We start from the raw sequence: 72,089 nt of genomic DNA on the forward strand, positions 1-72,089 counted from the left end.
CCTAATGTGCGCAAGCATACATGGCCAATAAAGTTGATTCTATTCTATTCTTCTATTCTATAGATAGTTGGTTACACACATGGTCAGCGAACTGACCCCCACAGTGGTGCAGATGTATTACGCCTTAACAAGAGATAAATACAAGGGTAATAAAGAGAGATAAATGTCCAGCCAATCAGCTTTTTTCAAACACAGCCTGTAACATGGCAGTTAGCAGCTGATTGGCTGGACGTTTATCTCTCCTTATCACCCTGGCATTTATCTCTTGTTAAGGCTTATTACAGCTGCCCCAATATATGTTAATGTATAGGGACCCCGGACCCCGCTGCCGGTGACAGCGCACAGACAGAGAGCAGTACTACTCCATCCCCGTCCCCCAGCACTGCCGCTTCCGGTGAGGCGTCACCAGCGCCGGGGCAGCAGGAGGGGGGAAGGTAATAAAGCGCGGACGCTTCCGGGGCTGCTGCTGTCAGCGCCAGAGAGCAAGAGCGGTGACGGACATGGCGGAGAATAGCTGCGAGCTGAACGGCTCCGGGCCCGCCGTGTGCAGGCGGTGCGCTGCCCCGGGGGAGAGGGGGAGTACGCCGGGCAGCGTGTCTAAGTGGGTCCGGCTGAACGTCGGGGGGACGTGTTTCCTGACAACGCGGCAAACTCTGTGCCGGGACCCGAAATCCTTCCTGTACCGGCTGTGCCAAGCGGACCCCGACCTGGACTCTGACAAGGTACGGCCTGAGGCCCCGGAGAGTGGGGGGAGGCTGCTGGGCTCCGGCCTGAGGATCGCTGAGTACGGGTGGGCTCTGCTGCAGCTGTGGAACGTGAGGTTGCTGAGACTTGTAGTCCCCCCTCAGGAGCAGTGCTGTGGTCAGTGTGTGTAGCATGTGAGTCACCTGGGATACTAGGACATGGGGCTGTGTAAGTGACACCTGGGGTCTCTTACTGTGCCTGTAATACTAGTACACAGGGACACAACTCAGTATATTAATCCTGGAATGGAGGCAGATCTGTTTTTCTAACTGGTCCATGAAAGTTGAGTTTTTATTATTTTTCTCCTGTGCAGGTGACTGATGTGTGTTATTTGTATACTTTGTTTATAAGTGTTGCATAGTGGAGTAGCTGTCACTGATGTGTGTGAGGGGGCTGTGTATGTGGTGATTAACTTGTAGGTTTGACAGCTTTCATGTAAACACCCCCCCCCCCCCCATATGACAAGAATGTGACTTATGTAGTTTAGATTGCGATGTATATCTGTGGTCTAACTGGTTTCCATATGCGTGACATGGACTTATCTTGTGTACAGTAATGGGCTGCCCTCTTTGTTTTGAGTCCTGTGTATCTGGTGTCCCCATACACAAATGCATATGACATCAGATTACCTTATCAGTAACTAATTGACAGTAGTGTGCCCGGATGTACTGTAGGGTCATGTGCCTGTTTCTCCACCAGCTGAGATGCTAGCATACACAAATTTGCTTCTCTTGTGTGGATTAGTTCTATAATCCCAGGTCGTTCATCAACTTCATGCAGCCCATGTCTAATCCACCATGTAATGTTTCTTCCTTTGTAAGATGTTCACATCCTCCTCCAGAGCACTGGTTTTTGGCAGGGGCTTTAGAATAGCCCTGGGATGGGGATGGTGATTGCAGGGGTAGGTAGCAGGCCCAAGCAAGTGTCCACTTAAGGAAAGAGGTAGGCTGGGAAATCTAGGTGGTCATAGCACAGCTGTTATTGACATTCCTCTTTGCTGTAGTGGTGGTCTGCAGTGTGGACAGATGGTAGTTCCAGGGTGGTTCCTTACACATGTAGGTGCATACTTCAAAATTGCCTCTATTTTTTTTTAAATGACCTCCTAGCACAGTCCTAAAATAATCCCTATGATCCTGTGGTGTGTACTGACTGGTTTTGCAAACCTGACTAAAGATCCAGCAGATTTCATTCTGTTTATATTGAGACATTGTTCATTTTTGTGTCTGTGTATTATAGTAGTATTTTGCGGTTTCTGCATTTGCAGTAACCTATTTGTAAAATGACCGCTTTCTAGTTCTGTGTAGTGCTGATATCCCCCCCCCCCCCCCCCCATTGCACAACAGCATAATTTTAATAGCCGTGTAAACGTGTGCATGTGTGTCACTGTGCAGCATACCCTATATCTATATCTCTCATACCCCTTTCAGGCATATGGCAAAATCCCAGGCTTTTGCTGTACAAAAGCGCATCAACCTGGTATTTTGGTATGTCTGAAAGGGTCAACCTGGGTGTTAAAACCCAGGTCTCCGACCCTTCATTTTACCTGGGTTGAGGACCTAGGATTTAAGACCCAGGTTGACCCTTTCAGACATAAGAAAAACCTGGGTTTTTCAGCAAATTACTGGGTAGAACTGCTTCACCTGGTAATTTGCTGCTGTAAGTGTAAAAGGGTGCAGGCTGCACCCGGGGGAATGACCCAGCAGTCAAAATGCCGGGTAATTCCTGGGTAGTATGTCTAAAAGGGGTATCGGTATCAAATTTTTAATTTTTGAAAATATTTTTATTGAAAATTGAGAAAAATAGTTGACAAGTGGTACAACGAAATGTCATAAAACAAGATTATACAAAAATAGAGAGCAGAATGACACACTACAATATCTCGACATTAGACTCATAACATCATATTCTGAGAACATATGGAACATACATCTCTAGTAGGGAAGAGACGGCAGCTAGCGGTGACTTAGAAAGGAGGGTGTCCCCGTTCTAGAGTGGCCAAATTATACCATGTAGTAAGACTAACATATAAGCTTTTTTCTTTCAACAGTAGTTATCTGTTTATGCATAATAGAAGCTAACTGGCACATTAATGATCTTAGTACAACAATAGTAACTTGGTATTATAGGTGCAGTTGTCCCTGTTCTTAATATTAAAATCCATTGACCGTACCTGCTCAAATAAGCCAGTTACTGTCACTAATATACATAGTCCCAAAATTAGCAGGCTCTTATTAATATAAAACTATCCATGTAATATCTAATCACGTATCTTCAGCAGCTTGCAGAACTGTGGTTCCCATGAACCCCAGCATCTCAAGAGTACTCTCTCCAATGCTGATTGGTTCAACTATTCTAAACCCGTAGATTTAGAAGTCACTATGCTGTTTTGTCAGTGTTACTATAAAACAAGAGTGTTTGGTGCCTTGATTCAATAGTTGGAAGTCTCTAAAGGAAGAATTCACTCTGCTTGCTGCTGTCATGTGCGAGACCAAGCTGTAAGCCTGCCTAATTTTCAGGATGCACAAAATATTTACATTTTGTGTCCTACTTGATAGCTGCTCTTCTGTGTCAGATATAGTAACCGCTGTGGTTGGCATGACCACTGGCTGTTGCTTTGTGACCATCCAATCGGCATTAAAGGGTTAAAGGCAAATCATTGATGTCAGATATTATGTGGCCTTAATGTAGCTAAGGTCTCATTTGTGACTTTCTGATTGTTTGAAGCATAGAATTTATGCCATACAGTATCAAAAATGTTGTCTAGTTTTCATTGAATCAGTAATTTCCGCAATAGTCTGCCAGGATTATTAGCTGGACATAAAAGGAGAAACGGCTGTTGGTGGAGAACCTTTTCCCACACTCGTGCAATCTCGAAGACAACTGTCAGTACCACAATCTCAAGGCCACACTTAGATAATTGCCTTGGTATTGATAGTAACAAATGAAAAATATCAGGAGATTAGACCTGAGTAATGCGGTGCAGCCGCTGCTGTGTATCTCAATTAGGGATAGTCGCTAGGTCAATATGGCTAAAGTCAGGAGGTCGACTCCAGAATTAGGTCAACAGTCAAAAAGTCAACTTGAATTTTTCACAATTTTTTTAAGTCGAAATAAGCCCTGTCGACCTTTAGTGTTCGACCTAATGTATGTCAACCTTCATACAGTCAACCCTATGACCCCTCCGTTAAATGCAGTGGCTATATTGCAATATAAAATACTCCCTGATCAGATAGGAGACACCAAGCTTCTAATAGTGTGTTTATCTTCCAAAGCCCATGCATTTCATCCCCCTTGCTTCAGGTGTCCCTCTGCTGTGGTGCTTTTAGCACAGGTCTGGTCAGAATATCAGTGCTGAAATACAGACCACACTGTGCTAGAAGCACCACAGTAGAGCAACACCCCAGGCAGGGAAGGTGAAATGCATGGTGCTAGAATGAACGGTTGCTGAGTTTTATGAAATTGAGGAAAGTCATTTGTGTTTGGGCATGTCTAAAAATTGGTTGCCTGAAAGGTGATGTACCATTCTTTGTGGTCTGTTCTATTTATTTTATTATATTTATTATTGTTAGTATATTTATTATTAGTATATTTATTATTATATAGCCGACACATATTCTGCAGCACTTTACAGAGAATATTTGAACATTCACACCAGTCCCTGCCCCAGTGGAGCTTACAATCTATAGTCCCTACCACATGTACACAGTCATTCTAGGGTTAATTTGTTGGTAGCCAATTAGCCTATCAGTTTATTTTTGGATTGTGGGAGGAAACGGGAGCACCCGGAGGAAACCCACACAAGCATGTGGAGAATATACAAACTATGCACAGTTAGGGTCATGGTGGGAATCGAACCCATGACCTCAGTGCTGTGAGGCAGTAATGCTAACCATTACACCATTTGTACTGCCCCAGTTCTATTCTCAATTATCCAACAAAACTAGGACGCCGCAAAAAGCATTGCCGCAGGGTGCTTAAGTCGGAAAATGCCAGTACTGGCTGCTAAACAACTGCAAGTACCAGCATTCTCCAAATTGGCAAGAACAGCGGCAGGAGCTCACCCCCAATGCTATTCACAGAGCGGAGAATAGAATTGACCCCCTTGAGTGCAGCAGGTGTCACGACTTATCATGCCCTAATGCACCTGGTATAGATGTGTAGATGGGCAAAATATTTGGTGTGTTGTTGAAACTACAGTTCTGGAGCCCAAAAGCCTTTTTACAGATATGTTTTTCACCTCAGGAAGTGGTGAGCAGAGATAAGGGGTCGTCCATGGGCAATAGCAGGATGAGCAGCTCCTGTCTAGGCGCCCATTGATTAGTGATTGAGTTACAAACAACAATTTGTGAAGTCGCACTTGGAGGCGAGCGGAAATACCAACCAATCATTTTCTAGCTGTCATGTTTACAGGCTTTGCATGGTGTCAGAATAATGAATTGGGGGGACCTCACAGCTTTGACCCTGCGTAATGTTTCTCGGTCACTGTGATTGTGGAGTGACTTTATTTTTCCACAAATGTTGGTGTGCCTGTAGTGATACCGAGCTTTCCATGGGAAACGTGCTGCATAACCTTTTTATTGGCTTGAAATGACGCCTGACACCAGGCTACATTCTTCTGTTTGCTTTGTCGGGGCACCTGTGGGATACGCCTGCCTACAACTATATAATAATGCACCCTGTAAAGTTACAGTAAATGCACAAAGAGGTAGGATAGGTGAAAGGGCTCAATTCAAACCCATGTCCACTTAAAACATGGATGAGGTGATGTTTCCATAATGTCTAGCTCCAGAACAGGATACATTATAAAATTGCAGATTGCTTACATTCATTTAGTTGTTGAGGCTAATGGCTCCTGTGAAAGTGCATATACATAATTTATTTTAGGTTTTTTTTTTTTTTTTTTTTTTAATGTGCATGAAACCAGCTTTATGGGATGCAGGATAAGCTTGAGGATTACTTTGGTTGAGGTGCATTTGTGTAATTCAGGGCAGTAGTACTTCTTTTGCTTTTACATGTAATGAGCTTCTGCAGTGTGGAGGATTTTTATCAAATGTAGAACGGTCCAAAATCTGGCGTTTAATAGTATGTATAATACAGAAATCTCTTATGGTGTAGAACATTTGCTTGCATACCTGTTTAAACAACTTAAAGCTTTAACGCTACCATCACATGTAACGTAATGACATTACCAATTCCGCTGGCTAACTTTTTTTTCACTGCCTTGCTTTGTCAGGAAAGCTGTATCAAATCCTAGTGAGAGATAATCGAAGTAGTTACCCTAAGCAACCAATCCGCTTTGTATGTGCTAAATAAATGACAGAAGTCTGCTAAGTCACCCGTTTGAACGGTCACACACAGGACAATTAGTTTGGTCTGGTTTAGCTGCTGTGCGCTGCTGAATCCAACCTTAATGAATGCAATCGTCTAAACAGCAATCTCTTTACTTTAGATGGGAGATCATGTGCAATAGGGAAATTGAATATGGCCCATTGTGTCAACAATATACAGTGGAGAGGTTGCCTAGTGATGTTGAAGGGGCGTGGGGGCAGCATGCTCAAAAAGGGCTGCAACCCTTCCGGCATCACTGACGGGGGTGAGCGTGCTGGGCATCCCCAAAACTATCCACTTAATGTGAATAGATGCCATGTGTATGTCATGTATTCATGCGGCATTGGCTGGTTCTTTGATCAGGACTCCGAGGACAGGGCCCTCTAAAACAGCCTAGCGTGATATCTAGTTTCCCATAACAACCGATAAGCTTCTACTTATCATTTTATAGAATGGATCTTCTAATGCCATAAGTGGGGGGAGGGGAACGCAACGCAACAGCACAAATTAAGAAGCTACATGGGTGAGCTATTCAGTTGTTTGTAGGTACATTGGGAGAGAAGTTTTACTGGGATTCATCTGGGTTTTATGGTGTGTACACACGTTAGATGTGCCTTAAGATCCTATCCACGATCTGATCAGATAGGATCGTGGATAGGATCTTAAGGCACATCCGATTTGCATCCTATCTTGACTATATAGTGCAGATCTGCACTATATAGACAAGGCAGCCAAGACTTTCTGGCTTCCGATACGTGAACGCGCATCCGATGTTGATCCGATGCCGATCCGATGTTGACTATATTGTCAACATCGCAAAGGAAATCGGACCGTGTGTACACAGCATTAGTTGTGATGAACTTCATTTTCTAACTTAAGTGCTGGATATGATGCTGATAATACACAAAACAATAACACCGCGACTGTAAATACAATTTCTACTTGCACCCTCAGGAAGATGCAAGGAGGAATCCACAAACTGTGGGGTTACAGCACAAGCAATTGAATAGCTCAGGACACTCCTACTCTAAGCTTAACAAACTCTTGTTCAATTTAATTGCCCCCGTGGTTTTACATTTCCCCCCCCCCCAACACGATCCCCCCCCCCATGGTTTGTTTTTCAGTTACCATGGCAACCGTCACATGATCTATAATATGAGCATAAAGAGGTATTCGACTGCTTCCCGGAGAAGCTCTCACTCTTTCACATGACATGCTTTGCATCTTATGGATGTAATAAAACTATGAAAGGATTGTGTGCTTTAATGTTCATTGCTGCTAAATCAACAAGATGGTCCTCTGTAGGGATGGGTCAGCTAGTGTACAGATCAGATCACCTTGTGCGTTGCCTGTTGCTGTGCTTAGTACTTGGTGTAGTTCAGTTCTAAAGTCAGGACTCTGCCTGGCACCTGTTGAGCAGGTTATGCTGGTACTTGTAGTATATCATGACTCGGCCTGTAATAAAGCAATTATCCTGTGTGTCAGACGCATGTATACTCCTTAGTGAAGCAGTTTGAGTCTTGCACACGTGTTGTGATTTCCTAGTTTAGATATGGAAATGAGGTTTTGCATGTGTCTGACAAGCGGATATATTGGTTATGCGCTGCTTTGATTGAAGTGTGTATATTTGGATCACTCTTTTGTGTAAAGGCAAATGGGAAGGAGTGATTTGCCTTTCACTGCGTTCTGGCTGCCAGCCCAAAATCTTCCTCTAATTCCTGCTAAATCGAAGCGATTGTTTCTGGTACCCATTTGCGGTGATGTTATCACAGCTCACATGCCAGTGGACAAACTCTCCTATGTAATGGGTAAAATGCTTACTGAATTGGGACTGAAGTGAAAATATTGAAAAGCACCTGCTTAGTAGCATTCATGTAAAGCAGGGGTGGCCAAAGCTGTCCTCAATCTACCAACAGTTCATGTTTTCCAGACTGCCTGTGGATCTGTAGAATGTGTCAATTAGGGATGAATGTAGCACATGTTTGAAAATGTGACAGTTGGTAATGGCTTACACCTGTACATAATCTAGGTCAGTGGTAGCCAACTCCAGTCCTCGAGAGCTACCAACAGATCACGTTTTCCAGGTCTCCTCACAGAATCGCAAGTGAAGTAATTAGCTCCACCTGTGGATCATTTATAATGTCAGTCAGTAATTAGTGCACCTGTGTACCTGCGAGGTGAGCTGAAAAACAGGAACTGTTGGTAGCTCTTGAGGACTGGAGTTGGCTACCCCTGATCTAGGTGATCTGAAAATGTGACAGTTGATAATGGCACACACCTGTACATAAGCTAGCTGGTATGAAAATGTGACAGTTGGTAACAGCTTACACCTGTACATAAGCTAGCTGGTCTGAAAAAGTGGACTGTTGGTAGATCTCAATTACAGGTTTGGGGGTCCTTTTTCAGCCAGTTTGCATGTTCAATATTGGTGCCCTAAACGGGATAGTCACTAGGTCGACACTATGAAGTTGTCATATGATGTCGAGCACTAGCTGTTGACAGGGTTTAGAGCGACACATGAAATAGGTCTGCATGGCTATGAGGTCGACATTGGGAAAGTTGACAAGCGTTTATCAGGTTTTTTCCCCCGAAAACAGGCAGTATTTCATACCCTACCATCCACTAGGCCATGGAGGGAGAATATAATAGTGTGCCCAAAGCATGACTAGCACAGCAGTACACTCATACGGTGTCCATGTCGGCACGTTGAAATTCGGGACAAAAAAGTGAAACCCATGTCGATCAAGCCCATGCTTGTGTTGACCTTATTATTATTATTATTATTATTATTATTATTATTTTATTTATAAGGCGCCACAAGTGTTTCGCAGCGCCGTACAAAGGAACAATACAGGGAGACAAAACTTGGCATAACATTGAATAAATAACAAAAATACAGTACAAATAAAGAGCGCCACAGATCAATACACATTACAGCTTAAATATAAGTAGTGAGGACTCAATCAGCATACAACTAGAGGCTTAAGGCCAATGATGGAGATGAGTATGCGGACGAAGATGGTCACTGAGTGTTGGAGTATAGGAGAGCTGTGAGTGAAATGTGAAGAGAAGAGGGCTTTGACAACAGGAGGGAAGAGGGCCCTGCTCGGAGGAGCTTACAATCTAATAGGAAGGGGAGACAGACAGATTACAAGAGGTGCAAGCGAGGGGGTGGTGGTTAGATAGCAGGATGTAAACAGGCAAGGGGTCGGAGAACCAGCTGGTTTATGCAGTGGAAGGGTACGCTTTGATGAATAGGTGAGTTTTCAGTGCCTGTTTGAAGCTTTGCAAGGTCGGGGAGAATCTAATGGAGCGAGGGAGTGCGTTCCACTGAAGGGGTGCAGCACGGGCAAAGTCCTGTACTCTAGCATGGGAAGCAGTGATCAGGGTGGAGGAGAGACGACAGTCGTCAGCTGACCGTAGAGGGCGGGAGGGTGTATGAATGGAGATGAGGTTAGAGATATATGGAGCAATGGAATTAGAGATGGCCCTGTATGTGAGTGTGAGGTGTTTGAAGAGGATTCTGTAGGGGAATGGAAGCCAGTGCAGATTTTGCTGAAGGGGAGTAGCAGAGTTAGAGCGGCGGGAGAGGAAGATAAGCCTGGCTGCAGCATTGAGGACAGATTGGAGAGGAGCTAGTTGGGATTGAGCGAGGCCGGTGAGGAGAACATTACAGTAGTCAAGCCGTGAGATGACCAATGAGTGGATGATCAGCTTAGTTGCACTCTGTGAGAGATAGGGCCTGATGCGAGCAATGTTGCGTAACTGGAACCGGCAAGAATGGGCCAGGGCTTGGATGTGGGGTGCAAAGGAGAGGGAGGAGTCAAGAGTGACCTCCAACCCTGTCGACCTTAACCATGTTTATCTTTTTCATGTGTCAACCTAAGCCCTGTCGACCTTTAGTAGTCGACCTAATGTATGTCAAGCATCAGTGTCAACCCTAGACCCATACCCCTCTAAACAGCTCTGCGGTGTGAAGTCATGCTGCTAAGTTTGGTAAGGCCAAATCGCATTTTGTTCCTCTACACTCAGGTCCGCAACCAGCACACGAGTGGGCTTTATGGGGAGAAGTAAAGATAAAAGCCGCTTTGCCCGATGAGTGAGGCAACAGACCATTCACAGGTGGCCACACTGGATACGCAGCCGTACCCCTTTCCTGCTAAGCATCTACATCCCTTGCATTATTAGAGGCTGGCCAGTGGCTAAAAGAGGACTGTGCATATATATTTGTTATGGTTATCCCCGCATTGTATTTCATTAAGTCCAGGTGCTGTGAGATCCACACAATTTAATGAACTACGGTTACTTTGATCCGTTCTTCTATGGCCTTCATAGTGGGGACTTGGTTGCAGGAAGGATGGATAGAATTGCGTCTTCTAACCAGCACGATACCTGGCTTCCAGGACTCAGCTGGTGGATGCTGGATGAGATCACTTCTGTTTGTCAGGCCACCATATTCATAACACATTATCCTTGCCTGCAAGTGTCTCGAAATCACACAGGGGAAATGGTGCATCTTGGGAATTCTTAATTTGTTAAGATCCCCTTAGCAAGATGTTCGTAGCAGCTAAATTAATATAATTACATGAAAAGCTGCTGCAAGACTCTCCTGGCATATGCTTGCTTGTGAAAGAGAAAATTGGTCTAGACCTTCAAAACTGAAATGTACGCTTATAAATCATGGAGGTAATGTCAATTATTCATTTAATTTGTTATTGGTGGCTTTAGTGGAATATAAAGCACTACCTCCCCCTCTCCATTAGATCAATAAATTGGGTACACATTAGACAACGTTGCAAACTGTGCGATGTCTTCAACAATTTCCAAACTCTCTTGAACCCCTGGACAAACCATATTCATACACACTGTGGGGTAAATTCATGAAGCTTGGAGAAGTGGTATCTATCCCCGTGAAGAATGTTGGGGCAGATTATCACTCCACCGAACGTAATAAAAGTGCCTGGTATTTATCACCGGCCAATCAGCTCCTAACTGAAGTTACAAGCTTGGTTTGAAAAAGGACAGGTAGGAGCTGATTGGCCGGTGATAAAAACCAGACACTTTATCACTTCACCGAGCTTAATAAATGTGCCCCGTTATGTGCAAGGTGATGATCCAACAGCCAATCAGCTCCTTACTGTCAATTTACATATTGGAGTGGATTGGCTGGAGCAGAATCACCTTGCACATAACATTCTTTATGGATATAGACACCACTGCACCAAGTTTCATACATTTACACCTGAGCTTCTTTACAACCTATATTATCACTGGCCACATCCAAGCGTATGCTGTTGACCATATATGCAGATTGAGCTGCATATACAGATTGAGGATGTTGCTAGCAACCTGCGTGAGCGCGCATCGTAGCAACCTAGTGTATACACACTGGACGATATAAATGAAAATGTAGCTACAATACTTCGTTATCATGCATATTATATTATGAGAGGTGGGGGCGTGGGGCAGCGGGGCGGTCCGCCGGGCTGAAAGTGGTTAATCTTTCAGCCCGGCAGCATACACACAGCGATGATGGATGGTAAAACCAGCAGAGGAACCACCTTGCTAGCGATGATGCAGGAGCGCGCATCATCGCTAGTCTGCAATCTGGGGGGCATACACACTAGGTGATTTTCAGCTGAAAATCGCCTAGTGTGTATGGGCCTTTACTGTCACATTTTCAAACCAGCCGCATTCCTTCCTACTATAGATCCACAGGTTGCCTGGAAAACATGCAACGTTGGTAGAGCTTGAGGACAGGTTTGGCCACCCCTGGTCTAGACAGAGCAGGCATGTCCAACCTGCGGCCCTCCAGCTTTTGTGAAACTACACATCCCAGCATGCCTTGCCCTACTTTTAGCATTCCCTAATGGCAAAACTATGACAGGTACTTGTTTCCTAGCACGGCCACAATCGCATTGATCTTGTGCCCTTAATAGTGGTATGCGATGGCCCCCGACGCGATGGACCCGATTTCCCATGGAAATGCATTGAAAAGTTAAAAAATCGCGTCGGTCGCGTCGCATGCGGCTAAATAAGCATTAAATGGTCCCGACGCGATGCCCCCGATTTCCCATAGGAAACAATGTTAAATGGCTCAATTTACCCAAATCAACAGGGAACAATGTTAAATGGTCCAGAAACCCCCCAAAACACCCCTGAACAGTGAAATGGCCCCCCAAAATTAGTTAACGCCACCCCACGATCAACGTGAACCCGAAGCGTGGCGAGCGCAGCGAGCCCGCGAGGGGCGGCGGTACGCGTCCTCCGACCTTTTCATACCCCCACTATCCACGTCGGCGTGGAGTTGAGAATAGAATAGTGTGGCGAGGGGACGCGGATACCTTCACAGGTAAACGCGTCCCCTCGCGGGATTCACGGGTGTCCGCGTCGCCACGGACACCGGGGACACGTATAACTGTGAAGGTATCCGCGTCCCCTCGCGGGGCTCGCTGCGCTCGCCACGCTTCGGGCTCGGTGGCTCGCTGCGCTCGCCACACTATTCTATTCTCAACTCCACGCCGACGTGGATAGTGGGGGTATGAAAAGGTCGGAGGACGCGTACCGCCGCCGCTCGCCACGCTTCGGGTTCACGTTGTTCGTGGGGTGGCGTTAACTAATTTTGGGGGGCCATTTCACTGTTCAGGGGTGTTTTGGGGGGTTTCTGGACCATTTAACATTGTTCCCTGTTGATTTGGGTAAATTGAGCCATTTAACATTGTTCCCTATGGGAAATCGGGGGCATCGCGTCGGGACCATCGCATGCGATTTTTTAGCACGCATGCGATGCGACCGATCAGATTTTTTTACCTACGATGCCCCCGATTAGAATCGGTGTGGCCGTGCTAGGAAACAAGTACCCTATGACAAGGCATGCTTGGATGTGTAGTTTCACAACAGCGGGAGGGCCACAGGTTGGACATGCCTGCTCTAGTGCTTGCACTCTAGACAATGTAAACCATATATCGTTTAAAACCAGTCAAATCTGCTCCCACCTTTTTAGACTTGAGTCTAGCCATATAGGGGTCAAAAGAGCGGGGTGTCATGTGGTGGGGGCCACTGGGAGATTCCCCTGTGCCCTTATAGGCGGCCAGTTTAACAGTGATAGACTCTGCCATCAGATTCTAGAGGCTTCCTGACATTCTTGAAAAACCCCTGTTATGGTCATCGGGTATTTTACTTGTAGTTGCCATGGTAATATGCTTACTGGGATGTGTCCAGCATGGTTTTAAAGGAATATTGCTACAAACGGAGTATCTATTTTTTTTTTTCAGTTTGCGGTTTTAAAAATGGTTTACTAGGGGTCTTGTCAGCACCTTTATAGAAGTTTTGCATTAATGGCAAGTACCACGCTGGCTTCGTTGTTGTTGCACTTATTTCTTGCTTTAAAAGTTTTGGGCATCATACCTACAATATCGCCCAGTAGGCATTTGGGGTGAGATGTCGTGGGGGTTAGAGAATCAGAAAGTGAGAGATTTGGTAAGAAATCTCCAGGGTTTTTTAAAAGCGGCAATCATTTACACTGCAAAATCAAACTGGTTTTGCAGCGTAAATGATTGACGCTTTTAAAAAATCCTGGAGATTTCTTACCAAATCTCTCACTTTCTGATTCTCTCACCCTATTCCATTTCTCCCATGATGTACTGTATGGGGAAGCCAATCCCGGGGCATTTTTTCATTCCCGGGATTCGGGATTGAAAAATGCTCAATCCCGGGATTCCTGGGATCCCGGGATTGGCTTTCCTAATAGACACCCTGGCTTCCCCACATTTACCTTCATTTGAGGGTGCAGCAGGGTTGCCAGGAGCCCGGTTGCTGGGTGGGGGGACGGGTTGTCCATGCTTGTTGCTGGGTGCGGGCTGGCGGGTGGATTTGCTGGCTGGGCGGGCGGGTTCCTTGCTGGCTGGGCTCCTTGCTGGCTGGGTGGGTGCGCGGCATCACACTGCCGGACGCGACCTCTGCCTGCGCATGACCTCTGATCTCGTCACTCTGCGCACTGCTGCCGGGAGAAGTCAGGCAGCATCTGAGCGATGCTCAGACGCTGCCCGGCATTAGACTGCGCGCATGCGCAGTCTAATCCTAAAATCCCGGGATTGGAAACTCCAATCCCGGGATTGAAATCCCGGCGTTTTGGGGGCCAAATCCCGGGATCCCGCCGATCCCGAGTCCGGGATTGGCCACCCTAGTACTGTATTAGTGTTCCCATCTAGCTTTTGCTGAACTGCATCTCCTCGCTCTGGGCTTGGGTTTAGTAGTTTCATTGCCATATTTATCAAAGATTTATCGCATTTCATTACCATTGAGGACAAAACCATCCTTGTGTTCATTAATGCCGTTTTGCATTATTCATGGTATTACTGGGCTTCTTACCCATTATTCATGGTATTACTGGGTATCCTGTTGTGCTGCTTCAGGCAATTAAGAAGTGTTTAGTGTAACACATTTTACTCTAGTCAGACTGTAACATGGCTTTAATAGAATTCATCTCTGTACTTAAGGAAATGGCAACATTCTAGCTAAAATGCATATCTTTTACCATATACTTCATCAGTAGTGGGATGCGTTCAGGCTGATGGCATTAATGATACAGACGCTGGCACCAGACTACCAGTGTGAGACCAGCCTGGGAATTCTGACGTTAACTAGGATGCTGGCCCTGGAATTTCCAGTGCCGGGATGCCGACCAGAGTATGCAGGGGTGGGGGTTTAGGGTCAGGCCAGAGAAGGGGTGGGTTTTCGGGAACGGCACTAGTGGGGGGAGTTTGCGTTAGGCTGTAGAGGGGTGGGTAAAGATAGTGTTAGGCACTTAGAAGGGGGGTTAGGTTTAGGCAGCACTGTGTGGGGGATAGGGTTATTCACTAGCGCGGGTTAGACTGGTATTAGGCTGCTAGAATAGTGGTGTGTGTGTGTGTGTGTGTGTGTGTGTGTGTGTGTGTGTGTGTGCGGGGGGGGGTGTTTGAGGGCAAGGGGAGGGTAAAGGTGGTCATACACACGCAGATTTATCTGCAGATCTGCAGATCTGTCTGGTTGGAACAAAAAGATGGTTATGGATGAGAGCAAATGACAGTTGACCATTTGCTTGGAAGTGCTGGAAAACTGACAGTCACTCATCCATAACCATGTTTTTGTTCCAGCCAGATCTGAAGATAAATCTTACTAGTGTATGGACACCTTAAGTTTACTTACCTGACCTCTGTGGGTATTCCCTCTGGGACGCTGTTGTCAGTATTCTGACTGCCAGTCATCCTTATGTGTCCTGCTTTAGTGCATTCAGGTGAAACAAGCTCTCGGTATATGATCATGGCCAGATTAATATTTGCCTCATATCAGGTGTGAATACAGAATTGATGTCTATGACAAATTACTTAATTTATAATACACGGAGCAGAACTTAAGGTGCCCATACACTAGTAAGATTTATCTTCAGATCTGGCTGGTTGGTACAAAAACATGGTTATGGATGAGTGACAGTTTATCAGTTTTTCAGCATTTCCAAGCAAATGGTCAACTGTCATTTGCTCTCATCCATTACCATGTTTTTGTTCCAACCAGCCAGATCTGAAGATAAATCTACGTGTGTATGGCCACCTTTAAACACTGCATTCATTTCCATCCGCTTCACCTTTTTAAAAAAAACAACAACATTATTTGCAGTGATTGGTCAACTCCTAGTTTGACTTGTGCGTTCATGGTGCACCTACCAGTATAATGCTGCTGTGAATGGTTTGGATGGTATCGCTGGTGATGAGCATGGGTCACTGACAGGTCTGAGGAAATTACATAAAATGATTTGCCATTTAAATTGTGAGTTTCCTTTTATACTGTACCTTATTCAAAAGACTTGCAAACGACATGATTTGCATGTCTACAGATAGGTTACTACATGTAAATGTTTGACTTTGTTCGCCATATTGCTGTAAAGGGGAATTGGTGTCTCTCCATCTCCTGAATGCGTCCCCCTGGATTTCACGTGATAAGTAACATGTAAAGGAGGCAGCCTTTTTTTTTTTTACTTGTGCGTCCTCTTACTAAGTGCTAGACCTCCCTAAAGGTGCCCATACAGAGAAATATTGCATCTGTTTTGCGATGAGATTTAGTACAAAAAGCATGTGCTGCAGATACTTTATACTAGATCTCATCGCAAAACCGAGATGCGATATTGTATGCAATAATTGTAACATGTATGGGCACTCTTAGCCAAGTAGTAGCGGAGTGCAAGTCATGTGCTTGTGTATAGTGGTTCCGCTTACAAAATGGTTCATCCTTGTTCTAGTACAGGGGTGGCCAACCGGTCAGAGGTAAAGAGCCGAAAAATATTGGTAGTCAAGCTAAAGAGCCGACATCATGCGCGCACCAAAAAAAGGGGCGTAGTCTATTTTGACCCCTTGGGTGGGTGTGATACAAATATGCCTCCAATAGTGCAGTGCCATATATACATATGCCCCCAATAGTGCCAGATACACATATGCCCCCCACGGTGCCAGGTATGCCCCCCACGGTGCCAGGTATGCCCCCCACAGTGCCAGGTATGCCCCCCACGGTGCCGGGTATGCCCCCACAGTGCAAAAAACCTGGCATGCCCCCACAGTGCCACAAACGGCTATGCCCCCACAGTGCCACAAACGGCTATGCCCCCACAGTGCCACAAACGGCTATGCCCCCACAGTGCCACAAACGGCTATGCCCCCACAGTGCCACAAACGGCTATGCCCCCACAGTGCCACAAACGGCTATGCCCCCACAGTGCCACAAACGGCTATGCCCCCACAGTGCCACAAACGGCTATGCCCCCACAGTGCCACAAACGGCTATGCCCCCACAGTGCCAATTTCCCAGCAGCAGCACTCACCGTTGTTGCTGCTGCTGCTGGGCGGGCAGAGGACAGTCTGGCATCTCCCTGCCCACGAGCACTGATTGGCGGACGGCCCAGTCACAAGGATGCACAGTAAGGGTTAGGAGAGATGCGCGATGCGCGCTCTCCTCCCCTAAGAAGGAGAAGGGATTCAGGGAACCGGCAGCAGGAGGGACTGGGACGGACGGCGTGCGGCGGGCAGCAGTGGGAGCAGGAGCCGCACTTTACAAGGGGGAGAGCCGCATGAGGCTCAAGAGCCACGGGTTGGCCACCACTGTTCTAGTAGGTCACCGGTATATATTATTTTTGGTACTCTTTACCTAGAACGGCGCCCGCGATCAGAATCGCGGGCGTCGGGGGTAAAAAATCGCGGGCATCGCGGGTAAATCGCGGGTACATCAAAATCGGGTACCCGCGATTACCGCGATTTTCCCATAGGGAACAATGTTAAAAAGCCTGATTGACCGCGATTTTACTGTAAAATGCCTCAATGCCCGCGATTTTCCCATAGGAATCAATGTTAAATGGGCTACAGAGCCCAAATAGGCTCAATTAACCCTTAAATGTCCCCCCAATTTTTGTACGCCACCCCACGATCCACGCCAACCCGAAGCGTGGCGAGCGCAGCGAGCCCGCGAGGGGCGGCGGTACGCGTCCTCCGACCTTTTCATGCCCTACTATCCACGTCGGCGTGGAGTTGAGAATAGAATAGTGTGGCGAGCCACCGAGCCCGAAGCGTGGCGAGCGCAGCGAGCCCCGCGAGGGGACGCGGATACCTTCACAGGTAAACGCGTCACTTCGCGGGCTTCACAGGTGTCCGCGTCGCCACGGACACCTGTGAAGTCCGCGAGGGGACACGTATAACTGTGAAGGTATCCGCGTCCCCTCGCCACGCTTCGGGCTCGGTGGCTCGCTGCGCTCGCCACACTATTCTATTCTCAACTCCACGCCGACGTGGATAGTAGGGCATGAAAAGGTCGGAGGACGCGTACCGCCGCCCCTCGCGGGCTCGCTGCGCTCGCCACGCTTCGGGTTTGCGTGGATCGTGGGGTGGCGTAAAAAAATTGGGGTGACATTTAAGGGTTAATTGAGCCTATTTGGGCTCTGTAGCCCATTTAACATTGATTCCTATGGTAAAATCGCGGGCATTGAGGCATTGAATGCAAAATCGCGATCAATCTGACTTTTTAACATTGTTCCCTATGGGAAAATCGCGGTGATCGCGGGCATCGCGTCGCGGCCGTTTATGTGCTGCCCGCGATGTCGCGATCACCGCGATGGGCGCCGTTCTAGGTAAAGAGTACCTTATTTTTCTTTTTTTTTTATAGCGGGTTAATGTCTTGTTTATGGAGGGTGTTGTCTTGTTTTTCAGGATGAAACAGGTGCCTATTTAATAGACAGAGATCCCACATACTTTGGCCCAGTATTGAACTATTTGAGACATGGGAAGCTGGTGATAAATAAAGACCTAGCAGAAGAAGGTAAGTTCTCTGCAGTTATGTAAATGAATGTATATGGAAATACTAGTATTTGTGTACCAGCGTTGGGTGGGTTGTACCCCACCACGCACTCACCCACCCTGTGGCCAGGTGTTGAAGGCTGGCATGTTGCTGCGTGCCAGCGTGTTAACATGATATTCATTTATGATAGTAGTTAAGTTTTCTGGTCAAATCCATGTTTTCAGAGAAATTTTCCATGGTTCTCTGCAATCACATTGGCTCTTATCGGTGTAGGGCAAACTCAGAAATACAAGACCTTTTTCTAGCTTAATCTGCTCCTACAGCCTAGCCGGGATACGGTTGCTAGGTCGATACTAAAGGTCAACATATATTAGATGAACCACTTAAGGTTGACTGGGCTTAGGTCAACATATGAAATATGCTAATGTGGCCAAGGTTGATGGGGTGGGAAGGTCGACACAAGCATTGAGTTGACGATGGGAAGGTTGACAGTCAAAAGGTCAACATGAGTTTTCACATTTACATTGAGGCATAATGCCTCGGCCCATTAAAAAAAAAACTAAAAAACGTACAAATCGTCCGGCGGCTGCTGCAGGTTACAAATTGCTGGTCTGTGTGGTCCGGCGGCTGTGCAGGGAGTCTCATACAGGGGAAATCTCGCAAGAGGTTGGTAGCTCTCGCGAGATTTCCCCTGTATGAGACTCGCTGTACTGCCGTCGGGCGGGCCACAAAAACAGTCTCCGGGGGCAGTATACGTCCCGCGGGCCGGAGTTTCCACACCGCTGCACTAGGGCACGGTGGGAGAATATAATAGTTTGTTGAATGTAGTGAGGCACCATGCCCGAAGCATGGTGAGCGGACGCGGTACACGGATACAGTGTCCATGTCAACGAACGTCGACAATTGAGACCAAATGTATTGAAAAACTCATTAAGGCCCTTTGTCTGTTGACCTTCCCATTGTCAACCTAATGCTTGTGTCGACCTTCAGACTGTCGTCCTTAGCCATGTCAACCTATTTCATGCGTCGACCTTTAGTGGTTGACAAAATGTAGGTCAACTTTCATAGGGTTGACCGTATGACCCATAATTGTCGAGCCAGTATTCAACAAATTGGTCTTTGCAATCAGTTATTCTGATGTGTCCATATACATCTAGCCTCCTGGCACGTTAAACAGCCGTTCTAGTCAAGCCCCACGTTGGCGGCACTTGGTAGTCCCAAGCTTTTATGTTACTTTTTTTTTTTAAATTCACATGATGCAAATCTGCTTACGTGCTTTTACAGGTTATGTGATATGCTATATTCTGTGTTTGACGATTTGTTGTGTTTGCATATGAAATGCTGGGCTTAGTGTTTTCCTGCCCTTTTAATCCACATTTGCCTGTACCTCTAATTTGTATAGAAATGCAAATAAAACCCATTTCGCGGGACACCTGGAGTTGCGTTGGACCTGTCCGCGCACTCAAGCCAAAAGTCTCCCACTGTGTGACAGGCCTGGGTTATACCACTTAATACAAATTGGGAGCTTAGCCTTTTGATTTGTTATTTGTTTTTTTCTTCTACTGGACTTTGACTGAGTAGATTGCTCTTCCAAGGGGGCCTCAACCCTCAAGGGAGTCAATGGAAAAACCCAGTGGAGTACCTATTTCCATGCCAGGGGTTAGACAGTGCCCTAGGTAGGGATGGCCATCGATGTCTTTGCCATTGATGGCAAAAGTGCAACTGGGCATCGATAGTGTAGAAATATTCAATGGATGACAAACGTTTTTAAGTATCGGTGGCAATACATTTTCATCGATTGGTTTGTATACCAATCAAAATGCAGGGGCTGGGCTTTGCAGGTGCCGGGGGCAGGGCTATGCTCCGTGTCTCTGCACCTTGGGGGGAAAAAGGAAAAATTAACTTATTAGTTTAAGATTGACCTAGATGGTGGGAAACCATCTGGTTCTCCCCCATCAATGGTAAAACATCGGCCATAAACCATTGATTTCTAATCATCGATGGTCGATGGCCATCCCTAGCCCTAGGTGTGAGGTTATCAGATTCACTGTAAATCTGTAATTACTATATTTTATTAGGTGTAGTAATTAATGTACTATTTTAGTCCGTCGGTACCCTCTTGTTCTCCATATATGTCTATATACTCCCTATATGTGTGTGTAGTTCCAGATCATATATTATTAGGCTGTATAATCCCACCTCAAATGTAATGTCTGTATTTCCCAGGACTTTATTCATGTAAGCATTGTACCATTGGCAATCTCCCCAGGGGGGTTTACAATTCTTTGTAAACCTCTGGGCTCTAGCAGACTTTGTGGAACCGGCCACCACAGGGGGTGATCAGCCCATAATGTAATCAGCCGATTATTGTTCCTGCTGTTTACATGAGGGGGATAGCTGAAGGACAATCACCACAGGGGGTGATCAAATTCCCCTACTATCAACAGGAGGGTTGTCCACAGGGGGTGACCACCACATAATGTAATCAGACTGTGTTTTATATCTTGGGTTGACTCTGCTATGCATATCTTGGCCACTTTCAGACTTTCTGGAACCGACCCCAGCAGGGGGCAGAAGCAGATGGGCAGCAGCAGTACCTGGGAGGGGGGATAAACCTGACTTGAATCCACCAATAGGGATTGAGTGCAAGCCCACTGATGGTCTGGAGAAGCGTGGGAATTGGAAGTTTTTAAAATGACTCGCACACAAGCCAGGAAGAGATTTTTAATGGACTGTCCTGGACTAAGAGGTTATGCTCTGTCTAGGTATCGTGTGGACTTATATGCTATCACTGCGGTGTGGGATAAGTGATAGTTTGCCCTGTGGAACTGATCTGGGACTGTGACTATACAAGGACTGTCTGTTTGGGCCTGCTACCTGAATATCTTTCTACTCTGCAATTTACCTTTGCCACTGTTTATTGTCTATTTGTGCGTGCTGTGGAAAATAAACCATTCTTCTGGTTTCATCTGCTCGGTGTCTGAGTGATTGAGGAACTCGTACCCTCACATTTGGCGGCAGCGACAGTGGGATCATTCAGACACCAACCATCGAGCACAGAGAGCACAGAGAACAGAGGATCAGACCATATGTAAGGAAACGGAAAATGCAATAAGGTGATGTTCAGCAAGTGAGCAGGTGTCAGTCCTGTGAAAGGGAAAATGTTTCCAAGGAAAGAAAATCGATGCCTCAAGACCCCTGTAGCAGAGGAGCTCAGGGATGGAGGTTCTTCAGTGTATCGGCAGGCTGGGAAGCCGGATCTGTTATTTATTGTCAGGAAAATGCAGTATATCTGGAAGTACTGGGAAGACGCTCAGCAGATGGTCAGCGGGTGGAGAGTATCCAGCATACAGGACAAAGTGTGTTACCTGGGGGATGCATTCCTGCACTGTAAAGGTGAGGCCACTTCTTGGAATCTGCTAGGAGAGCCAGAGTTTGTAGAATTTACAGAGGAAGTGATTGCTACAGTTACCCAGATGCTACAAAGAGGACAATATTCTGAGGCTGAAGGACAAGTCCAGAATAAATTGATGCCCCAGATAGAACCAGAGGAAAGGTCTAGAAGGGGGCTACTGCAATCTGGGCAGACAACCGAGGGGTCTGCCACAGAATTAATTGTTACCGCAAGAGAAGGGTCGTTGTCAGGGGGGCCCCTAACTGCCCTTGAAGAAATGAGTATGGAGGAGCTGATAGCAGAAGGTCAGCTGCGAGGTATACCCATCCAATCCTGCACTCGCGGGGAAATCCTTCAGCAGATCCTTCACGATCAGGGAGATCCTACAAATGCATTTGCTGATTATCGAGCCTGGATCCTCCATTTCGGTGCACAGTTGAGTGTGTGGGAACAATTGCAGTGTCTGGAGGAGTGCTTCGTGGTGGCAGAGGAAGAGGCGATTGATCGGGGGCTCCTGGATACCCCAGCATGGCAAGATCAGTGTCGTAGGGGGCGTGATGAAAGGCACCGTTTGCAATTGCTTCTCCCCCATCCTAGGGAGGAAGCTGCTCAGTGTTCTCTGCAGGGGGAGGTTAGCCCCAACGTGAAGGAAGTGAGGCCTCTGAGCCAGGCACCCCGGGAGGAGCTGCACTACTGCTTCCCTTTTGCTGAGGTGGGAGATGCAGAGCTATTATCCTGCTGCCAGGGGATCTATGAGGACTGCGTCCAAGAAGAGATCGCCGTGGTTAGAGGAGTATCCGACAACATCCAGGCCACCAGCCCACCAGTCACAGATGACGTCGTGTTTCGGGCTGCCCAGCATACTCAGCTGGGGAAGGAGGCTATCGCGGAGAAGGAGCTGTGCGCAGAAGTAGCTGCAGGTGAGCATCTGGCTTTTAAGGGGACAGAGCTGACACAGCCTGTCCTGCAGCCACCAGCGGAATTGTTTGTGATGGAGGGTCCCTCCTCAGCCCTGGACATTGAGACCAAATGCTGGACTGAAATTTGCCATGCCCCTAGTTTGGGTGTGGGGGAGGAAGGACATGACGGGGTGGTGGAAGTGCCAGGGCCAGAGCCCCTATATTGGCCTGCTGTTTGGCCCCTGTTCCTTGGGCAAGAGGGGGAGGTGGAAAGTGGTCCCTGCCCCATTGTGCCCGAGGCAAAAGTATTAGTAGGTTACAATGTTGCAGAGGGGGGGTACCCAGAATCCGAAGAAGAGGAATTGCTACAGCCCTTGTTAGTTCCAATGTATGACTTAGACTGTAATCATGCCCTTGCTGGTTCTGCAAACCAGCCGCCTTTTACAAGATGGGTTTGGTATGATGTCACCCTGTGGGACTCAGGTGGTATATCCAAACCCCAGATTCTCGGCTCTGCATCCCGCTATTCCAGGTTGTTATTGGTTCCTGAACAGCTGGGTACCGGGACTACAATAGTAGGGGAAGGAATGTGAGGTTATCAGATTCACTGTAAATCTGTAATTACTATATTTTATTAGGTGTAGTAATTAATGTACTATTTTAGTCCGTCGGTACCCTCTTGTTCTCCATATATGTCTATATACTCCCTATATGTGTGTGTAGTTCCAGATCATATATTATTAGGCTGTATAATCCCACCTCAAATGTAATGTCTGTATTTCCCAGGACTTTATTCATGTAAGCATTGTACCATTGGCAATCTCCCCAGGGGGGTTTACAATTCTTTGTAAACCTCTGGGCTCTAGCAGACTTTGTGGAACCGGCCACCACAGGGGGTGATCAGCCCATAATGTAATCAGCCGATTATTGTTCCTGCTGTTTACATGAGGGGGATAGCTGAAGGACAATCACCACAGGGGGTGATCAAATTCCCCTACTATCAACAGGAGGGTTGTCCACAGGGGGTGACCACCACATAATGTAATCAGACTGTGTTTTATATCTTGGGTTGACTCTGCTATGCATATCTTGGCCACTTCCAGACTTTCTGGAACCGACCCCAGCAGGGGGCAGAAGCAGATGGGCAGCAGCAGTACCTGGGAGGGGGGATAAACCTGACTTGAATCCACCAATAGGGATTGAGTGCAAGCCCACTGATGGTATGGAGAAGCGTGGGAATTGGAAGTTTTTAAAATGACTCGCACACAAGCCAGGAAGAGATTTTTAATGGACTGTCCTGGACTAAGAGGTTATGCTCTGTCTAGGTATCGTGTGGACTTATATGCTATCACTGCGGTGTGGGATAAGTGATAGTTTGCCCTGTGGAACTGATCTGGGACTGTGACTATACAAGGACTGTCTGTTTGGGCCTGCTACCTGAATATCTTTCTACTCTGCAATTTACCTTTGCCACTGTTTATTGTCTATTTGTGCGTGCTGTGGAAAATAAACCATTCTTCTGGTTTCATCTGCTCGGTGTCTGAGTGATTGAGGAACTCGTACCCTCACACTAGGTAGGAACGGAGAAAAACTTGGTTGGACGCTGACTGGCTGGCCGCCTGTAGCCCGAGGCTGCACTGTGCCCCTGGGAAAATTCGGGGGTGCCTGAACCTGCAATGGTGATTCTCATGTCACTATGCACAAGTATGGCACTTACACTCTCCCTTTAGGTTAGCGCTGCACGTCCTCACCCTGGGCCTTTTGGCTGGGGTAGGTTAATTTTTCACCCCCCCCCCCTTCTGGCTGGGCTCTCTATATAATTATTTTCCTTTTCTCACGTTTGTCACTTTTCACGTTTTCTGTTTTTTCGTTAGTGTCGCGTTTTTTATGGGCTGTGTAGATGACCCTTATGGGCTACCCACTCCCCCACGTACCAAAGCTCTCTCCTTTTGGGGAGAGCTGCATTCCCCGAGGGAGACACCGAGCCACAAGGCAGAGGGAAGCCTACTGAGGGTCTCTCCAAACTTTGGTGCGGAGGACCCACCCGCCCTAACCATGAGGGAAAAGGGTCTCTCTAAGATTAGGGGAAGAGGACCCACCTATCCCTATTTTCCCCTCTTTGGCCTTGTGGATGAGAGGGGTTAGGGGAGTAACAGGGTCCATACGTACGTATGCCCTCTATGCACGATAGGTCACTGCACTGGGTGTTGGGAGCACACCACGGACTACCTGAGTTTCTTCAAACTTTGAATGTCCTAACGGTCACAATTCCTGACAGCAGTTTGGCATCTAGTCCAGGCACTCGCGGATTTTGGAAAGTTATTTGGACAGCAGTTTTTCACGTTACTGAAAACTATTTTTGTTAATCCTTACTAGTTTTCACAGTGTCCATCTGAGCAGATAGAAGTCCTTATACATATTTGGTACTGCTGAGTGGCCCTCTGCCAGGTCATGTTAATACCATGCATCAGTGCCTTACACCTGTAAAGTTGAAATACCTGTTCTGAGGGTTTTCAAGGTGTGACTGTTTCTGCCTGATAAGTCACCCGGTGACGTATAGAGCTGTTTGTTACTTCCTGCGAGTAATCTGGTACTATGAACAGCATAATCTTGCAAGGCCCCATCATGCAGGATTTTCACCTGCTGTAGTTTTAAGCTTCACATTCAGCTTGGCTTTTTCAGTTTTCCTCACAATTATTTTCACTGATTTCTTGCAATTATGTATTTTTTTTTTTAGGGGCATACACACGTATAGATGTGTGCTAGGCAATTTTTCTAAGCTATTTAGGGTAGGTAGTTTTCTGGTGTCCAGATCTCCCAATGAGGAGCACATGCACAGATGTGTGCTAAGTAATTTTGCTTAAGCAAAAAAAGGCCAGATAGTGGTTCAGAATGAGAAATCCCGAGCACTGACTTAGCAGGAGATTTAATTACTCTGAGTATACACATGGAGCAATCTGCTTACTTTCTAAGTAATCTAGTCACATTGCTTAGAAAATAGCACAAAATCACACCTTGTGTTATGCCCCTTTAGAAATGCTCACTATATTGTTTTGACAATGCCACTACATCGCTCTGTGTGTAGAGGCCATAACGATGCAGGACCTGCTTGTCTCCATCGCCTGGTGATTAATATCCAGCAAGCTGGATAATAATCAGGGCCTGTGATCGCACATCGCCCTGTGTGTAGGCCCCATAAGATTATAATGTAGTTCTATTGTTTCCTTAGTATTTGCGTAAGCGAAACTATTACTTACAGTGGACATGCTGATAGTGCCTTACAACTTTTTGTCTCCTTCCTTCCAATAGGTGTTCTGGAGGAAGCAGAGTTCTACAATATCACATCACTAATCAAACTTGTAAAAGACAGAATAAGAGAGAGGGACAGTAAAACATCACAGGTGAGACTTGCCATGACTTCAGTGCCTTAATTCTGCTTCTGACAACCAAGGGAGACTTAACATTCCTGTTTGTGTCCCATGAGCAGGGTTACCGCTGTTGCAGGGTGTCTGTAAATCCCAGAGACCGTATTCCAGTCTCGGACAGTTACGACAAATTCTTTACCCTTGACTAATTGTTACTTTGGGACTTAGGATCAGCCGGCAATAAGTACATTGCATCTGCATCTATTTTTAGCTGTAGCCGTGTCGTGTGTTTTAAGTGTAAGGTCAGATTGGGCGATGTCAGAGCCTGAAGAAAGCGTTTTATTACTTGCAGCATTGGCGCACAGCTTGAAACAAGCAGATCAATAGGCTTACACGTGACAGCCGCAACCAACTTTATTGATGAAAGCAGAACGTGCATTATGTAGAAATATTTATTGCTGGTGGAAGCATAATATACATATTACATGTGCAGGTGTAAACTCCTAATTTAGTTACAAGGTGGCAGTTTATTTGCTCCTTGGGGCTAAATCACATGTGTTGGAGTACAGGAATCCGCAACGATGGCTCCTTATGTTAATGCAGACTGTGGCATCTATTACAAGTAGAGGCCAATATACAGAGAAAAGGTGGTAGACTGCGCTCATTGATGACAGACTGAGGATTTAAAAATATATAATTTTTAATTAAACAAATGGCATGCTATAATGAACATATAAAAATACAAGGTACACAATATAAAAGAAGGGGAAGGGGGAGGGTAAGAATAATTGAAAATAGCTGCGTCCACTGTTAGAGTGATATCACCTTAGTTAGAGTCCACAGTCCAGTGGGTAACCGTTGAAATGAGGAGCGGATAGATGTATCAAAAAACTGGCCGCGGCGGTACTCGAATATGGATTTCTTCCGATTGTAGTAGGGGGTAGCGATCCTCCCAACTTGGATAAGAAATATAGGTTGAGTGTCCGCTTGTAGGACCCTGGGTGGGTATTAGACAGGCGGCTTGCCTTCAAGAGGTGAGTGCCTCACTCCAGGTCGATAGGGCCAGTGATGGTAAGCAGGTGAAAATCTCCAAACGGTTCTCAGTGGAAATGGGTGGCAGTGGCAGGCAGCGTTTTGTGGTGGGCAGTTAGGAGCCTGGGCCAACGCGTTTCACTGCACAGAGCAGCTTTTTCAAAGCTGAAAAAGCTGCTCTGTGCAGTGAAACGCGTTGGCCCAGGCTCCTAACTGCCCACCACAAAACGCTGCCTGCCACTGCCACCCATTTCCACTGAGAACCGTTTGGAGATTTTCACCTGCTTACCATCACTGGCCCTATCGACCTGGAGTGAGGCACTCACCTCTTGAAGGCAAGCCGCCTGTCTAATACCCACCCAGGGTCCTACAAGCGGACACTCAACCTATATTTCTTATCCAAGTTGGGAGGATCGCTACCCCCTACTACAATCGGAAGAAATCCATATTCGAGTACCGCCGCGGCCAGTTTTTTGATACATCTATCCGCTCCTCATTTCAACGGTTACCCACTGGACTGTGGACTCTAACTAAGGTGATATCACTCTAACAGTGGACGCAGCTATTTTCAATTATTCTTACCCTCCCCCTTCCCCTTCTTTTATATTGTGTACCTTGTATTTTTATATGTTCATTATAGCATGCCATTTGTTTAATTAAAAATTATATATTTTTAAATCCTCAGTCTGTCATCAATGAGCGCAGTCTACCACCTTTTCTCTGTATATTTTCCATAGGGATTGACACCCCCTTTTTTTGACAGCCGCTAGCAGAAGCCACTCATACAGGCGCCCCTACAGTTACCTTGGTAACTGATACCCCAATTTTTTCTACAAGTAGAGGCCACCTGGGGTGCAGGCATTGGATCGCTGAATTACCTTGGGGCGGCTTGCAGCACTCATGGGGATGCGCAAGCTGCTTGTCATAGAGCCTAGAACATCTCCATTCAGCGACCAGAGAACCCAGGCCTCATCCCTTCCCTTAAACAGTGACAACACACCAGTTTCACAATCGGACGCCATCGAAACCACCTCCCCACTACCAAAGTTACAGCAAACTGTCAATCGCTGGCAGTCTGATGTTGGTCTGCTTCATACCTTGCAGGACCTGTTTGCGCCCAGGAAGCAGTTCCAACAGGGTATCTGAATTGGAACCCTTGCACCAGTAATAATTGATTGATTTTCCTTTTTCTCTCTGGTTTTTCTCTCTCCAGAGCAAAGGTAGAAAAAAACTTTGGCCAAAAAATTTTTATTTTAATTTCTGCATGAACATTTTTTCCCTTCAAAAACCTTAAGATTATATTGCAAAACAAAAATCCATTGAAAAAACTGCAGAGTGTTCCCTTCTCTACTGCCTCAGTCAGACTATTTTACTGCGCTGACTTCTAGCATCAACAATTTGTTCTTACTGCTGGCATTTCAGTAAACGGAGGGAATTAAAATGCACAAAATGTTCCTTAAAAGGAAGTCCTCTCCAGCAGATACTGGACAGTGCTAACAAAGTGCCCTCCGTATATATATTCTATCTCTACAAGAACAGACCAAACACTCAGTGAACAGAGATTGACGTCACCCAGATAGTGAATCTAAACTTTAGCTGTGGCGGTTGCACTGACAGCAGCTTTGCCTTTCTGGGACACACAAGTGCCATTACATTACACATCATTGCATGGAGGGGACTCGCTGGCTCCCTATTAATGGAAGACGTTATACAGGGGAGTATTGGCAGCAACAGATTAGTGTCAACTGTGAAGTAAGCCGGGGATTTCCTAGCCAGAGAATCTTATAAGCGAATTAGCCATGTGAGATCCTAATCTATAAAGAAGGGTGGTATTTCACATTTGTAATGCCAGGATGCATTTTATTATGCAATATATTTATATTTTGGAGCATTCCTGACCAACCTTTATCTCTCCGCTGATTTGAAACTACAAGTCTCAGCATGCCCTGCCATGGTTTTGCTATAAGGGTGTGCTAAAACTGGTAAAAGGCATGATGGGATTTGTAGTTTCACATCTGGTGAGCCACAGGTAGGCTGGCCTGCTTTGGAGAATTGGTTTAGCCAGATAAGTCCTTGCTGAACAAGCCTAAAGGACTGCCGAGCATCACTAAATGCACTGATAACATGTATGTATATTAGAAATATGAGGCTACTCAGAAAGCGACAGTATGTGGTAGTATTCCTTCTTGGGACCAGGAGGGGCTGAGAGTTGCTCCCATTTACAGATGCACTTAAAGTTCTGTATCCAGCTCAGCAGCTGGACTCTGTGGTGCAGTGAGAAGATTGGGGCACACGCTGGCAGATGGCGACCATCTGCCAGATGGGATGTTTCCAGATGAGTTGCTGCTCAGAATGGCTGCATTCTGGTCATTGTTTGCACGTACAGATCCTCTTCACATGACCATAGCATTACAACTGGGAAGATCATTCCAATAAACATGCATTGCACTAACTGCAAAGCTATTTTGTAACTAATACAAGAAATTCCAGCATCGCTCAGGTTTGCTATATAAACTCAAATACAAATGTTGTGTAAAAAAAAAAGATATTTCCTATATATAAAAGGTAAACATTACAGGTCATTGCGATGAATAAAACCGTTTGCTTGCCAATTTTCACACCTATTTTAATAAATTCAGTTGGCACTCAAAGAGTTAAGGAGTTAAGAGTTAAGTCAATTGTTTTGCTATTATAGTCTGAAACCTGTGTGCATATTAACGCGTTAAAGAAAAAATATATATTTTTAGAGGATGTTTTGAACAGCTCTCACAGATGTTGGCTCTCAAAGGGTTAATCCTGCTCAATTTATAGAAAGTTTCAGAAAAGTTAACTTTTTTTTGTCATATTTTACATGGAACGTTATTTGTTAGCATCTGGCTTATTGGTGCAGATGTATGAAGGACTGTTATCTCAGAGCGGTCACAGCTCCTGCTCTGCTATTTGTTGTGGAGATGTAGGAAGTTGTAGTGCCGGAATCAGAAGATAACTCTCCCTGGTAATCATAGTACCGCATTTGCCCATGAACGAGATTAAACATATGGAAGGTCATGTGACCTGGACCGCACATGCGCATTGAGTGGGACATAGAAGTTATTTGTTAGGCAAGTGACGAAAAGCTCAGCTTTTCACCACTAAGTAATTGACAATAAGATTCTAGTTGTAATTGCGATCATAGAAACAGGCTGAAAAATCTGTAAGAACCACTTTTTTTCTTGGCCCAAAAAAGCGTTGTTTTTAAAAATACTTTGTACAATTACGCGGTTTGGGTTAGACTCCTCTTCCAATGAGGGGTACACCTTGCAGCCGCGGCGACTCCTGGAATGACAATTGAACGGACACCACATGCAGCCCGTTCTTTTGCAGACTTGCACACTTTTGCTCGCTGGGCTGCAAAGAAAATTGAGGCAGCAATACTAAAGTCCTTGCTGGAGATAGAATTCCCCCATTTCAAGTGACTGGAAAAATTACATAATATACTAAACGATGGAGGGATAAACTGGGTAGAACTGGTGTGACATGGTCTATATAAGGGAGTTCTAGCATGGTAACTTTACGTATCTTGTTTTATTGACGGAATGTTTCTTTCTCTTACAAGGTGCCCGTTAAACATGTTTACAGAGTGCTTCAGTGTCAAGAAGAGGAACTCACGCAAATGGTCTCAACAATGTCTGATGGTTGGAAATTTGAACAGGTAAAGAATGTAATGAATGGTCCAATTTACTAAAGTGTGAAATGCCCCTTAGCTGGCAACAGCAATTGTTTTTTTTAACAGCAATTGGTCACTTTCTCGTTTAACAAAAGTTGGTGGTTATGACTAGAAGTAACCCTTGCTGACTTGTGTGATATCTACAGCTCACAAAGTCTTTTTGAAAGACTAATGCGGTGGAATTTACCTGTTCTCTCAGGATTTTTTTTTTTTTTTTTGGAGCGAAGTACGGTTTTGAATAGTTTTTTTAAGGAAATTTATTTTAATGCCACCTGAGTTTGGCAGACAAGCAGGATGCTGTACGAACTCAGACATTTTTTAAAGTGATAATCACAAGGCAAATCCGTACCTTAAATTTTTTTTTTTTTATTTGAGTTTGCCAGTCATCCCGCATGGCTGCCAAACTCATGGGGGCATTACATCTAGGCCAATAAGTCCACTACATGTATACTTAGAATGGATTTTTATCACCATTTAAAGTGGCGATAAAGAGAATTCTTGGCTGAAGGGACCATTGGAATAATATGCCTGTTATTGCCACATAGTAACGGAATCAGGGGATTCTATTTTAAAGGCTGACAACTGTCATCTGCCACCAAGTTATCTGGCAATAGCTTTCTATCTGCACTATCCATCTGTTAATGGAGAAGGGTGGTTATCCATCAGTACTCTGGCTTTTGTGATGAAGTCCAGTTAGATAGGCACGCAGCAGCATGTCATCTCATCTTGCGCTTAAATCCAACTTATGCTGCAACAACAAACTTATTTTATGCATATTTCTTTTTACACATATTCTGTTTATTTTGTGATGGTTTATCTTTAGCGGTATAACTCATCACCTGACTGCAGATACATCATGGAAGCATTTATTGAATGAAAACGCTTAAAATTAAACTGACCCTATGTTACATGGTGAAATTTTTATTTCTGTTGCTTAGAAATCCGTTTCTCACCTGTGGGGATGTGAGGTGTTGGGCTTATTTATGTGCTGCTGACTGCATATCCATGTTGATGACGAGTTTTCATTCATTAGTCATATAAGCTTGTGACACACCCATCCTGCTGCTCTGACACGTGTTGGGGCCTCACAAACTTGCATAAATTCCCATTGATCTGCTGAGAAGTCTGGTTTGGTGTGTTTATAGCTAGCGCTTGGCATGGTAGGGCTGCCAACAGTGAACAGACGGACTTATTTACTAGGGTCTGTCTGGCATGAAACCAAACATTAGCAATGAGGTGATGCCCCTGATCTCAAGAAGATTGGTGCAAATGGACTCTCATGCAGTAAGCTGAACAGTTCTCCCTTGGGGGGCGCTTTTGAGGTTTACTATTCTGTCCCAGCAGGTCAAAGGTCAGTAGTACTGATTGGACTGATCGGTCACAATGGTCTGGGCCCACACACTAGCGTCAGGACAGAATGGGCAGCTTTGTAGAACTGTATGCCCTCCCTTACTGTTCTAAAGTCTTGCCAACCTCTGAATGGCCGGTCATCCTACACGAATTTGACTGGGAGCAATGTCTCTGCGTAGATTGGGCAGCTTATCCTAAACTTCTGGTCACTTGGCTTATTGTAATGGCCATTTTATTACTATCATTAGAAATGTCTGTCCCCGGACTTGCAGCAGCATAGCAGTGCAGGGATGGGTTTTGCTTGGCTGCACATGTGGTCAGGTATGCATTGTCCAGTGTGGTCACTATGTATTTACTCTGGTTGCAGTTTGTCAGCATAGGTTCCCTGTATGGATGCGGGCGGGATCAATCGACAGAGTTTCTGCTCATTGTTTCAAGGGAAGTGAAAGGGGAGGAGACCAGCAGCCTACAGAAACACAGCGGCGAGGTGTGTCCCATTCTGCACACTGCTCTCCCACTCCTCCTTACTGCTCCTTCATATGTGTGTACACATTGCATGGCCTTGCATACAGTGCTCTTACCTGGGGCTAGGCTGCCATTGGGTCCAACCTTCCTCTGTGTGTGCTAAGCCCACTGACAATGATCTAATCCAGCTTGGTTATGGCTCTTCCTTCTCATTCAGTGTTTTGCGTCTTTGTTTTTTTGTCTTTTTATGTTTTTGGAAATCACATTCTGACATGCATTCCTTTTTACTTGGTTATTTTGTTTAAGACCGGACTTCTCCAGTCCCCACAAGTGACATTTAACTCTTTAGATCACAAGTAGTTTATATTTTGTAGTGAATATTTTCCCCTGAAATTGTTCTATTGTAGATATCATTTTTAGCTCTTGTATTTACCAGGCTTTTTATTTCCCATTTCACACAAATAAATACTACTAGCTATCGATACCTGAACCTCCGCCTAGTCTGGTTCTATGCCATGTCCTACCAGAGGGCAGCCTGTCTTAGTCACCTGGCGTCAGTGCGCCCTATGCTTTACCTGCCTACTTTGTCACTCAAGCCATCATAATAAACTAACCCCAAGGGTGGGTGGGTGGTTCTATCAGTCATCTTTCTTCCAGCTGCATAGAGCACTAATCAGCAGATCCTCTCCTACTGCACAGGTGGAGAAGATGGGTCTCTCCTCAAAAGTGTGTGAGCAAGAGGAGTGGGCAGCATGCAGAAGACAGTGGCATCCAGGCTCTCCCAACCAGTGCGGTCACCCTGTCCACACACCCCTCCTTAGGGACCTGGTTACACAAACCAGTAATTTTAGGGAGAGATGGGTCCCTGTTAGCAAAATATTAGATTGAAAGGCATAAGCTAAGTCTATAAATAATGGATTCTGCTCTTAATCTTTTGAGATGAGCTGTTGTGGAGGTCACCTAATACTTGTGGAACTTGTTAAATAACTTATGTTGAGTTGACTTGAAATGGTCCCATAGCAAAGTCTTTCTGCCTCCCCTTTGCTCCATACCTGCTTGTCAGAAGTCCTAGAATTCCTATTAACCCCTGTGGTGCATGCCATCTGGATGGTATAATGTTAGAGGGGGGCGGGAGGGGTTTGCTTTTGCCAAGTGAGTTTGTACAGTGAGTTAGTTTGTACAGTGTTAAGGATTGTATACATTAACTTCAAGGGCCTAAAAACTGCCATCGTCTCATAGCGCTAAATGTAAGCCCAATATATATTTTTGTTGTCCTTGATTGTCAGTTATCTTCTAATATCTTCCTTCAAGTATAGAAATCTGATCTTGTGGATAAAGTGCTTTTCTATTGCCACACATTTGTGCGCAGATTCTGGTGGCTAGATTGAGAGTGTCTAATCAGAGGGTCTGTATGGCAATATAAACAAGACAGACTATTACTAAACCTAGTGTACAAATACCCATTCCTGCTGAACAGGCTATTGATGTATCCTTCCCATTCCACTGATGGATCTAGAAAGCTGACCTGGTGGCAGGCAGATAACCTAAACCGAGGGCTCTTCTGCCCTTCCTTACGGGAATTGCCAGCACCTGTTTGTGTTTGATTCAATACAGCAAAAGGAGCCTAGTATGGTCTCTGTACACGTGATCATATTTATTTCTATCTCCGTGTTAATGGTGCACTCCTTTAGAATGCACATTCACCTTAAAGGAAGTGAAATTATTATGGGTAATGAAGGTAAGTACCGGTCCATGATAACATCCTATAAACACTAGGGGCTGCTTTTCGATTCACGCATAACGCAACAAGTGTGGACAGTACAACTGCTGATCTTTTCAATCACCCCAATAACACCTCCTGAAGCCCTAGAAAAGACTTGACCTCAAGGGTACGTCTACAAGTTTTATACCCATGTCCAGTGTTCTGAATTACAGCTGGACAGAGTTTTTGCCTTGGAAGCCATTATGGCTTTATTTGGCTGGGAGATAGCTGAAGATTCAAAACCTTGTTAGTGTTCTACGTGTCTTTGCTTTAGAACAGTGGTTTATTAAACTATGTCCTCAGGGCCCTCCCAACACAGGTTTCCGGTTCGTTGGACATTTTGAGAACTGCGATTTACGCTTGTATATGGCACTGGCAGTACCTCTCTGCCCCCTATTTCTTAGCCTATTCTCTAATAGAGGTGCTGCATCAACAGCTGACTTAATGAGAGTGCGGTTAGTGCTACGTCTATACCATACAGTAGGTTTAATAACTTGGGACCATACTTCCTGCGTGCATCCAAAGATACTGCATATTGATGACTGTGTGGTTTCATTGTAAGTGTTCTGGGTTAATGGTGACTTTAGAATTACTTACACTTATATGTAAAGCTCTCTGAAAAGTTACTTGTGCTAGTATTGTAATAAACAATTTAAACAATAATCAAGTTAAATGTGAAATGTTGAATTGTGGTTTCACTTTTGTTTGAATATTTTGTTGGTGTGCACTTTACCTCTCTGCGTATGTAATGCTTACGGTAACCCCCCCCCCCCCCTTTCTCTTGTCCTGTCTTCAACTGCTGAAATTCATATTGTGTTCCGGAGTGTTGTACTCATTAATTTTTCATGTTTTTCATTCCTAAGCTGGTCAGCATTGGGTCTTCCTACAACTATGGGAATGAAGATCAGGCAGAGTTCTTGTGTGTGGTATCAAAAGAGTTGCACAATACCCCATATGGCACAACTAGTGAACCCAGTGAAAAGGCAAAGGTGAGTTTCCTCTTTTCAGAAGATTTGTTGCTCGGTGCAAATGAATAATAATTTGGTGATTATCTAACAAAAGAACATTAACCTTTTTCAATTGGGGGTTCTGTGAAACATTTCCACGAGCTCGGTGATCACTTCCCAGTGTCAATTGATAGGACCCCTGAGCTACGGTTCCATCAGCCGAACTCCGCTCAGTGATAAACGCAGTCAACATAGCCAGCTGCTGTGGCCTGCAGAAACAGTGCTGGTAATTGTACAGTTTCTTCATTGAGGATGGAATAAGGGAGGCCCTGGGTAGTGCCTTTCTTTTTATTTATTTTTAAAGACCATTTTAAATGGTTTAGAAGCTGATTTTAAATACAATTTAACTTGAAGACCGTATGAGGGGTGCCGGACGGGGTCCTTACCCAATGTCAGGATCCCGACTGTCAAAACACTGACGGCCACCCGCTATTTTCCCTCGTTGGGCGTCCACAACCCCCATAGAGATGGAATAGGTGGACCCTTGTACCACACCCCTTATGAGTTCCTGGTCTGTATAAAAAAGTGTGGCCACTTTATTACCTACATCTGTGTCATTGTGGGTGGACCCCCATTTACCCTTACAATAGCCGGAAAGAAGGGATGCTAACCTATTTATAAAAGGATGCAGTTGGACTGATCCGCCTGTACCGTAAATGGTTAAGGGTCATGCTATATGTGTGCAGTTGGGATGACGTGGCGGAAACTACATTAAGCATTGGTCTTGCTGCTGGAGCCTAGTGCAGGACTTGATTAGCAGGCAGGCCTCTTGCATCTGATGCCCCTCAGTCTGCTCAAGTTCCGGTACGACCAGGACCGGGCCATTCCGTGTCTTCACACTACACTCACAGGATGTTAAATGAAAGATTCACACCTCAGCGAGCTTGAGAAGTTTCTTGGGAAGAAGCAAAACAGACACTTATAAATGCATGATCTTTTTTATTTTTTTTATATTTTTCCGCCGATTTGATGTCCTAGAACAAGAATATTGCAGCCCTTAAGAGAACTTTTTAAGAATCCTTTTATACATTGCTTTTAGACTACACCACAGGTTCTCAAACTCTATCCTTAGGACCCCACACAGTGCATGTTTTGCAGGTCTCCTCACAGAATCACAAGTGAAATATTTAGCTCCACCTGTGGAGTTTTTATAATTTGTCAGTGAGTAATGCAGTGTGCACCTGCTGGGTGACCTAGAAAATATTGCACTGTGTGGGGTCCCGGGGACCGAGTTTGAGAACCACTGGAGTACCCAACTTTTAAATAGAAATGATGAGGCCCCACCCTGTTTGGAATGGGTCGCTTAGGTTTTTGGTACCTTCGTTAAGTAGTGTAATTTCAATGCGCCTTGGATTTACATGGAAAGTTAGTGAAGCTGTGTAGTTAACTAGCCACTCTTTGTCTTACACATCCTACTACTGTTCTGAATGTAGTAACTGCATCTGTTGCAGCTCGCTAGTTATATGGTTAGCCACACGATTCAGTCTCCATGCTTCACAAAGCAGGAACATTACACTGTAGTATTAAATTTGCTACGGTGCAGTTGGTCAGGCGAAACAAGCGATCCTCGCCGTTTAACCCCCGCACCAGCTGCTCGCCCTATTCAACATGCTGGGGAAATACTCGCCGTCAGAGGACAGCGAGGATTCCCCCAAACAGCGAGGGAGCACGCTGCATTTACCCACGAGCCTCGCTGGTTTCCCCTCGCTCCAAAAACCTAGCGAGGGGGAAATGGAATGTGCAGGGGGGCAGTTGAATACTGACCGTGCGAGCTGTGACAGCGAGCAGTCAGCACTGCTCACTGTCGCAGCTCGCAGAAAGCGTTGAATACACCCCATTGTGTATGCACTGAGTGATTTAAAATTGCCCAGTACGTATGGACCTATAGTTTTATGGATCTATTTTCATGTGCACATCTGAATAGCTGTCTGTAATAATATTGGTTCTAAATTTTGGTAGATGTGGGGCATATCTTTAATCTTATTGATGTAAGTCACTGTAATCTAAGATCTACATGGGATTTCTCACTGCAACAAATGCCTCTGGACTACCCAGAGGGGATTATATGAGACTCAAGAAGGGGTAGTGTTGGTTACACTAGAAACTGTATGTTAGTGCTGGATAGTTAATAGTGGTTTGGTCACAGATCTTGCTGTGTGCTTGGTGTGTTCTTGCTGTACGTGTGCTTGATGCTGTAATGGTGGTTAAGTTTCACTATCAGTGTTTGACCAGCAATCTGCTCATTTGTAAAGAGCTCAATAACTAGAAGGGAGAACACAATCTGCTTCTTATGGTGCGTACACACGGGTGCGATATGGCTTCCGATATTGCCGATATAGTGCACATCGGAAGCCATATCGCATACCGATTGTGCACTTTTCAGGGCTTGCGAGCCCGATGCGCTGCCGATGCGCGCTCCCGAGTGAGCGCAAATCGGCAGCGACATAGTGAGGGCAGGCAAGACTATATAGTGCAGATCTGCACTATATAGTCTTTGTGCCTTATACTCACCATACCTCCGGCGGCCAGAGGGAGAGGGACGAGTCCTGGGGCTGCGCTGCAGGGCGGCTGATGACCCGGCCGGAAGAAGTCACCCTAAAGAGGAGGGGGGGTGTGGCCTGATGTCCTGATGTCTGCACGGCACGGCGGGGGACAGCTGTTTGATGTGCACACGCTGACATCCCGGGCCCGGCAGGTAATGTTTCTGCTCTCTCCTACATGCTCCCACACGGTCGACATGCTGCCGTGCGATGCGAGTCCCGATGCCATCAGATCGCGTCGGGACTCGCATCGCACGGCAGCATGTCGACCGTGTGTACACACCTTTAGTGGAGTTTGCTTATTTTGTGTTGTTGCATTTCTGAGACTATTTTGGTTTTTGCATTTTTTTTTCTTTTCTCTTCTGTTTTACATTCTGCATTTTCTGTTCCTGTGTATTCTTGCTTGCATGTCTATTTTTTTCACTCACTAGTTCTTTTGTTTCCGCTCCCTTCCTTACACATGCATGCTGCATGCTGGTACAGAGTGAGGACGAAGAGACGGATTACGATATGAATGACTCAGATTAAGTTGTAATATACTGGTGAGCGCTAGCTTTCCTGAAATTCCCACTGACCCTCAAATCTGCTCCTAACCTTTCCCCCCAACTTTCCAGTTATTCCACCTGTTCTCCGTAGTGACTTGTATTTAGTCTGGACACACGCTACATCGGGCAAATCAAATGATTCTCCCAAAGCCTTCATCACACAGTACAAGGTTTTGTCTGAGCTGCCATAGTCCCTGGTACTAAGTGATCCATCACTTCACAACGGTTTCTCATGTGTTGTATCCATTCTTGAGGGTCCCAAGGATGGAGCACAACCCATCTCAAGCGATTAACCTCCATTTCAAATAAATCTATAAAAAAAATAATCAATGTGTGCATCACGCACCTTAAAAATGTAGCTTTTGGTCCAAAACGAGTTTGTAGACGGAAATGCTGTATGACCTCTAAGAAATGCAGTACTATGTTTCCTATGTAAAGTCCTTGCACATATTTGTTACAGGAGTAGCAGGTAGGTAAAGGTTTTGTTCTTGCACAATCTGGTCATTTTTCTTGTATAAGCACTTTTAGAGATTTAACAAGAAGTGATCTTATTCCTTGTTCTGAATGATCTAATGCTCCAGACAATCAACTCTGGTCACTTTGCTAAGAAGTGACAGTTAGGGGCTGATTGGTTGGATCACAATTTATTATTTGGGATAAGTGAGTACAAGAATAACAGTTATGGGGGGCCTACACTGCTGAGCATTCGGAGCAATGTACATTACTCAGCACTGCACAGCGCTGTCAGTGCTGAGCGATCGGTCAGGGCCAGTGTTCTCCGGTGAGAACACTGGCCCTGACCCGCGATCTCACTAGATTTATCCTGCATAGCTATCGCTATGGCCCCTACACACGGAGCGGTGTAGGCCACATTGTAACAAATACTGTTTGCTGGTGGGTGAAGTAGAATAACCGCAAACTCTAAGTTATGTATTTATGAGAATATGCATTCTTCCCCTCATAAAAAAACAGCTAGAGAATGATTCTTTAATATTTTAGTGTTCTGCTAGAAATTCTGTTTTTTTTTTTGTTTTTGTTTTTTTTCAGTTACCTTTTTTTTTTATTACAAATAAGAATGTTGCAGTAGAAAAGTCAAGCTTCTGTATGGGATGGTCTCTGCATGAATTGTGCGGTGTACCCTAAACTCTTATTGCGGGTTTAATGTGTATCTGAACAGGAACCTGCTGTATACAAGTATAAGCAGATCATTTAGATTGTGTATATCAGGGGTTCCCAATCTTTTTTGATTCACGGCACCCTAGAGAATCAGAATTTTTTTCACGGCACCCCTAGGTCCAAAAAAAATTAATTTGATTGGGTTTATATGTGATTCTTAGTGGCAGTTATGTGTTAAAGGGCAGGATTTGCTTCTGTTTGTACACATTCTATGATTGGCAGCCACCAGCACTGGTTTAGCTCATAAATAATTAACCATTAATAATTTGAGTTGGTCCTGGACCACCAACCCAGGGCACCCCTGCAAGTGTCCCGAGGCACCCCAGGGAGCCACGGCACACAGTTTGGGAACCACTGGTGTATATAATACAAATAAACCCTTAAAAAGGTGGAATATAAACAAGTAGCAGAAATCTGATGTGACGCTGCCCCCAAGGTACTGACCTATGCAAAGAAGGCTCACTGTATCTATAAAACATTGTAGCATATATGGTTCTGATCAAATGGAATGGTTCCATAAGTGAAGGTAGGGTTGATCCATGACTCTCTCACCGGTGTATATGTAGTCATTACCATACAGCACAAGGAAAGTCTTTGCTGCTGTATGGGACTTACCAGTTCAGCTCAAAAATAATCACATTGCCGCTCACCTGGTGGCTTACAGACTGGACTGTGGCTAGACCTGGCCTGGATTAGATGCTTCGTTCATTTCACTATGTGGGTGTTTGTTTATAGAGTAGTGGTAGAGGGGTGTTCTTCTGGTTAACCTAATTAAATATCCCTTACGGTTTACATAGTCAGCATCGACATGCTTGTATTCTGCAGAGGTAGGCTGTGTTGCACTAGACATGTCAGCATTCATTGCAGCAGTTTAAGTATTTCCAAAAACCCAAGCTCTCACTGCATGTGCATAACTACACTGGTTGGCCTGGCATATGCTGTTCACCCCTGTACTACAGCCTCAACAATGTCCTGAGATATTGAGCATAGTACTGTGTGATGTGTAGCCAGCAATTTTGTAGCAATAGTTTGATCTTGAAATTTTGAGCAGTCATAACCAATTTGGCTCCTTGTGCTCGGATTGCAAAAAGTTTAAGTGGCCAAAAAACAATCTTGGTGTAAATCTGCTAGTCCTTCCACAATCTGCCATAGAACATAGGACTTCCTATAAAGTATGTCTAGCTCATTACAGGAGGACAGGTAACCTGTCGAACACATGCATCATCTACTGTATGAAAGAAACACTTAGGGTGATATTCAATCCCAGGTACCGACAGCTGTGACCATGTCCCGGTCTTGCCTCGCTCGACCGCAAATCGGCAGGCGGGATTCAGTGTTCCGCTTGCGGGGGCATGGCCGCGAGAAACTGTCGTGTATCATTGAGATCCAGCCCCGTGAACTCGACAATCCACGGCCGTTCTCGGCAAAACAAGTCGGGCTCGTTTTGCCGAGATGCATGTTCAATTGATTCTCCTGAAATATGTCCAGAGACTACCTCTTATAAGCTGCAACAGGCTACTTGTCCTTGCTGTATAATGTACCCTCTGAGAAATGGGATGAAGGTATCGCCTGATGTAAAACATGATCAATTCAACCCCAAATCTGGCAGTTACAGTTGGCAGGTTCTACTCGCACCTCCATAGGCTACACATATGGTCTGCCTGCTGCTGGTGCACTGGGCCTGATTCAAGCCTGATCTCACACTGCTAATTTTTTTCGCCCAGCATTCGGGTAAATGGCGCTCCGTCAGAGTGAAATACCTCCTTGCAAATCAATGTGTGCGCATAGATGTGTATGGCTTGCATAGAATTCGCTGAAGTGTAAATATTTCCAAAACCATTCATAAGCCCCTCACCAACGATTGATTTCCCTGGCTTCAAAGAAATAAGCATGACCAAGCTATGAGATTACGTCACACACCCACTCTAAAAATTGCGGGCTTGCCCAAGCGTTTTAGAACACGCCACTGAAGCTGCTGGGTACCACCCCAACAAACGCCGGGATCCTGTCAATCATCTTGCGAATAGCGATTAAAATAAAATAGCAGGATTTATTTGCCGCGAGGCATCGCACATATTTATTGCAGCCCAAACGCATGTGCAGTTTATCGATAATTTCTAGGTCTGCGAGTTCGCACAGCAGCAATCCGGTCTGAATTAGGCTCACAGAGTATTCTCTTCTGCATGCAGTCACTGGTGCTGACACCTGCAAAATGTTATCCCTATAATCTCTTAAGCCGTCTGGGGAACCTGTGCTTGCACAATGCGCTTGATCAGTATTTGGAGAGCTCTACGTCATTCTCTTAATAAGGAAGTAGAGGATTTCACCGGTCTGCTTGTGTGTTACGGTACATCGTAAAATTTCACACGGAAACATTTGGCATTACTAGCTTTAGCTCAGATCACTTTCTAAAAAAGTAAAATGACGCCGCTAAATTAAGAATACCTAGCACTACAAGTGAGTTTGTCTGTATCCATGTATGTGATGGGTAGAGGAGGGAGTGGATGTATAGTTAAACCCTAAGTGGATGCATCATGTGTACCCATTCACTTTATTGTTCCAAATTGAATTTATGGAAATTGATTACTGGGAACATATACAGAAGAAGCTAATCTTATTTGGTTATGTGGGTCTTTTTGGACTAGATCATGGCGTCTCCCCGCTTTCCCTTGTGCAGATTTCCACCTTGCTAACTCATTCCTTCTTATGTTTTTCAGATCTTGCAGGAGAGGGGCTCCCGAATGTGAAGTTTCTATTTTTTTTTTTAAGAATTTTTTTTTTTTTATTCAATTTTATTCCAAGAAGAGAATTTCTGTGAGAAAAACCACCACAAGACAAGTCTGCTTTAGCGTGCATTATTGACCTTTTTTTTCCAAAAAGATGCGTATGTGGTGGATGCTTCAGTAATTTATGTGAATTGGTTATAAAACAGGAACTTTATGTAACTTGGTCTATTTTTTTATTTTTTCCCTTTTATCTTCTCTAGAATATAGCCTTTTGTACAGCAATTGGTGTCAGAGAAGGTTACCCTGACTCTCTGTAAATCCCGTTGTTTTGTCCTTACCGCTACTTACTGTTAGTACTGTGACACTACACATGACCCACAAACGTCCCACACTCTCTTGTACAGCCGTATGATTTATTTGGGGCAGCTACTGAGGTTGCAGGAAGCAGCTTCCACTAATGTGGGCCAACGAAGACCGCTCTTAATTGTTCAGCAAAGGGAACACTGAGCATGTTAACTGTAAGCAGAACAACTGAACGTGTTTATTACTGCAAAAGCTTTTTTTCCAGTGAAATTCTTCCTTGGCAGACCATTAAAAAAAAGTGTACATTTTTTTTTTTTTAAATTTATTACCTTTATAGCATAAAGACTTGACACATGCATGTTCAGTGAGGAAATAAATGATAAAATCTCTACTACTAGTGTCCTTTTCAGAGATGCTGAAGTTTTCTCAATGACCATGTTCCGCCTTTCAGTTTATTACACTGTTGCGGTTCATCTGGACAGATTGAAACTTCATATGCTGTGTGGGATCACTGCACATCAGAATTTGTTTGCAGACCGGTTTGTATATCATGGGACATGTATTTAGTTCTCGCTATTGTTGCCTAATGTCTTTTCCCCATTAACTAGTTTATCAAGATCGGCTATTGTGCAGTTTTTTGCACCATGACTTAACTTTATTTTTTTGGCACCTAACATAGGTGAAAATCAGCTTTTATTATGTTGATGATCATTAGATTTCCCTTAGACGCTTGGTGCCTGATGCTGGCCCAAATTTTTTTTTAAGCGGCGATCATTTACAACAGGGATGGGGAACCTTGGGCCATCCAGCGGTTGAACTACACATCCCAGCATGCCCTGCTGCATTTTTGCTATTTTGCCATGTTGAAACTGTTGCAGGGCATGCTGGGATGTGTACTTACACAACAACTGGAGTGCTGCAGGTTCCCCATCCCTGATTTACAACAAAACCATGTCTTATAAATGACTGTCCCTTTTAAAAAAACTCTTAAAAGAAAAAAACTCAGTTCGGACAGCATCCTGCATGGCCGCCAAACTCTTATTACATCTTAGGCCTCAGCCTCCTTCTAATAAAGGTGAATTCCAAAACTAAATTACATTTTTCTCTTTCTTTTACCAGCATAAAAGGGCATTATACGAATAGTTTTTTAAATTACTGGTTGTCTGTTACTTGTTTTTTGTTTTTTTTTGAGACATTTGTTCAGAGTTTTCCCATGTGCCTCAGTGTGGTCGCCAGTTCTTAGATGAATTAAGAATGATTATTAAACCAGCAATATTATAATGCCTTTTTAAAGGGGTTTCTGTATGGGAGATCTGAAATTTGGATTATAAGTCATGCCACACTATAACAGTTTGTTCCAAGAATTATTATTATTTTTTTTTTGGAACACCGTTATCTGTGTTCAATTCATTCTTCTGGCTGTGATACTATCCTTCACTTGCAGAGTGAGACTCCTGGGGTTTGTAGTAAATCAGCAGCAGCTGTACTGCAGCTTTCCTTGCCAAGCCCTTAAATGGGAGCTGTCACTGTATTCAATTTATTATATTTTGAAACCATCATAATGTCCAATTTATTACAGTAGCGTGGAACGTCTTGACAAAAGATTTGATTTACTGTTCAGATAGTTTCTTATGTTAGCTGTGGAGATCTTTAAGTAACTCTATTCACAGGTTAAACCTTCATAGTTACAATTGACAACACTGCCATCTGTGGGTTTTAAAATAGAAAAAGAAATGAATAAACTGTGCAGATGGTATGTACAAATTATAAAAGCTGTACATAAATAATCCTGTATTGGAAAAGCTGTATTTAATTTTTTTCCTGTAGTCCGTTTCTTACTAGACCAGGGTTTCACTACATATTCAGCATTGTATATTGGTTTCCTTTGTGCATATATGTTTAAATGTCAAATATATTTTATCTAGCCTATTAAATGCTGTATTTTGATACAGCATTTGGTTCGCACGCAGCATATCGCTATGACCCCTACACATGGATCGATGTAGGGGCATTTTTTGGGGACGCTGAAACAATCACCACACCCAAATGTTACTTTTAAAATAAAATGAAACTGCTACAGCAGTGATTTTTCAACTTGCAGAACATCAAACAAAATGTTAAACGTTGCCAAGACACCATCAGGCCCCCGCAGGACAAAAAAAAGTTTATCGGCCCCCATATGAAAGAACAATCACACTGGTCCCCACAGGTAAAAATAAAATACACTGGCCCTCAAGTGATAACAATAGACCAGCTAGCTACAGTTGAACTGGTGGGGGTGGCTGTAAACAGGTGTGGGCATCTCTAGATCTGGTGGCACACTTGAGAACGGCTCAAGGCACACTGGTATGCCACAGCAGAGTGGTTGAGAAACATTGTGCTACATATTACTTTTAGGCTGTCGTTAAATTGCCATACCTCAAATGAGCATGGCTTTCAAATCAAATTATGGTTTATACCTAGATACTTATTTCATAATTTGGTGTTTTTTGTCTTTTTATTTTGTTGCTTTACATGTTACAAAGGGCTATAGTCTGTTTTTTGCTATTTGAAAAATAAAAAAGCAAAACAAAAATACTTATTGCAGTAAATAAAGGGCTAATCTGTAACTACTTTGTTTTAGCAGGCCACACATCTGCAATGGTTCTTCATGGTGCATTAGTGTGCTAGTGCATTGGTGACATGATGCAGTCGTGGCTGTGTGACTCGATACACAAATGTGTTCAAAATGAGAGATTATGCAAATTGGTGCATAAGGAAAGAGCTATAACCCATAGCAACCAGGCACATTTTTTTATTAGTTATTGGCAAGATGAAAGCCAGTGATTGGGTGCTATGGGTTATGCCCCCTAACCTCCCTACACTCGTTTCCCCAGTTCACCGGTTTATGGAAATGTGAAAGTTTTGTGCGCATCAATGCTCTATGATCGCTGCATGTGCATCATTGTCCTACAAATGCACTTAATGACTGGTGTACAGCTTGTGATACCCTACCTTCATTTTCCAGCAAGTGTGACAATCTTCTATCTTCTGTTATGTTCTAGATCTTGTTGGCAACTGATGCATTTTGTGATGTTAATTACACTCTACCTATTGATGTAGTTAAGTCTTTTACACTGTTCTGTGAGTGTATATTGGCAGGCATGTTCTCAATGCCTCTTGCTGCGAGCTAATCCTGTTTTTAAAGTTCAATGTACTTTATACTCTTCAATAATTCAATTACCTTTTAGCATCTCCTTAAACTGCCTGGTTGCAAGCCGCTATATTAACGTAAGATGCAAGTTATTCAAGACTATTTGAACAGATTCTCGTGTGCATGTTCAGTTTATTGTATTAAATGGCGTAATCTCTTCTCTTTTAGTTTGTAGTTGCAAGACTCACTGGAGATTCTAACCATTGGCAGCACATACAGTAGACCGGTCTTATGTCTGTGCTCTGACTTTTCAAACACTCAGTTTAGCAGACAGGCCCTCAAACTGTGTTCGTGTGTGGCTGCTGACAATATGCTGGATTACAGCTACTGTATGGATAATCTGGGCAAGGCAGGGCATAATTTTGTTTCTGTGGACTTTCCTGATTTGGCGCTATTCATTAACTTCTGTTTTTACAGGTTTTATTGGGACCATTGTGTTCATTCACCTTGGTATTAACCCTTTGAGTGTAAACATCTGTAAAATTTTCAATATATCCGCTAAAAATGGCAACATCTCTGAGATGCAAAATCGGCTAAAAAAGCCAGTCTCACATTTGTTATATAAATTCAAATTAAAAATTGTAAAAAATAAAATAAATTGAATTCTACTTTCTATATAAGATAAGCATTACAGGCCATTATGATGAATTGATGAATAAAAATGTTCACTTGGTAATTTTCACACCAATTTTGACAAATTCAATTGGCACTCAACGGGTTAAAGTGAAAATCAACCGTTAGCTGGAGGCCAAGTGCTTTATGATACAAAAATGATTTGTTCTTCCTTTTTGTACATGATATGAACAATGTTCCATGGGTAGATTGGGGGAAAATGTTGAACAGGTTTGGCTTTTATATTTGGATAGCCATATCCAATATAAGACCAAGGGATTTTAAGTAAAAAAAATTGTCTGCTACATATGAAATAAGTGATTTTGAACGAGAACCACTTTTAAACTCCACTTGCTTATAAACTAAAACTGCCAGGTCATATCTATAAAACGTTCCTGTTCCAATCAGGCTATAGCTTAAAACCCATGATACTCAAATGCCGATGGTGGAGATATTTAATAGAACGTAGAACTTTTTCCCAACATGATTCTAGTTTGGAAGTATAGCAACAAATTAAGTAACTGTACATGGTTTGGAATTAACGGATTGACCAGGTTTTAGGTTGACCAATACAATGGTCAGCTGCCTCTGTAAATGTGGATGACTATCTATAGACTTCTAACTAGACCAGGGCTGGGCAACACCGGCCCTCCAGATGTTAATGAACTACACATCCCAGGATGCTTTGCATTAGTTTTGCTATGTGGCCATGCTGAAACTGATGCCAGGCATGCTGGGATGTGTAGTTTATCAACATCTAGAGGGCCGGTGTTGCCCAGCCCTGAACTACTAGACAGTGATGCTAGATCGATGGGAGTAAAGCATCAACGGGAACAGTAGCAAGGTTTCCACGGTTCTCTTTTTTTTTTTTTCAACTGTCTGAGGGATGCCCAAGCTGTATGTGCAGTGTGCCCTCGCATTGCTTGCTGCACTCGCCATGTTCAGGCACGGTGCCTCACTGTGCTCCATTACACTATTATTATCTTAAGCTGTCCACTTGGATAGTAGAGTTGGAGCAAAGTAGACCGGCACCAAAAAAAAGTGTCTACCTTGCTACAGTCAATCAGGGTCACACTGATGCTTTCCACCCATTAATCTAGCGTCACTGTCCATGTAAACGACAGGGAGGGGGGGGGGGGGATTTCAGTGGGATATGTCCAAAGCTGAGATCTAAATTGCATCAAATAAAGTGGTGTAACGTTTGTGGGCTATATGCAGTTCGGTTGCAATATGGTTTGTTCCAGATAGATAGTTATTGGTTTTTATTTGCTTTACTTCTAGTTTTAGAATCAGACCCTATAGTTCCATGAGGCAGGCATGGTGTCACAATGGTACACTACACTTCCCGACCACATATATTTCTTATTCATTCAACCAGTAGAACCTACATTATACTACATTACAATGTAAGGTTTTTCCTTGTCTTTTTCATTCTTGGAATCCTGGTAACTTTTGAAGGACTGTTCCCCCAGATACATAGGTAGTGTTTTGCTTGGTAAAAAACTGTCGCTTGTGTTCCCATAGAGCAATGGTAGCCAACTCCAGTCCTTGAGAGCTACCAACATTTCACATTTTCCAGACAACCTAGCTGCTGCACAGGTGTACTCATTACTCACTAACACATTTGAAAAGATCCACAGGTGGAGCTAATTAGCTCACTTGTGATTCTGTGAGGAGATCTGGAAAACATTAACTGTTGGTAGCTCTCGAGGACTGGAGTTGGCTACTTTTTTTTTTTTGGTGTAATTACAAATGATCCATATCATATCTAGTGTCCTTGTTATTTTGGTAGTATTGGGGATACCTTCCCATGCATCAATTTATCCTCTGTATAATACGTTTATTTTTAATAGTCTAAGAATGCTGCAAACATGGGAATTTAAAAATGTACACAGCGGTTTTGGAAGCTTTTGTCCCAATGTAGAACTTTTTTTTTTTTTTACATGTTTTTGTTGCGTATAAGTATTTTAAGCATTTCTGCACTGATAGGTTGGATGTTTATTACATGTATAATGTTACTTGCATCAAAAAAAAAAACTGCAAGAAAATAAATAGTTCTTACTTTCACCATCTTCTGTTTCTGTTGTTGGGATGTAAATGTATTACCAGTTCTACTTCAACTTTTCTTATAAAGCTGATGTGGCCAAAAAGATAAGTGTATTAAAAGTTTTGAGCGCAACAGTAAAGGTGCCTTTACACATTGTTTTTGCTATGCATGCTCCTGTGCATTTTCAGTGTTAAACGACTCTAGTTGTCTTGCATATTTTGTGTGTATAACGTGAGACTAGCTCTTAAAATCAAATCTGAACTCCGCACCCAAAATCATCACTGGAGTTGGATTAATTTGGGAAATGGAAAAAAAAAAAGCTTGCAACGGTGATGCACATCTCCAACAATAATTTAACACATACTATATCGACCGTTGCAAAATAGGGGAAAATGTTTGGCATTTTTGTAGCTTAGTGCTGTTGTCCATAGCAACCAATCAGCATTTGTCTGCTCCTAGAGAATAGCTAATATTTGTTTAGTAGTGTTGGCCAACAACACACATTTTTTTACAGTAGCTATTTTTGGTTATGTTTATAATTCACAAACACTGGATGCCTTTGTTTAGGTTCAAACAGGTTTTCAACAGTAAATTTGCATACACACGGGGAATATATATATATATATATATATATATATATATATATATATATATATATATATATATATATATATATATATATATATATATATATATATATATATATATATATATATATTGGTCAGCAATATATTGCTCAGTGTCTCCTTTTCATCAGCGACCAGAGATGGTTGCTGATTAAAGGGAACCTCTGCCGCAGAGGTAATCAGCTGGTCTCAGGAGCAAGCTCCTGCGACCACGAGGCTGAAAACAGGAGCGCGCACCTGGTGATTTATTGCCGGGGCACACTCCCATCACTGGCAATATGGTCGCCAGCAACCATACTCCCAGCGATTTCAGCCCCTATCGCAGTCGTGTGTACACAGCTTAACTATGTGAAAAAAGTGGATAGTTGCAGTAAAGCTAACAATCATACTTTCCATGCAGACACAATGGCACACAGGGTAGCAAAAGTAAAGGGAGCTGAACGATTTGTCTGCTATAATATATATATTACAAGAATTATTACATTTTCTACAGTGGTTGCTCTTTTGCATTTAAAACCATTCTAAAAAAATATTAGTGATTAATTTAGTATTAGAGATTGGAGGTATTCTACCCCCAGGTAAATACCACAAAGAGAGCAATGGCTAATGCTGGCCACACATCAGACCAACTTTCCTCCAACCATCTAACTAGTTGCTTGGATGGATTAAAAATGGTACTGGATGGGAGCAAATGTAATATTTACTTCAGGAATTTGCTCCCAAAATCTGGAAAAGGACAAACTATCGCTCAGACAAGCTACTGTAGTTGAACTTGTTTGATTTAAACAATTTGACTGAATGTTTTTGTCCATTTTATTTCTGGGTTTTTGAGCACATTTCTAAATGTTCTTTGCACCCATACAGTACCATATTTTTTATTCCATCCAAGCAGGTAGTTGGATGGTTGGAGTAAAGTTGGCCTTATGTGTGGCCAGCATAAGTCTTCTTGACCAACTTCCACAAGCCATTGAGCCATCTGCATGGTCAGTGATGGGGTAAGTAGGTCCAGACTATACAGAAATATAGCCTGTGACGTCTGGAAATGTGCCATCCACTGCGCCTCCTGAAGGGCTTCCACAGTCATGAAAGCTTCTCCGTGCTTGCAGTCTCTGACCTAGTGTCTTGGATCTTTCGCGGTGCTTAATCTCTGCATGGTTGCCACAGTCTGTAATCTGGACTCTTCTCCTGCTCAAATACTGATGGTGATAATCAGCTCTCTGACAAATTGGCAAGTATGACACTGTACTACGAAGCAGTGTCAGAAGCCGTATCCTGCTCTTCATTGCTGTGTAAAACAGCAGAAAGCTGCATGTATTCAGGAACTCAGAGCAACACACTTAACTCGTCTGCGATCATAGCAGCTATGCTTTGAGCACTCCCTACCTTGTGTCCCTTTTTAATGACTCATTTCTGGGAGTCAGAATTAAGGCCATTTATTATGAGTCAGAATTAAGGCCATTTATTATGACCGCACGCGGTTTGTTGAGGCTTCCATTTATTTAGTGGAAGTGGTTGACCCAGGAATGCAGTGCAGTGGAAACGTGAACATTGGAGCGTGAGACCTGGCATAATACCAGTTAAAAAAAAAAAAAGTTAGAACTGGGATTTTGGTGGAAAAGTGGTATCACTAAAGGCTAGAAAAGCTATGTCTATGGCTTCTCTTATCTATTCCTTTAGTCACCCAGTGTCAATGTTTGTTTGACATGATCCTGACAAATAAATCCATGCTTTTTGGGATCCTGTAAATTGCTGGATATGAGACTCTACAACGCTTTTAAATGTGTTTCCATCCAGTTCCCTACTACTGATGTGAGGCTCACTGGTCGGTAGTTGTTTGTCTTCTTTGCTTCCGTGTTTGTGTAGTGGTACAACAATCGCTCTTTTCCAGTCCTGGAATTACTTATGTAGTTAGTTAACAGAATGTAGTAGGTTGTATTAGTGGACTGAATGGGAGAGTGAGTGGATAAGTGAAAAAGGGAAATGGAGAGAACGTGGCATTTTTAAATACTGTAATGATTGTAAAGGTACATGAGAAGTGGGTAGATGTATAATGTGGTATCCGGAAGAAGGAATCTCAGATGGGTTTACTGGGGGAAGATCATGTCAAAAAAATCTTATTGACTTTTTTTTGACTGGGTGACTAAAGTAATAGATCAAGGTGGGGCTGTAGATGTAGCTTATCTAGACTTTAGTAAGGCTTTTGATACTGTCCCACATCGCAGACTGTTAAATAAACTTGAAAGCTTGGGATTGGATTTTAAGATAGTTGAATGGATAAGAGTGATTATAGAACAGAAAACAGAGTTGTAGTAAATGGAGTATAGCCAAAGGAGGGAAAGGTTACAAGTTGGGTACCCCAGGGATCTGTACTTGGACCAATGCTTTTTAATATCTTTATTGGTGATATTGCAAATGGAATTGAGGGTAAAATGTGCCTTTTTGCAGATGACACAAAGGTATGCAACAGGGTAGATACACCAGGAGGGGTAAAACAAATGATTGAGGATCTAGGTAGATTAGAGGAATGGTCAAGAGCATGGTAACTACAGTTTAATGCCCAAAAAATGAAAATCATGCACTTGGGTCTCAGAAATCCAAAGACTAAATATAGTATAAATGGCACTATAATGGCAACTACTGAGGATGAGAGGGATCTAGGAGTCACTATTTCAGGGAACTTAAAGGCAGGTAGGCAATGTAACAAAGCAATGAAGAAGGCAAGTCAGATGCTTGTTTGCATAGGGAGAGGTAGCAGCAGTAGAAAGAAAGAAGTAATAATGCCACTGTATAGGTCATTGGTACAACGTCATCTAGAGTACTGTGTTCAGTTCTGGAGGCCATATCTCCAGAAGGATATAAATACATTAGAGACTGTACAAAGAAGGGTAACTAAAATGGTGCATGGCCTACATCACAAAATGTACAAGAAAGGATCTTAATATGTATATTTTGGAGCAGAGAAGGGAAAGGGGGGACATGATAGAAACTTTGAAATATATCAAGGGCTTTACCAAGGTACAGGTGGGAGACCATTCTTCACAGGAAGAGGAGCAGCAGAACGAGAGGACATGCACTGAAACTAGAGGGAGGAAGATTCAGGGGAAATGTGAGGAAGAATTACTTCACAGAAAGGGTAGTAGATAAGTGGAATAGCCTCCCATCAGAGGTGGTAGAGGCAAACACAGTAGTACAATTTAAACATGCTTGGGATAGGCATATTGATATCCTTACAAAAAATAAAGCTCAAATATGGTTTGAGGTAACATGTTTAAAAAAGGGGCAGACTAGATGGGCCAAGTGGTTCTTATCTGCCATCATATTCTATGTTTCTATGGATTGTTCTCTTAAAGGATGTGGGGGGTGGTGGCTCAACATCTCAAGCTCCATCAGGGAGGATGGGAAACGTCAGTACACAGCCATTTTCAGATGCCTCCAGAGATGTTCAATTTGATTCAAGTCTGGGCTATTCACAGAGTTGTACTGAAGCCACTCCTTTGATATCTTGGTTGTGCATTTAGGGTCATTGCCCTCTGCTGAACAGTCACCCCATTCTGAGGTTAAGAGCACTCTGGAGCAGGTTTTTATACAGGATATCTCTGTACATTGCTGCACTCATCTTTCCCTCAATCCTGAATAGTCTCCTAGTTCCGGCAGCATGATGCTGTAACCACCATGCTTCACTTTATGGATTGTATTGGTCTGGTGATGAGCGGTGTCTGGTTTCCTCCAAACATGGCATCTGGCATTCACGTGAAAGTTCAATCATGTGGTCTGAGAGTCTTTCAGGTGCATTTTGGCAAACTCCAGGGGGCTGCCATGTGATTTTACTAAGGAGTGGCTTCTGTCTGGCCACTGAACCATACAGGCCTGATTGGTGGATTGCTGCAGAGATGGTTGTTCTCCTGGAAGGTTCACCTGTTTCCACAGAAGGTTCTTGGTCACTTCCCTGCCTATGGTCATTTTCCCCAGATCGCTCCGTTTATTTTAAAATTGGACAGTTTCCCATAACGAGAGAACTCTGCCATAAGGTTCGGGAGGGACACTACTGGGTTTGTTATAATTGCCAGGAGGTCATCCGCAATCAAAGCCAGTCTGTGGTTGATTTTTCCCACTGACAGTCCACTTATATTCAGGTTTCGTCTGATCGCCCTGGCCAAAGCCTCCATGCAGATGACATCTATCAGGGGGGACAGTGGGCATCCTTGCCTCGTCCCGTTTGAGATGGTGACTGGTTTGGACAACAGTCCATTAATTCTTATTTGGGCCATAGGAGATCTGTAAAGGGCGAGAATTTTTTGCAGGAACAGGCCTTCTAGCCCCATGTGCCGCAGGGTCATCTCCATAAACTTCCAATCCACTCTATCAAAGGCCTTTTCGGCGTCTGTGAAAAGGAGCATGGTGGGGGTATTTGAGGATTGGGCGTGAACAATCAGATCGAAAACCCGAATGGAGTTCCCTCCCACGTACAAATCCCACCTGGTCTTGGTGTACCACTAACGGAACCAGTGAGGCCAAGCGATTCGCCAGTAGTTTTGCGAACAACTTGACATCCACATTAAGGAGGGAGATAGGGCGGTAGCTGGAGGGGAGAGCCGGATCCTTACCGTCTTTTGGTATGACTGATATGTGCACCAAGTGATTGATTAGAGAGGGGTGTTTCCCAGGATACCGCATTGCAGGCTCGCAGGAGGAGGGGTAGTAGTTTGTCTTGGAATGTTTTATAATATGTAATAGTGAAGCCATCAGGCCCTGGGCTTTTGCCCGATGGGGTGATCTTCAGGACTAGTTCAAGCTCCGTGTCTGTAAATGGGTCATTAAGGACTGATGTTAAGTCTGATGGGAGAGTGGGGAATTGAATGTCCCTCAAGTATTCCTTTATCTCCCGCTCGTGTGTCAGTCCATCGCTGGGGTGTACACCTGAAGAAAGGTTATGAAAGGTGGAGTAGTATTTATGGAAGATGTCAGCTATCTGAGCGTTAGTAGTGTATGATTTACCCGTGTGGTCTTTCATTTCCCTAATATACGTTAGGGCTCTCTGGGCACGTAGCGCCCTCGCCAATTGTTTCCCAGGTTTGTTTCCCCATCTATGGAATTTGTGCCTGTATCGGCGGAGCGCCCTACACATACTCTCATTTAATAGGCTATTTAAGGATGATCTTGCTTCCTGAAGTTCCAGGAAAATGTCAGGAGTTAAGGAGGATTTATGGAGCAGTTCAAGACCCTTTATTTTAGCGAGGAGCGCCTCTCTGCATTCTGCTTTTTTCTTTTTAAGGTATGAGCCTATTTCGATGCATTTACCACGGATCACACATTTATGTGCCTCCCACACAGTGACAGGTGACATCTTCCGTTAGGTTTGTGGCTATATAGTCCTCAATGGCGACTGATATCGTGTTTCTACATTCGTCCTCCCTAAGAAATTGCTTGTTAAAGCGCCAATTCCAGTGATGCGGGAGGAGGGGTTAGAAGTGTCAAAGTGAGACTGATAGGTGCATGATCAGAACCCACAATCTGTCCAATAGAGGCATCTACCAGTAGATCCTATGGCCTAGGCAAAGGTAGTCTATTCGTGTGTACGAGTTATGTGGGTGGGAGTAAAATGTATAGTCTCTGTCCTTTGGGTGTAGCAGTCTCCATGTATCAATTAGTTGGAAGTCGTGTAAAAGGGATGGAAATCGTCGCAAGTCTCTATTAGAGGAAGTGGTTGGGGAATTTGTTGTGTCTATAGAAGGTTCAATAGCCCAATTGAAATCTCCCCCCATCACCAACACACCCTCTATCATATGTTCCACAAGTTCTAATGCCTCTCTAAGAAAGCGTATCTGGCCCTTGTTCGGAAGGTATAGGTTAATGAAAGTGAAGATTTGGTTGGCAATGGTGGCTTTAACTAATATTCCCCTGCCGTCTCCTAGAGGGGTTTCTGATACTTCGGATAAATGAATATTTTTAGAGAATAAAATTGCCACGCCTTTAGATATGGCCTCAGAAAAATCATTATAGTAACCTGTCGGGAAGTGGCGGGAGTAAAATTTCGGGGCTGATCCTTTTTTGAAGTGGGTCTCATGAAAGAACACCACATCTGCTCTTTCCGTGTACATTGAGTGGAGGAATTTGGAATTCTTCTCAGGGATATTCAGTCCCTTCGCAGTGAGAGATATTATTTTTAAGCTAGCCATTGTTTCTGAAACCGTGGTGTTTTGCATTCGATGGACCCCAACTCATGGAACAGTGAGGGGGGGGGGGGCAGTGGGGAAACCAGGGAACACACTCAAGGGAGTAAAGGGTGAATTTAAAGGTGAACATGCTATATTATGTAAGCAAGGATCATTATTTAGATTAGGTAAAGAACTCTGCATCTCTAGACATGGGAGGCCTTTGGCGTCCCATGTTCTACAAGTGTACAGCAGAGCGTGGGGGAATCCGGGGGAACCAAAGCGAACCACTTAATAACTGTTAATCTAATAAACATCAGTATCTGCGAGCATATCGTGCTGGGGAGTGGACCAAGCCAACTTAATAGGCCAGAGTTAGGACCACTAACTATGGGCATTGAGAGGACCCTGTTTGGTCTCTTCTACATTTGGGAGTAGATAAACGACGATTATAAGCATGCCAAAACTATTTCTCCCACTAAGTAGGTGGCGAAGCGCCAACTGACCCATCGGTGTACTCTTTGGGTAGAGCAATTATCTCCAATACTTTCCGTAACATTAAACATTGAACTATTCATTAATCTATCAATGGAGTAGGTAGTGAAGTGCAGAGGCACCAGAGTCATTTGGGATGGGTAAGGCATATTCACGTGTCAACGGCGGAGGCGGCAGAAGACCTAGATTGCGGCCCTGGCAACTCTCCCTCTCCAATGGCCTGGTCTCCAGTTTGCTTGATCATCGGGGTCTTTTTCTTGTCCCTCTGGGCTGTCTGCCAGTGGTTTCTCCGTGGTTTGGGTTGTGTGGAAAGCTCAGCCGGGTCGAGCCAGTTGGGTAGTGAGGGGGTAGAGAGTCCCAGTGTCTTGCAGAAGTCTTCCACTCCCTCAGGGTCCTGGAGGCTGACCGACGTCCCTTTGTGGGTGACTTGTATACTTAGTGGGAATCCCCAGCGGAACCTGATGTTGTGTTTCTTAAGGTCTTCCATGATGGGGCGGAGCAGTCGCCTCTGTTGTAGAGTCGACCAGGAGAGGTCCTGGTATATTTGAATGCTGTGACCATTGAAGGTGATATCTGGGGAACGCCGTGCCGCTCTGAGGATTTCCTCTTTTTCCTGATAGTAGTGGAGTCTGCAAAAGATACCACGTGGCTTCTCCGAGGGTGAACCCCTTGGTCGCAGAGCTCGATGTGCTCTATCAAAAACTATCTGGTATTCTGCTTCGGAATCTAGGAGTTCATTGAATATTTTTGTCAAGGCGGTTTCAATATTTGGAGGCACAACATCTTCTGGGACACCCCTGACCCTCTCAGGTTATTTCTTCTCCCTCTGTTGTCGACGTCGTCCAATCTGCGACCCATCTCTATCAGCGCTCTAGACTGGCGTGAGACCAAGTCATGAAGATCAGACAGCTGGGAGTCTACATCCTCACATTGTTCTTCCAAGAGGACCACTCTATTTGCCACATGCTTGATGTCTGACTTGATCATTGCGATGTGGGCCTGCATGGAATCTTGGAGCCTTTTTTCTGTAGAGAGTAGGTCCTGTTGCATGTCCTGGCGGGTTTGAATCGCCTGTAATTTGGCGAGGATAGCAGTGAGGTCGGGCGTCTCCATTGTGGGGTCCAACCTGGAGACTGCAAGAGAGGGCACCGGGGGGTCTTCGGCGCGTACCTCAGGAGTGGGTGGTGGGATTACCGTCGGCGGTGGATCGGGTTCTGGGGCAGGTGTGCCTAACAGGGAGCAGAAAGCTTGAGCTTGTGTTGGTCTCGCTGGGATCTTCACCGCTGGTTTGCTACGGCGGCACTTTGTCATGTGGAGAAAGGTCTGTGTGTACATGAATGGCCCCTTATCCAGCCAATGCTGCATCATTTGGTGGTTCTGCGCATGGTCCCCCCTACGCAGCCCGGGCACTCATTACATCTTCAGGTACATGACACGCTCATGGTAGGCAAGTCCATGTGTGTGGGTGTTCGGTATAGTGGCTTCAAGGTACCTCCATGCGCCGGTCAGGATCTGGCCGCTATTTTAATGTGGCTTGTTGGTCAATTGGGCCACCCCTGGGTGGTTTGTGTGGCAAGAGAATAAGGTAGCCCGGGGTAGGCAGGAGGGGATAGTATATAGGCACCTCTGGTTATGAGGGGGGGCAGGTATGTGCTGCCTTTTCACAGGATCCCCAAGTTATTTCCCCTGTGTGGGGTCTTAGTGGTGTCCCTGGGCTGGTGGGTAGCGGGCAGAGGGAGTCTCTGGGGGGCTGGAGAAAGGATGTGAGCATGAGCTAGCCTGCAGGGCTCAAGATGGCGGCCACCCTATAGCTCTAGGATTGGAGAGGTTCCCGGCTTGTGAGGAGCAGGGGGAGCTCCTGAGCGTCCCCCTGATGCTACTCACTTTTAGCGGTGGCTGGGCGGCGGGACCTCCGGAGACTGCTGCGATGCTGCTCGGCGGGTGATGTGCGCCGAAAGATGACCCTGTGCACAGCCTCCGGGCCACGCTCCGGCCGCACTCTGGACTTCGGCACTGCTCGGATGGTGGTGAAGACGCCCTCTGCCTCCTTTCTCCTCTGCTGCGGTCGTCCAGGTAGGGACCCTCTCTCCTCTGATTAGCTGGTCTGGTCTCCCCGGCGCTACCAAGGCGGCCACAATGTCTCCCGGAAAGAACAATCGAGGCCCCGGCTTCTTATCACGGCCTAGTCCGCAACCTGCAAGAGCCCTAAAAAGGGCTCTCCGGCTCCGCAGCTGTGGCTTGCAGTTGCCGGGGCTGAGTAGGGGCCAGGTGCCGTGCTGAGAAAGCCCGATTGAGGTCAGGAATAGAGGTATTTCCCTATTTTCGTGTGGGTCTAGTAGGAGCCCAAGGTGAACGCGTCTATTCAGCTTGCTGGCCAGGCCACGCCCCACTATCCTATATTTTACACTAAAGGATAGTGTATTCAAGTTTCCAAAAATGAAGAGGTGATGTTGCTCATAGCAACCAGATTCTATCATTTCTGTATTGCATTCTAGACAGAATCTGATTCTGTGGGCAACATCACCTCAGTTTGAGAAGCTTTATTAAATTGACCCTTATTTGTGCATCCATCTTGCTCATTAGTACTAGTGGCATAAGTTCATCTCAATTGCCCGTCGGCAAGATAAATATTAGTGCCTCCCCTCACATACCACCTTATATAAATGAATGTATGTTTGTTATGTCTAAAATAAAGAAAGTGTTACATCTATGATCCTGCTAGGAGAGGGAGTCAGTCACAGAAGAGTAGAGATGCCCCTTTGGGAGCAGGAGCCCGGCAGCAGATGACTCCATTGCCTCCTAGAGGTACACCTCTGATTGGTACTATACACAAATATTACACCCTTGGGCAGAGGCGGCACCTATTGAGAGAGAAGAGCCTTGCAAAATGTACCTGTGCATTTTTACTGTGAGCCATGTTTTTTTTTTACTGTAAAATCTGGAAATGCACACAGAGGCATATCACGCAAGACTTCTTCAGTAGATCCTACTTCATTGCCCCTACCTCTGAGCTAAAGCCTAGTTGCAATGTATAGTTTAGGGGGTGGGGGGGTTAGAAGTGTCAAAGTGAGACTGATAGGTGCATGATCAGAACCCACAATCTGTCCAATAGAGGCATCTACCAGTAGATCCTATGGCCTAGGCAAAGGTAGTCTATTCGTGTGTACGAGTTATGTGGGTGGGAGTAAAATGTATAGTCTCTGTCCTTTGGGTGTAGCAGTCTCCATGTATCAATTAGTTGGAAGTCGTGTAAAAGGGATCGAAATCGTCGCAAGTCTCTATTAGAGGAAGTAGTTGGGGAATTTGTTGTGTCTATAGAAGGTTCAATAGCCCAATTGAAATCTCCCCCCATCACCAACACACCCTCTATCAAATGTTCCACAAGTTCTAATGCCTCTCTAAGAAAGCGTATCTGGCCCTTGTTCGGAAGGTATAGGTTAATGAAAGTGAAGATTTGGTTGGCAATGGTGGCTTTAACTAATATTCCCCTGCCGTCTCCTAGAGGGGTTTCTGATACTTCGGATAAGTGAATATTTTTAGAGAATAAAATTGCCACGCCTTTAGATATGGCCTCAGAAAAATCATTATAGTAACCTGTCGGGAAGTGGCGGGAGTACAATTTCGGGGCTGATCCTTTTTTGAAGTGGGTCTCATGAAAGAACACCACATCTGCTCTTTCCGTGTACATTGAGTGGAGGAATTTGGAATTCTTCTCAGGGATATTCAGTCCCTTCGCAGTGAGAGATATTATTTTTAAGCTAGCCATTGTTTCTGAAACCGTGGTGTTTTGCATTCGATGGACCCCAACTCATGGAACAGTGAGGGGGGGGGGGGGCAGTGGGGAAACTAGGGAACACACTCAAGGGAGTAAAGGGTGAATTTAAAGGTGAACATGCTATATTATGTAAGCAAGGATCATTATTTAGATTAGGTAAAGAACTCTGCATCTCTAGACATGGGAGGCCTTTGGCGTCCCATGTTCTACAAGTGTACAGCAGAGCGTGGGGGAATCCGGGGGAACCAAAGCGAACCACTTAATAACTGTTAATCTAATAAACATCAGTATCTGCGAGCATATCGTGCTGGGGAGTGGACCAAGCCAACTTAATAGGCCAGAGTTAGGACCACTAACTATGGGCATTGAGAGGACCCTGTTTGGTCTCTTCTACATTTGGGAGTAGATAAACGACGATTATAAGCATGCCAAAACTATTTCTCCCAATAAGTAGGTGGCGAAGCGCCTATCTGACCCATCGGTGTACTCTTTGGGTAGAGCAATTATCTCCAATACTTTCCGTAACATTAAACTATTCATTAATCTATCAATGGAGTAGGTAGTGAAGTGCAGAGGCACTAGAGTCATTTGGGATGGGTAAGGCATATTCACGTGTCAACGGCGGAGGCGGCAGAAGACCTAGATTGCGGCCCTGGCAACTCTCCCTCTCCAATGGCCTGGTCTCCAGTTTGCTTCCTCGTCGGGGTCTTTTTCTTGTCCCTCTGGGCTGTCTGCCAGTGGTTTCTCCGTGGTTTGGGTTGTGTGGAAAGCTCAGCCGGGTCGAGCCAGTTGGGTAGTGAGGGGGTAGAGAGTCCCAGTGTCTTGCAGAAGTCTTCCACTCCCTCAGGGTCCTGGAGGCTGACAGACGTCCCTTTGTGGGTGACTTGTATACTTAGTGGGAATCCCCAGCGGAACCTGGTTGTGTTTCTTAAGGTCTTCCATGATGGGGCGGAGCAGTCGCCTCTGTTGTAGAGTCGACCAGGAGAGGTCCTGGTATATTTGAATGCTGTGACCATTGAAGGTGATATCTGGGGAACGCCGTGCCGCTCTGAGGATTTCCTCTTTTTCCTGATAGTAGTGGAGTCTGCAAAAGATACCACGTGGCTTCTCCGAGGGTGAACCCCTTGGTCGCAGAGCTCGATGTGCTCTATCAAAAACTATCTGGTATTCTGCTTCGGAATCTAGGAGTTCATTGAATATTTTTGTCAAGGCGGTTTCAATATTTGGAGGCACAACATCTTCTGGGACACCCCTGACCCTCAGGTTATTTCTTCTCCCTCTGTTGTCGACGTCGTCCAATCTGCTACCCATCTCTATCAGCGCTCTAGACTGGCGTGAGACCAAGTCATGAAGATCAGACAGCTGGGAGTCTACATCCTCACATTGTTCTTCCAAGAGGACCACTCTATTTGCCACATGCTTGATGTCTGACTTGATCATTGCGATGTGGGCCTGCATGGAATCTTGGAGCCTTTTTTCTGTAGAGAGTAGGTCCTGTTGCATGTCCTGGCGGGTTGGAATCGCCTGTAATTTGGCGAGGATAGCAGTGAGGTCGGGCGTCTCCATTGTGGGGTCCAACCTGGAGACTGCAAGAGAGGGCACCAGGGGGGGGGGGGGCTTCGGCGCGTACCTCATGAGTGGGTGGTGGGATTACCGTCGGCGGTGGATCGGGTTCTGGGGCAGGTGTGCCTAACAGGGAGCAGAAAGCTTGAGCTTGTGTTGGTCTCGCTGTGATCTTCACCGCTGGTTTGCTATGGCGGCGCTTTGTCATGTGGAGAGGGTCTGTGTGTACATGAATGGCCCCTTATCCAGCCAATGCTGCATCATTTAGTGGTTCTGCGCATGGTCCCCCCTACGCAGCCCGGGCACTCATTACATCTTCAGGTACATGACCCGCTCATGGTAGGCAAGTCCATGTGTGTGGGTGTTCGGTATAGTGGCTTCAAGGTACCTCCATGCGCCGGTCAGGCTCTGGCCGCTATTTTAATGTGGCTTGTTGGTCAATTGGGCCACCCCTGGGTGGTTTGTGTGGCAAGAGAATAAGGTAGCCCGGGGTAGGCAGGAGGGGATAGTATATAGGCACCTCTGGTTATGGGGGGGGGCAGGTATGTGCTGCCTTTTCACAGGATCCCCAAGTTATTTCCCCTGTGTGGGGTCTTAGTGGTGTCCCTGGGCTGGTGGGTAGCGGGCAGAGGGAGTCTCAGTGGGGGGCTGGAGAAAGGATGTGAGCATGAGCCAGCCTGCAGGGCTCAAGATGGCGGCCACCCTATAGCTCTAGGATTGGAGAGGTTCCTGGCTTGTGAGGAGCAGGGGGAGCTCCTGAGCGTCCCCCTGATGTTACTCACTTTTAGCGGTGGCTGAGCGGCGGGACCTCCGGAGACTGCTGCGATGCTGCTCGGCGGGTGATGTGCGCCGAAAGATGACCCGGTGCACAGCCTCCGGGCCATGCTCCGGCCGCACTCTGGACCTCGGCAGTGCTCGGATGGTGGTGAAGACGCCCTCTGCCTCCTTTCTCCTCTGCTGCGGCCGGCGGTCGTCCAGGTAGGGACCCTCTCTCCTCTGATTAGCTGGTCTGGTCTCCCCGGCGCTACCAAGGCGGCCACGATGTCTCCCGGAAAGAACAATCGAGGCCCCGGCTTCTTATCACGGCCTAGTCCGCAACCTGCAAGAGCCCTAAAAAGGGCTCTCCGGCTCCGCAGCTGTGGCTCGCAGTTGCCTGGGCTGAGTAGGGGCCAGGTGCCGTGCTGAGAAAGCCCGATTGAGGTCAGGAATAGAGGTATTTCCCTATTTTCGTGTGGGTCTAGTAGGAGCCCAAGGTGAACGCGTCTATTCAGCTTGCTGGCCAGGCCACGCCCCACTATCCTATATTTTACACTAAAGGATAGTGTATTCAAGTTTCCAAAAATGAAGAGGTGATGTTGCTCATAGCAACCAGATTCTATCATTTCTGTATTGCATTCTAGACAGAATCTGATTCTGTGGGCAACATCACCTCAGTTTGAGAAGCTTTAGTAAATTTACCCTTATTTGTGCATCCATCTCGCTCATTGGTACTAGTGGCATAAGTTCATCTCAATTGCCCGTCGGCAAGATAAATATTAGTGCCTCCCCTCACATACCACCTTATATAAATGTATATACACAAATATTACACCCTTGGGCAGAGGCGGCACCTATTGAGAGAGAAGAGCCTTGCAAAATGTACCTGTGCATTTTTACTGTGAGCCATGTTTTTTTTTTTACTGTAAAATCTGGAAATGCACACAGAGGCATATCACGCAAGACTTCTTCAGTAGACCCTACTTCATTGCCCCTACCTCTGAGCTAAAGCCTAGTTGCAATGTATAGTTTATCCGGATGTGGTATGATTGCCCGACAATCTGAATCCCGACTGCCGGTGCTACGACGGGCATGAGTGCAAAGGGCTTTCGGGCTCGGTGACTCTCTTCGCTCGCAACACGTTCTATTCTGCCTCTATGGTGGTCATGGACCCCCACAAGGGAGAATAGCCCTGGTCAGTCAGGCTCCCCCCATCGGAGCACCGGCAGTTGAGATTCCGATGTTGGTATACTGACTGTCGGGATCCCGATTGTCGGGCAGTCATTCGGCACCTACTTTATCCACAAATCTGTAGGAAAAAAAAAATAGCTTTAGAACAGTGGCCATCTGTGTTACATATGTTCTAGGACAGTGGTTCTCAAACTGTGGATCCCAACCTTTTAGCATGGGGTCGCGACTATGTATCTGACCATGAGGCTGATGACTTTTCTAATCTCAATCAGAAATACAAAGAGTCTGGAAATATGAATTGTCTGTTATTTTAGACTCCTCCCATCATTTTGTGCTCCCACCATGCCGCCATGCATGTGCTGTCTGCTGACTATATCTGTGATGTGATAACCTTCTGCAGTAACTTGCTGGGATCCCAGAGCAAAATAATTTGAGGGCCCCTGTTGTCGGACATCCATGCACTTATCAGACCAGTCATCTGATAATCTGCTGACTGAGCTACCAATTGGAACAGTGTGTAGCTGTTCTTGGCTCCAGGGCTGATAGGAGATCAAAATCTCAAAGATTTGAGCCATTTGAATATAGAGACATAATATTGCTATAATACTAATACTGATGTATTCCATTAAAAGCCTGGAATATCTAATCCTACACACCCCAATTTGTATACAGCCCTGCCCCCCCCCCCCCCCCCCAAAAAAAAAAAAAAAAACATTTTCTACAAGTTAAAGTGTACCGTAATAAGATAATGCTATAATGGTGGTTCTATTGCCCGTGGTCAAGATTTTATAACCTTATATCTCAAAGGGTGTGGGTTGTTAGGTCTACAAAAAGATTAGATCGACACAACCATTAGGTCTATATTGGCAAGGTCGGCAGTCAACAGGTTGACATGAGGTTTTTCACTGTTTTGACCCGAATGTTGACACAGTCGACATGGACAAAGTTTGAAGTGCTTCGCTCGCAATGCATCGGACGCACTATTTTATTCCCCCACCACGCCCTAGTGGTTGGTAGGGCATGAAATACTGCCTGTCTGCTCAAAAAAACTGATGTCAACCTTTTGACTGTCGACCTTGCCCATGTCAACCTAATGACCTGTCCACCTTTTTGCTGTAGACCTAATGACCGTATCCCCTCAAAAATATAAAAATAAAGTAATTAAATAAACTACTCCTATATAAACCAGACATGTTTGTGTCCACAAGCCCAATGTGATTAAACAGGTTCTTGTATCTTGTAAATGTAAATATCAAATTTCAGGGTTTATTGAGACCTGATCGATGCGGTGTGAATTTCCACATTGACAAATTATTCAAAGACTGCACATGCGTATAGGTCTTAGGGAGCATGCGTGAACCGGTGCCACCAGGGCCGGCGCCACCACTAGGCAGCTCTAGGCATTTGCCTAGGGCGCCGGCACCTGGAGGGCGGCAGTTCGCCCCTCACCCCCTGCACTGTGGTACCTGCGTAAAAAAAACTTCTGTCCCCGGCGTCCCTGCTGAGTGCTGGTGTAGGGGTGTCCGTGCCGCCGGGGGAGCCTGCGGCGCTGTTATCGTGTATACGCTTGTCGCGCCCGGCGGGGTCCCTACAGAGCATAGAAAATAACGCCGCGCGCATAGCGCTAGTTATTTTCTATGCTCTGTAGGGACCCCGCCGGGCGCGACAAGCGTATACACGATAACAGCGCCGCAGGCTCCCCCGGCGGCACGGACACCCCTACACCAGCACTCAGCAGGGACGCCGGGGACAGAAGTTTTTTTTACGCAGGTACCAACCAAGACCACCCCAGACCCCCGACCCCCCCCCCCCGCCCGGCACCGGGGCGCCCCCACCCCGACTCGCCTGGGGCGCTCCGGTGCCTTGCACCGGCCCTGGGTGCCACAAATCACAGATTACAATATTCGCAAGCAATTTGCTAGTTGATTGACAAGAAGCTGCAGTTTATGCTATTTTCTGGGAGCGACTCAGACATTCCCAGGTTTTTTCAGGGAGGGTCTGTGACCTCTGATCCAACCTTGTTCAGCCTGTTTCTATAGCAGACTTGTGAAAGATCAAGGTCACACACAGACTGTAAATATATCATTTGCTGACAAGTGCGTTGGATTTGCCGCCAGACACAAAGATTTTCACAAGCCATACGCAGACTTACACATGCCTGGATTTCACTCTTTCTAGACAGCGGCTATCTGATTAGAGTTCTGCCAAATCGCTTCAGTGCACCATTAAAAAAAAAAAATAATTTAGCTGGCATCTCGGATTGCTGCCAAACTCGGATGGCATTACATTTCACCCATTATGTGAGTGTACCATTAACTTTCCCATGTCAATGCATTTTGAAAACCAAAATAACTTACACCTTCCTCATAAGCGCATTGTTGATGTGTCCCAATAATTCTCCAAATGGACACAGCACACAATATAAATCAGGTTCAAAACCTCAAAAAATAAAACCAGTCAGGTCCATAAATATTGGGACATCAACACAATTCTCATATTTTGGGCTCTATACACCACCACAATGGATTTGAGATTAAACAAACAAGATGTGCTTTAACTGCAGACTTTCAGCTTTAACTTGAGGGTATTTACATCCAAATCAGGTGAACGGTGTAGGAATTACAACTGTTTCTATATGTTCCTCCCACTTTAAGGGTTCAAAAGCAATAGGACAAACTAAACAATCCTAAATCAAACTTTAACTTTGTAATACTTTGTTGCAAATCCTTTGCAGTCAATTACAGCCTGAAGTCTGGAACGCAAAGACATCACCAGATGCTGGGTTGCATCCCTAATGATGCTCTGCCCGGCCTCTACTGAAAATGTCTTCAGTTCCTGCTTGGTCTTGGGGAATTTTCTCTTCATTAAGTAAAATGGATGCTCAATGGGATTCAGGTAAGGTGATTGACTTGGCTATAGCATAACATTCCACTTATTTGCCTTAAACTCTTCGGTTGCTTTCGCCGTATGCGTTGGGTCACTGTTGTTCTGCACTGTGAACAGCCGTCCAATAAGTTCTGAATATGAACTGATAGTTGCCCGAAACATTTCAGAATTCATCCTGCTGCTTTTGTCAGCAGTCACATTTTCAATAAACACAAGGGAACCAGTTCGATTGGCAGCCATACATGCCCATGCCATGTTACCACCACCACGCTTCACTGATGAGGTATGTTTTGGATCATGAGCAGTTCCGTTACTTCTCCATTGTCTTCCCATCACTCTGGTACAAGTTGATATTTGTCTCATCTGTCCATAGGATGGTGTTTCAGAACTTTAAAGGCTTTTTTAGATGTTGCTTGGCAAACGCTAATCTGGACTTCCTGTTTTTGAGGCTGACCAATGGTTTACATCTTCTGGTGAACCCTTTATATTCACTCTTGTGAAGTCTTCTCTTGATTGTTGATTTTGACACATCACCTACATTCTGGAGAGCGTTCTTGATCTGGGCAACTGTTGTGAAGTGGTTTTTCTTCACCAGGGAAGTAATTCTTCTGTCATCCACCACTGTTTTTTTCCGTGATCTTCTGGGTCTTTTGAGGTTGCTGAGCTCTCCGGTGCTTTCTTTCTTTTTAAGACTGTTCCAAACAGTTGATTTGGCCACACCTCATGTTTTTGCAATCTCTGATGGGTTTCTTCTGATATTTCAGCCTAATCATGGCTTGCTTCACTGATAGTGAGCTCTTTGGATCTTATATTGAGAGTTGACAGCAACAAATTCCAAATGCAAATGTCACACCTGGAATCAACTGCAGACCTTTTACCGGCTTCATTGATGAGGTAACGAGGGAATAGCCCACACCTGTCCATTAAAATCGCTTTAGAGTCAATTGTCCAATTACTTTGGTCCCTTAAAAAGTGGGAGGTACATAGAGAAACTGTTGTAATGTCTATACTGTTCACCTGATTTAACACTTCTTGCTAGTTTCATCTCAAATCCATTGTGCTGGTTTATAGAGCCCAAAATATGAGAATTGTGTCTATGTCCCAATAGATGTGGACCTGACTGTACATTTAGGGTGTTGCTTAGACCTGATTGCTGTTGTGTGAATTCCCAAGCAGACAGATTGTCATATGTGCTTTGCGATCTAGAAGCATGCACAGTCTGATAAAGTAGTTCAAGAATTAAAAATCTAGTCATAATTAGTCAAAAGGTAAGTGAGCCTTGCTCGCAATCTTACAATCCTTTCTATGGGACAGAGATCCGGATAGCCTCATCTGGTGCTGAGTGAGTGCACGTGACAATCATGCATGCACAGTAAAAGATGGCCATACACTACTGCGATATATCAACTCTGATTTTAACCGATTTATCAGCCCAGTCAGTTTGGATAAGGTAAAGTTTGCCCAAATCAGACTAGTGTATGGGCACCTTAACACTATCAGAAGGTATGCAGCAGTGTAAGCATTTACAGTTACTAATCAGCATGTTAGATATTGCAGGACTGCTGCTTTTTGGAGTAATACTGTATTGTTCCTGTAAATCAGCCACTGAAAATTGCTTCACGTCAGATTACTAATGTGCATGCTCCGTATTTATTATAAAATAGTTTGCTTAGTGATATGGTTTACACTTACTGACCCTACATAATCATCAGATGATTGCATGGTTTCCTTCCTCTAGCATGCTCTGAATTAGCACTGAGACAACAATAGTATTATCCCATGAACTAAGCCAGAGATTCCCAAACATTTTTGAATCATGGCACCCTAGAGCAGGGATGTTCAAACTGGTTGGGATCATTAGGTTTACAACAACTAGGTCGACATGGGTTAAGGTTGACACAAGCAATAGGTCGACATGTGCTAGGTCAACAGTCAAAAGGTCAACCTGGGGTTTTCCCCTGTTTTTTTTTACCTGAATGTCGACATGGACAGTTTCAAGTGCACCGCATGCCCTTGCTTCAATCGCAATGCTTCGTGCATGGTGCCTCGCTGTGCTCGGCACACTATTTTATTCTCTCACCACGCCCTAGTGGATGGTAGGGCATGAAATACCACCTGTCGGCAAAAAACCCCATGTCGACCTAGACCCATGTCGACCCAATGCTTGTCGACCTAGTTGTTGTAGACCTAATGACTGTGTCCTTTCCAAACTATGGCCCTCCAGCTGTTGTGAAACTACAGTTCCTATCATGCCTTGCCACAGTTTTGCTATTGGGAATGCTAAAACTATGGCAAGGCATGCTGGGATGTGTAGTTTCACAGCAGCTGGAGGGCCATAGTTTGGATGTGCCAACCCTAGAGCATCACATTTTTATTAAGGCACCCCTAGGTCAAATGTTTGATATCTCTTTCACACAGAAAGTGAAATTCCTAGGTGAATTGAATTAAATATATTGAGTCCTTTTTCTGTTTGAAAGGGTTGATCCGGATCTTAAACTGCAGTAGGCCATTGTCTGAGATCCGAATTGACCCTTTTACACAGGAGAAAACATAGTGTAATATATCAAATCTCTGGGTCTAAATTTAACACCTGGAGATTTGCTCTCCTGTGTGAATGGAAGTCAGACAGCGGCGGCTGAATAACCCGGCGTTTCAAATGTCGGGTAATTAGTTACCGGGTTATTCGGATGACGCTGTCTGAAAGCGGTGTCATTGAGAAATTCATATTAAAAAAGTAGATTGTGTTTATAGATCATAGTTACAGATTGAGCCCCCATCATTCAGCCGGGAGATAGCAAATTGCACGCCCTGTCATATGGTGCTCCCTGTTGAGCCACTGCCGCCTCACTAAGGCCCCTTTCACATGCTCCGGGTCCTGCCGGGCGGCGAAACCCTGCACGGCCAAGAAGCCGTGCCGCACACAGAAGTTTACAATGGTAGGGATGGCCACAGCCCAGCAGCCGTCCCTTCCAGTGGTGACATCCAGCTGTAACCATTCTGGTGAGCCCTGGAGATGAATGACATGGGCTCCATCTGTTTGTGGTGAGGGACAAGATTTGCTTCTGTTTGGGTTTTGCCTGTTACATTGGCCATAAATAATATGAATTGATCCTAGTCCACCAACCCAAGGCACCTGACCTGAGGCACCCCAGGGTGCCTAGACACGCCGTTTGGGAACCACAAGAGTGAGTAACTCTAAAAACAATTATAAGCAAGCAGCCCTTAAAAGGGCCTTCATGCAGACACCACGCCCTTCTGCTTTTTAGGTGCGATCTCGGACCCAAAAGAGACTTGTGTGCAGGCAGCCTTCCAGAATGTTCTCTATTAATGGGGCCTAGACACGTAGCAATTTAGGGGAATTTTCTAAGCCATCTCAATAGCTTATGCAGCTACATTGACCAGTGTGTAGGAGCCATAGCAATGCAGTTATAATCCCGACACTTTTTCCCTCTGTGGGTGTCCACAACACCCATAGAGGGAGAATAAATTAGTGTGCCAAGTGTAGCGAGGGGGGGGTCTACGCTTGGCACACTTATTTATTAGGGGGACGACGATTTACGTTCCCCCCCCCCCCCCCCCCCCGTCAGGATTTCGGTGGTCGGGATTTTGAATGCCGGGATTTCGTATCAATCCCCGATGCACAGCACCACCTGTCACAATCTACCGGCAATTAATATCCAGCATGCTGGATAAATCAATAATTGCTGGCCCTGACAGACCACTCCAGTGCACATCGTTATGCAGAGTATTTTGAGCGGTTTAGCAATGCTCATCAGCACATCTCCACATGTGTAGGCAGCAGTGTAGCTAGGTGCTATGGTGCCCGGAGTAGGGGCATATTTTGCGCCCTCCCGGTAATGAATTGGGGGCATGGCTAACGTGGTGGTATGTTACATTAAAAAAAAAAAAAAAAAAATCGGTACTAGTTTCACGGCGGCAGATGCGATTTCGATTTTTGACCTGTTCATTACCCCACTATCCACTACACATGGAGTTGATTTCATATAGTGTGGCGAGCGGGGTAATGAACAGGTCAAAAATCTCATCAAATCGGATGCGATATCGCATGCGAACTCATGCGATATCTGCCGCCGTGAAACGAAACAAGTACTGAAAAAAAAATATATAAGAAGCTGTAACGGAATGTACCGCGCGATACAAGACGCTGTAACGGAATCTGCCGCGCTATATGCAGTAAATATATATATATATATATATATATAAGAAAGCACTTACCCCCTCTTACAGGAAAGGATTGGAACCAGCACACGGATATGAAGTGAAAGAAAAAACGTGGTTTATTGTACAAGCATTATTGCACAACAGACAGCTGTTCACCTGACAGCCGTTTCAACTGCATGGCAGCAGTTTTCATCAGATGAAAACTGCTGCCATGCAGTTGAAACGGCTGTCAGGTGAACAGCTGTCTGTTGTGCAATAATGCTTGTACAATAAACCACGTGTTTGCTTTCACTTCATATCCGTGTGCTGGTTCCAATCCTTTCCTGTAAGAGGGGGTAAGTGCTTTCATGTTTCTCATATGTACCTGGCACCGGACTATTAACAATTACCTGCATTGAGTGCCATCCTGTGACACCTCATTATATATATATATATATATATATATATATATATATATATATATATATACACATATACACATATACACATACACACACACACACACACATATACAGCACAGCAGGGTGGCAGCAGAAGCCAGAGATATTCATATATATATATCTCCCCTCCCCCGGGCCCCACCAATCCCCCAAACCCCAAGTTTATTAACATAATTAATTAGCTGTATAAAAAAAAATCCACCTTGAATAATGATAATAACTGATTACAGCAGGGCACGGGCGGCAGCAGAAGACCTCCTCCTCCAGGCTACAGCCAGCGCTTGGGATGGCTGAGGACGCTGCTGTAGCCAGGGAGGAAGGAGTCACTCTGTGTAGCAGGGGCAGGTGACTCTGGCTGGGAGGAGTCTGGAATTCTGCGCTACCTGGAAGCCAGCCCGAGCAGCAGCAGCAACTTGGAGAGGAGTGAGTGACACTCAGCCGCCCAGCCTCACCGTCCGTGACATTTGGTGGCAGGGACCGGGTGAGCAGGGCAGCCACCAGCGCCCACTGCTCGTTAGTACTATTAGTATGATCTTAGTTACTAGTGAACCGGATCATTTGCGGTGGGGGGTGGGCCGGCGGCACCATTCGGCGCCCGGAGCTTGAGCTCCACTGGCTGTGCCCTTCCTAAACCTGTGTGTAGGCCCCATTAGAGGGAGAGTTTTATCCCCTATATTATCCCATAGTTTATAGTGGATAGGGGACAATTGAACACAGATATTTTGTGCTTGTCATAGTCCTTTAAAAATATGCATATTGACATACAATATCAAGGTACCGGCCAAGTATTCTGTGCACTTGCAAACATTTGTTTAACATCTGGCTTCTAAAGGTCTCATCTGCAGAGTTCTTATCCCAGGGATAGTGGCATGCAGTAATGAAGCCCAGTAACTGGAGCTGACAGTCCACGGCTTTGCTTGTTATCAGTTTCAGGGTGGGGGTGGGGTTGGGATGGAATCCAGCAGTGATCATTTTCCATTTGTGAATATGATCAAAGCTAATTGGAAGAAAGAGAGGACATCCACTCTTCCTGCAGCGAACCTCATTTGTCCTCAGTGTCTGGCAGTGGGGGGTCCAGAATAATTCATTCTAGAAAGGTTTTTCTTAAGTGAATCACAGAGGAACATTTGCAATTTAAAACATGTAAAAAAAATGATTTCTAGTTTTCTAAGCAGCAGCTGCCTGTGTGATTCTATTCTGTGCTTCCGTACAGTTACAAGATGGGATTTAGTAAAGGAAAATAATGGTTAAGCCATGATAGACAAGAAATATTGTGTTCTTCTACATTTTACCAATTCAGATCGGATACATTTTCAAGGGTGTGGTATATTTCCCCGACAGTCGGAATAAAGACAGTCATTACTCAGACGTTGGAATCCCGACTGCACAGCGTGGGGAGCGCAATCAAGCCCTTTGCGGGCTCGCTGCGCTCGCCACGCTGCGGGCACGGTGGTAAGCTGCGCTTGCCACTTATTTTATTCTCCCTCTATGGGGGTCGTGGACCCCCACGAGGGAGC

General features: G+C 45.0%; 1 protein-coding gene across 4 annotated transcripts; it reads left to right on the forward strand.

The window, feature by feature from the left end:
- The first annotated feature begins 398 nt into the window (after positions 1 to 398).
- On the forward strand, positions 399 to 48,526 carry LOC146020176 (BTB/POZ domain-containing protein KCTD5). 4 transcript variants are annotated; one of them, XM_083153095.1, is made up of 8 exons: positions 399 to 722; positions 18,297 to 18,405; positions 25,987 to 26,078; positions 30,670 to 30,765; positions 32,498 to 32,617; positions 35,221 to 35,346; positions 38,388 to 38,446; positions 42,343 to 48,526. In XM_083153095.1, the coding sequence occupies exons 1-7, from the start codon at positions 501 to 503 to the stop codon at positions 38,430 to 38,432; spliced, it is 810 nt and encodes a 269-aa protein (XP_083009221.1). In that variant the 5' UTR covers positions 399 to 500; the 3' UTR covers positions 38,433 to 38,446; positions 42,343 to 48,526. The 4 variants fall into 4 exon arrangements, with proteins under 4 accessions (XP_083009221.1, XP_083009222.1, XP_083009223.1 ...); XM_083153096.1 differs by lacking the exon at positions 38,388 to 38,446 and having other exon boundaries at positions 410 to 722; XM_083153097.1 differs by lacking the exon at positions 32,498 to 32,617 and having other exon boundaries at positions 410 to 722.
- The last annotated feature ends 23,563 nt before the right edge of the window (positions 48,527 to 72,089 follow it).

The sequence above is a fragment of the Crinia signifera genome, chromosome 7 (genome assembly GCF_055691185.1).
Source record: "Crinia signifera chromosome 7, ASM5569118v1, whole genome shotgun sequence".
NCBI classification, from domain to species: Eukaryota; Metazoa; Chordata; class Amphibia; order Anura; family Myobatrachidae; genus Crinia; species Crinia signifera.

Bases quoted from the DNA above. Each gene is read 5' to 3' on its own strand.
- LOC146020176 (XM_083153095.1), top strand. From the start codon at position 501: ATGGCGGAGAATAGCTGCGAGCTGAACGGCTCCGGGCCCGCCGTGTGC. The intron at 18,406-25,986 runs GTAAGTTCTCTG...TCCTTCCAATAG, and splicing joins TAAAGACCTAGCAGAAGAAG to GTGTTCTGGAGGAAGCAGAG. The intron at 32,618-35,220 runs GTGTGTCCCATT...TTCATTCCTAAG, and splicing joins TACAGAAACACAGCGGCGAG to CTGGTCAGCATTGGGTCTTC.